General features: G+C 43.0%; 2 protein-coding genes across 2 annotated transcripts; one reads left to right on the top strand and one right to left on the bottom strand.

The window, feature by feature from the left end:
* Window positions 1-53,641: 53,641 nt before the first annotated feature.
* On the bottom strand, window positions 53,642-67,034 carry LOC121401290 (mucin-17-like). The gene is made up of 11 exons (XM_041585643.1): window positions 65,993-67,034; window positions 64,899-65,000; window positions 63,546-63,664; window positions 61,616-61,674; window positions 59,712-59,863; window positions 58,914-58,973; window positions 57,266-57,431; window positions 56,897-57,058; window positions 55,222-55,337; window positions 54,902-54,981; window positions 53,642-54,606 (listed from the first exon to the last, which is right to left on the bottom strand). Exons 1-11 carry the CDS (start codon window positions 67,032-67,034, stop codon window positions 54,571-54,573), a joined length of 2,094 nt encoding a protein of 697 aa, XP_041441577.1. The 3' UTR covers window positions 53,642-54,570.
* Window positions 67,035-69,041: 2,007 nt separating this feature from the next.
* LOC121401186 (loricrin-like) lies at window positions 69,042-69,995 on the top strand (the record flags this gene model as incomplete). The annotated part of the gene is made up of 1 exon (XM_041585521.1): window positions 69,042-69,995. A coding segment is annotated over one exon (954 nt), but the record flags the coding sequence as incomplete, so codon positions are not given.
* Window positions 69,996-72,089: the final 2,094 nt, after the last annotated feature.

Raw genomic sequence — 72,089 nt, 5'->3', positions numbered from 1 at the left:
ACTCACCGTTTATAACTGATGACATCAGAACTCACTGTTTATAAGGATATAATTTACAGGATATTCCTGGCTTTTGTGTATTATATCCTTATATGTTTGCGACACTGGGTTATGAAAGATCTTTCTTTGGGGGTCTTGGCTTATTGATTGGAATGTAACCTGATTCCCTGAATCTGGTGGATTATCGCTGACTGATAATGAAGATAATGATGATCCTAGACTGTAGTCTAGTTGGAAATTATAAACTTCACAATGATCCAACTAAATAGATACCACCCAGAATGCCCAGAGCTAACATTGCTAGTGGCTGCAACAAATCAGCATCCTTAAATGTAAATTCTTTTTCTCTAGGTGAGGTCAATATTAGTGATGGGCAAATTTGTCCCGTTTTGCTTCGCCACGAATTTCGTGAATTTCCCGTGAAAAATTCGCAAAACGGCGGTTTTGACACCGGCGACAATTCACTGGCGTCAAAATGGGTGCAGGCATCAAAGTCTAAATTGAGGAATTTTAGCAGCAAATTCGCAGATGTATTTGCTGGCGGCGAAACTGGCAAATTCGCCATGAATTCACGCCTGGCGAATACATTCGCCCATCACTACTCAATATCCATTCTTGTCCACAAACCAGAGCTAAGGTTGCATGCAGCCATTGGGAACACAATATTAATATGCTACTATTTCATGGAGCCAAGCTTGGAAGACTGCATCATTTTCAAGGTACTTGTATGTTGGCCATTAGTAATACAATTTTAAAGCTTCTATCCAGCACCTCTTTAAAAAAGGGTATACAGTTCATATTTTTCTGATGTACAGAAAACTCACAAGGCTGACTTACCTATTTCAATTCTGTCATTGACTTTTTCACAAAAGGTGCCAATGAAAGTAGGGTGGCAGATACATTTATTTTCATCAAATGTACCTTCATTCTGGCAATTATCTGTGAAATGGAGGCAAACCCAACATGTAATAAGTATAACACAGCTCAGCCTAGCTCAGTATGAGGGAGTTTTGCAATTATATATAACCATAACAATTCTCTTCCCTACTTTCTGCCCTATAGGCCTGTTGCCACTCTATGAATTTCATAGCAAGTATACTTTCAGCTCTTTTCAAACTACTGTCTTTAATTATATCTGGGAGTTGTTAGAGGCAGGACTATCATTGGTGCAGGCATCAGCATGTCCCTGGATGCCCTGGAATCTTTAGATGGTCCAAGAACATTATTGTATTTTCTGATACATTGTGGGCAGTAAGTAGACTAAACCAAGACTCTTTCAGCTACACCATTTTTCAAGGTTGGATTTGCAGCTGCTGAAACATGGGAACAACATATGTGTGCTGGCCACCATTGTTAACAGAACTGATATCACAAATCATATTGAAAGAGGACTTTATGCAGTTTTGCTAAATAGATCTAAAAAGATTAATAACACTTTCTTCTACGCTTTCTGCTCAAAGAACTCAAAGAACTGCTTTCTTTAGTTATTTCTGGCAGAACAATCCTTTTGCAGGCAACCCTATGTCACTGGGGGGGGGGGCACAAACCTTATGTGACCCAAAGACCTTAAACCTGAGAGCTCTTATTGTGTTTTCTAATACATTGAGGGTGATCCATTTCTATACTTGCTCAGGAGCTTCACCCAGTCAATTATTTTAGCAATATATACAGGATATTGATTGCATCAGAGTAAATAAAGCTGGTACAATTAAAAAATAATATAGAATATAAATTCACTGATTTATTAAACTTCATTTGTTTATATGCAAAAGGCTTGGGCAGGTAATAGGAAAGGTTTCTCATCACTTACCTTGTGGATTTTTGGTAGTGGCACTTTCTGATAGGGTTGTCTTGACAGTGCTTGCTGAAGATAGCGGAACATCACTAGAGGGTGGATTTGAGGAAGAAAATGAAACCAAAGATGTAAAAGGATTTGTTGGGTCTATAGTTGCAATTGCTGTTTCAGCAGTTGCAGAAGATATTGTTGTAGATGTTGAGGTTAACTTAGATGCATCTGTTGATGGTATATCAGATGCAGAAGATAGCCCAGTTGATTCAGAAACAGTGACAGAAGATATTTCTGTTGATTTGGATTCAGTTACAGGAGATATTTCAATTGGTGGTAAATAACTTGTGGAAGATATTTCTGCTGATGAGGAATCAGTTATAGGAAATTTTTCAGCTGATGGTGAATAACTCGTGGAATATATTTCTGCTGATGAGGAATCAGTTACAGGAGATTTTTCAGCTGATGTTGAATAACGTGTGGAAGATATTTCTGCTGATGAGGCATCAGTTACAGGAGATTTTTCAGCTGATGGTGAATAACTTGTGGAAGATATTTCTACTAATGAGGAATCAGTTACAGGTGATTTTTCAGCTGATGGTGAATAACTTGTGGAAGATATTTCTGCTGATGAGGCATCAGTTACAGGAGATTTTTCAGCTGATGGTGAATAACTTGTGGAAGATATTTCTGCTGATGAGGAATCAGTTACAGGTGATTTTTCATCTGATGGTGAATAACTTGTGGAAGATATTTCTACTGATGAGGCATCAGTTACAGGAGATTTTTCAGCTGATGGTGAATAACTTGTGGAAGATATTCCTACTAATGAGGAATCCGTTACAGGTGATTTTTCAGCTGATGGTGAATAACTTGTTGAAGATATTTCTGCTGATGAGGAATCAGTTACAGGAGATTTTTCAGCTGATGGTGAATAACTTGTGGAAGATATTTCTACTAATGAGGAATCAGTTACAGGAGATTTTTCAGCTGATGGTGAATAACTTGTGGAAGATATTTCTGCTGATGAGGAATCAGTTACAGGTGATTTTTCAGCTGATGGTGAATAACTTGTGGAAGATATTTCTGCTGATGAGGAATCAGTTATAGGAGATTTTTCAGCTGATGTTGAATAACGTGTGGAAGATATTTCTGCTGATGAGGCATCAGTTACAGGAGATTTTTCAGCTGATGGTGAATAACTTGTGGAAGATATTTCTACTAATGAGGAATCCGTTACAGGTGATTTTTCAGCTGATGGTGAATAACTTGTTGAAGATATTTCTGCTGATGAGGAATCAGTTACAGGAGATTTTTCAGCTGATGGTGAATAACTTGTGGAAGATATTTCTGCTGATGAGGAATCAGTTACAGGAGATTTTTCATCTGATGTTGAATAACTTGTGAAAGATATTTCTGCTGATGAGGCATCAGTTACAGGAGATTTTTCAGCTGATGGTGAATAACTTGTGGAAGATATTTCTACTAATGAGGAATCAGTTACAGGAGATTTTTCAGCTGATGGTGAATAACTTGTGGAAGATATTTCTGCTGTTGAGGAATCAGTTACAGGTGATTTTTCAGCTGATGGTGAATAACTTGTGGAAGATATTTCTGCTGATGAGGAATCAGTTATAGGAGATTTTTCAGCTGATGTTGAATAACGTGTGGAAGATATTTCTGCTGATGAGGCATCAGTTACAGGAGATTTTTCAGCTGATGGTGAATAACTTGTGGAAGATATTTCTACTAATGAGGAATCCGTTACAGGTGATTTTTCAGCTGATGGTGAATAACTTGTTGAAGATATTTCTGCTGATGAGGAATCAGTTACAGGAGATTTTTCAGCTGATGGTGAATAACTTGTGGAAGATATTTCTGCTGATGAGGAATCAGTTACAGGAGATTTTTCATCTGATGTTGAATAACTTGTGAAAGATATTTCTGCTGATGAGGCATCAGTTACAGGAGATTTTTCAGCTGATGGTGAATAACTTGTGGAAGATATTTCTGCTGATGAGGCATCAGTTACAGGAGATTTTTCAGCTGATGGTGAATAACTTGTGGAAGATATTTCTACTGATGAGGCATCAGTTACAGGAGATTTTTCAGCTGATGGTGAATAACTTGTGGAAGATATTTCTACTGATGAGGCATCAGTTGCAGGAGATTTTTCAGCTGATGGTGAATAACTTGTGGAAGATATTTCTGCTGATGAGGCATCAGTTACAGGAGATTTTTCAGCTGATGGTGAATAACTTGTGGAAGATATTTCTACTAATGAGGAATCAGTTACAGGTGATTTTTCAGCTGATGGTGAATAACTTGTGGAAGATATTTCTACTAATGAGGAATCAGTTACAGGTGATTTTTCAGCTGATGGTGAATAACTTGTGTCAGATATATCTGCTGATGAGGAATCAGTTACAGGATATTTTTCAGCTGATGTTAAATAACTTGTGAAAGATATTTCTGCTGATGAGGCATCAGTTACAGGAGATATTTCAGCTGATGGTGAATAACTTGTGAAAGATATTTCTGCTGATGAGGCATCAGTTACAGGAGATATTTCAGCTGATGGTGAATAACTTGTGAAAGATATTTCTGCTGATGAGGAATCAGTTACAGGAGATTTTTCAGCTGATGTTAAATAACTTGTGAAAGATATTTCTGCTGATGAGGCATCAGTTACAGGAGATATTTCAGCTGATGGTGAATAACTTGTGAAAGATATTTCTGCTGATGAGGAATCAGTTACAGGAGATATTTCAGCTGATGGTGAATAACTTGTGGAAGATATTTCTGCTGATGAGGCATCAGTTACAGTAGATATTTCAGTTGATGGTGAATAACTTGTGGGAGATGTTTCTACTGGTGAGGAATCAGATGCATGAGCTATTTCACTTTTAGTTACATAGTTACATAGTTACATAGTTACACAGTTAAATTGGGTTGAAAAAAGACAAAGTCCATCAAGTTCATCAGTAGAGAAAAAGATAAGGACCGCACAGCTGACCGTTCCCCCCTCGCGATTCAGGTGCACAGTCCAGCAGTGTCCCCACTGTAGATTCAACGAAAAGCTCAAGAAAAGAGACGGCACTTCTGAAACTTGGGATTTATTCGAGTTCCTGCAAAAAACCTTACGCGTTTCGGGAGTTATCCCTTAGTCATAGGTCAGGACCTATGACTAAGGGATAACTCCCGAAACGCGTAAGGTTTTTTGCAGGAACTCGAATAAATCCCAAGTTTCAGAAGTGCCGTCTCTTTTCTTGAGCTTTCCATCAAGTTCATCCCCTCCAAATGAAAACCCAGCATCCACACACACACCCCTCCCTACTTTTAATTAAATTCTGTATACCCATATCTATACTAACTATAGAGTTTAGTATCACAATAGCCTTTGATATTATGTCTGTCCAAAAAATTATCCAAGTCTTATAGTCGTTAACTGAATCAGCATCACAACATCACCCGGCAGTGCATTCCACAACATCACCCGGCAGTGCATTCCCCAACCTCACTGTCCTCACTGTGAAGAACCCCCTACGTTGCTTCATCTAGTCTAAAGGGGTGGCCTCTGGTACGGTGATCCACTTTATGGGTAAAGGGGTCCCCTGCTATTTGTCTATAATGTCCTCTAATGTACTTGTAAAGTGTAATGATGTCCCCTTTTCCAGAGAAAACAACCCCAACCTTTACAGTCTCCACTCATAATTTAAGTCTTCCATCCCTCTAACCGGTTTAGTTGCACTTAGTCTCTGCACTCTCTGCACAGCTCATTTATATCCTTCTTAAGGACTGGAGTCCAAAACTGCCCCCATACTCCAGATGAGGCCTCACCAGGGACCTATAAAGAGACATAATTATGTTTTCATCCCTTGAGTAAATGCCCTTTATTATGCAAGACAGAACTTTATTTGCTTTAGTAGCCACAGAATGACACTGGCCAGAATTAGACAACTTGTTATCTACAAAAACCCCTAGATCCTTCTCATTTAATTAAACTCCCAACACACTGCCATTTAGTGTATATTTTATATTATTTTTGCCGAAGTGCATAACCTGCATTTATCAACATTGAACCTCATTTTCCAGTTTGCTGCCCAGTTTTCCAGTTTAGACAAATCACTGTGCAAAGTGGCAGCATCCTGCATGGAACCTATAGTTCTGCACAATTTAGTATCATCTGCAAAAATAGAAACAGTACTTTCAATGGCCACCTCCAGGTCATTAATAAACAAGTTGAAAAGCAAGGGACCTAGTACAGAGCCCTGCGGTACTCCACTAACAACACTGGTCCAATTAGAAAATGTTTTTACCACCACTCTTTGTAGTCTATCTTTTAGCCAGTTCTCTATCCAGGTACAAATACTATGTTCCAGGCCAACATTCCTTAGTTTAAGCAGATGAAACATACAGATGTAAATGTTTCTGTAGAGCTCACACATTGTAAAGTTATATGTTGCCACAGAGGAAATATGAAATCACAAAGAGAAATTAATATATATATATAAGTAATTATAAAAAATAATGTCTACAAACAAAAATACACAAAAAGTTGTGATTGCCAAATATAACTGCATAGAGACATAAGCATTTTCTCCTCTTGCTACTGGATCCTACATGCCAACAATTGTATGTTCTTTAGTCCTACTATATGTACATTAAAAATACTCGTCATATTGAGAACCTTAGGACACTTACAGTGCTCCATCAATTGGGCTTTAACCTTGGGGTCAGTTTGTAACATCCTGCCTGTATTCAAGATGGTAACCTGCTATTTTGTAGCAGTCTGCATTACCACTGCTCTGAGCAGACAGCTAGGCTTTTAGACTTTGGTGTGTTCCCCTTTAGTTTCCAGATGGGCATAGTGAATTCAGCTGCTATTGACCTGGCCACAGGTGATCAGATTTAGCCATCAGCCTGGCTATAACCCCCCCCCCCCCCCCCCCACTTCTCACTCACTTACTGCCTGTTGTAGGTCAAGCTTGCTTGGTTCTTGGTCCTCTGGTTTGTGCTAGTGTTGTTCCCTGGTCCTGCCCCTCTTGTGACTTCTTGGTTTTGGCCCCAGCTTGTTCCTGACTTTGAGTTTGCCTCACAATTCTACTGTTCTTTTCTGCTACTGACCCAGTTTGACTGACTACATCTAGTTCTGCCCTTACTGTCTCATTCCCTGTCATAATTGTAGTGGTACTTGGGTTTCAAGACCAGGACCCTCCAAGGTGGATCTACCCAGGGTTGTTCTCCATTTATAGGCACACATGCTTGTGACCGTACACTATTGGTACTAACCCACTATGTTTGGCTGTTCTGTAAATCTGCCTCTCGATAGCATTCAAGATGCAACTACATTTAGGATCTAATTTACACAGTGGGCACCCTAGGCCCACTAATATTTGTCACCCTTGTCCCCTCCCATTTATTCATGCAAAATGTCATCATCGGGACAGGAGCAATGGGAATTGGCACATCGGAAATTTATGTAAAAAACTATCATATCTGCTGCACATCCCCAATGTTTTTGAACCAATGTGGGCAGGGTCGGACTGGGGGGTCCGGGGCCCACCGGGACTGGTGTCCAGGGCCCCCCTCTGGCCCCCCCGCTACCTACTTGTTAGGCGAATCCCTGCTCGGCGCCCAGGCGGCGCATCGCGCATGCGCAAACGGAAACGGCGCGCATGCGCAAACGGTGCTGCTATGCGCCGAATTTTTTTTTATTATTTTTAAAAAACTGTTTGGGAGAGGGGGACTGGCCCGGCGGGGCCCACTAGGGTCGGGGCCCACCGGGTATTTTCCCGGTATCCCGCCGGGCCAGTCCGACACTGAATGTGGGTGTGGTTGGGCAGCATGCTGCCCCCTAAAATCCTGCCACTCTAGGCCCAGGCCTTGGTGGCCTTTCCACAAATCCAAGCCTGATCACTACAGAGTCCTACCTCTTGCTCTTCAGAACTATTGAGAGACCACTGAATCCAAGCCTTCTTTTTGGCTCATCCAGTATTTACAGTTTGAGTAGATTACTGTCAGTGCATTAGATACGCAAAATTTTGAACCCACCAAAATATAAAAAGGTCCAGTTTGAAGAGTCAGAAAAGTAAAAAAGATACTTTTCAATGTGTAATGGAAAAGCAGTACTGAATCAAGTTTTGTGTATTGTGTAGTACTAAAGGCAACTAGTGTTTTTTTTACATAGTACAATAGGATCATTAACTGTTCAGTACAAAGTTCAGTCTGCACTTCTAAGCACTTTGACACAGCCTTGTATGTGAAAGAATTGCTGCAGAGACCTGCGTTTGCTCCATAACTACAGTACTATCTTCCACAAGGATCAGACTAGGGGAGGCACGTAGGCAATGAACCGTACCACCCCCTTCCCGTCCCCTGACTATCACATTATTCTGACATGCAAGTTAGGGAGCAACAATAGGTTCAGGTTTTCAGAATTCAATATGTATGGCCTCCCTATGGCCTTATAAAGAGCTCAGAGTCAACTGCTGCTGTGTTCTGCACCTTTTGGTTTTTAGATGCCGTGACATGTAGAGTGTAGTCAGGCACAAGTGCTCCTCAATGAGCACAAATGTTTAGGAAAAAGTTAAATATCAAGCTCACTAAATGGACGTTTGTGGATGACATAGTTGGGAGAAACACAGATGACACCTAGTGGTGCGATTATTATGAACAATCTAAGTTTCTATGTTTAAATGAAAAGGTAAAGACATCATTAGGTGCAGATACAATAGGAAAGGGTACTTAAAGTGATACTGACACGTTCCTATAAAAATCATAGGAACATGTCGTCATCAAAGAGGTGCTGCACCCAGAATATTTTCCCTGAAAGCCCCCCCCAAAGCCGCCCCCTGCCCGGCAAACTTTTGTGAAGCCGACCCTCTGACACTGCTAACGGATCTTCCGCATTGCTGGGGTGGTGGGCGGAACGATCCTTCCACAGGCTGAAGTCCTGTTTTCATTTGTAATTAGCCTATGGAAGGATCGTGCCGCCCCCAGCCCAGGTTGGCTTTGGGGGGCTTTTAGAGGAAAATATTTAGCATATTTTCTATTGAAAAAGTGGTTGTAGCCTAGTAGATTGGAGGTTCTCTAAACATTTAGGGCATGTTTGTAGCAGTAGCAAAATGTGCATGTGATTTTGCCTCTCTCCCAAACCAGAAACAAGGTGCTGTGAAAAAAATGCCCATAGACTCTAATGCAGGTTTCTACAAAACTGGCATGTGACAAAAAAACATTTGGTGCACAACAAAATATGCGTGACAAAAAAGTTTTGAGAATTTTGCAGCAAAATGGGACAGATTCACTAGTCCTCCCCATGTGTGTGCATGTTTATGGGGGTGGGGGCGAGATGGCGGCTCAGTTACTTTGGGTGCCCTTCTGGCTTGGCCTGGCATTGCACTTATACCAGAAGAAGATGGAGGCTACCATGCTAACTGGTAAATTATATGGCAATTGCAGTGTATTCTACAGAACACAGAAATTCCCCACAATTCTGGGAAAACATTGCATTGTGTACATCAGGTCCGGACTGAGAATTAAAATAGGCCCTGGCATTTCAGGTATACAGAGGCCCAATCAGCCGACACAGAGGCCCAAACAGTCCCCACCAGCCCACTAAATACTGACTTTCTATGGAACCTTATAGCAGCCCCTCTGGCATTTGCCAGAACCCACAGATTGCCAGTCCGGGCCTGGTGTACATATACATATTATACACACACATAAATACATATATACATAATATTGACTGTAGCACTGGATATTTTGTCTGTGTCTATACAGACTTTCAACATTCTTCATCTAATTGTCACTTTATGTTGTCAACAAAATTTTGCTGATCAGAGTTTTCTTTTGAAGAGTTGCAGTACCAGAAAGCAACACAATATGGCACACGGGAGCAGTGTTTGTAACTCTGGGGACAGAGGGAGAATAAGGAGAATGAACGGTACTGGGACAGGAGTGAAAGAGAAGCTTTGTTGGAGCTACATTGATATGAAGCTGATTCCTAGAAATCAATGAATCCAAGATTTGGTTAGGAATTCAGGTCATTTTTGCATATTTTGCATCATTTGAATCTGGCTGAACCTTATAAGAACCCTAAATAGGTTAACAATTTTTTTCGATTAGGGAAAGAAACCCCACCAAATAGTTGATACTGTATCAATACCAACTTAATTCAAACCTTAAGTTGAAAGACGGAGGTAGTTAATAATAATAATGAGAATTGATAAAGAAGTGCTATCTAATTAATTAAATAAAGTGCTAGTGCAAATAAATAATGTGAAATCAGTCAGTCACAAAGGCTGGTGATATAAAATAGTTGATTGTTCCTAAACTAGAAGGGTATTTTAACCCACCAATTCATTCAAATGCCACCCCTTAGTAGACAAATTCATTCATTAATCAATTAACAAGGCTCAATTAATCAACAGTGTTGGCAAATCAATGTTACAATTAAATTCTACCGGTAAAGTGCAGTGCAATAAATAGGGTAAATATTAAACTTGGTATTTCATTAACTAGTTAAAAAGGAGTAATTCAAAATTGACCAAAAATACAGTGTGGGTTAAAAAGTCATCCGGTCACAATCCATAGATAAAATTCATAGAAAATTGAAAAAATAGAGGGTGGAGTTGTCCCAAAATCTAACTGCCTAAGGCCTGGGACACCACAAAGACAAGGCAGGACAGGGTAACCGGAGCTGTGGCCTTGTTATTTACTTTGCCCTAGTAATTTAAAAGAGGCTAAACAACCCTAAAAAGCTACAAACCCACGGCCCCTTAGAACGGAAGGAAGATTGCGAAGTAGTAAAGAAAAGAGGATTAGACCAGAATTGTAGCCCACATCCAATATATTGTAACCAGTTTGTTTCCCTAAGGGAAGTATTTCATCAAAATAAGAGTATTTTCAGGAGACCAATTTTCAAAAGCTTTTTCATAAGCGTTTCTCTTAGAAGCTTTGTCAAGGAGAAAGTGAACCCTAAATACTTTGGAACATGTGACAATGGAAGGTGCTGTTTATTTTTTTGCGCATGCTACATTTTTTTGGATTCATTTTAAATTTAGCTTGGGATTCGGTCTTCATCCAAAACCCTAAAATGTTGAATTTGATGCATCCCTAGTGATTTCAGAAGGAAAGGATGGGCAACTGCAAGATGATAAAGACTTGAGTTCTGTGCAGGTCAATTTGGGCGGACAGGCGCCTGACCTGGACACGCTGACCTGCAACAAGACCAGCACCCACCATCCAAGAAGTTACCTGAATCAGAAGGAAATCTGAACTTTCTGCCCAAAACCCGATCATTTAGTGGGTATTCCGTACTTACTTTTCTGTATGCAGGATTCTAACTTGAGGTACAGTGAGTGAGACAATAGAGGGATATACAGAATGATACAGCTGTGTTACGCCTAAACTTTTTATTTAAAAGTCAGTTTCTTATGGATTCCTCTATATTTTTATATTTCTAGTGACATTTCATTTCAACTTTTTTCTCCCTCATTTCTACTGACTGTAGAAACCCTTTCCGATTATACTTCCTAACCCCTCATCCAACATCCTTGCTCAGGTCGTTATTCTGCAAAACTGTTCTGTCATATAATCAACGTGGAATTGTCACTGTATTTATACTGTTCTTTTTATACTCTACATGGGACTGGAACTGAGTTTTTGGGGGTACAATACATGGAATTGCTGGGTATTTATCAAGCATGTGTTCTAAAAGTATTACATATAATATACATAATACAATTAATTATTCATCTTTTCATATGTTTTTGGGGTATTATAACTGAAAATGCCTCCACATTAATCCTAATCATGTTCTGGTATAATATTTAAGTCAACACTACATTTGTACATGGATTTCTTGTGAAGTATATTATGAATCAATCTTTGTAAAATATTGCTTTATTGGACCTCACCAAAGAAAAAAAATCACTTTCCATCTATGTGCCTAATCAAACCTTCTTAAAGATATTAATAGAATGTTCTTCTCCCCTCATAAGCAGCTCTTCTACAGAAAAGAAAAAAACACAGTATCTTTCCTATATAACTTTAATTGTACCTCTCTGCACTCTCTCCATCTCATTTACTGTATATCCTTCTGAAGGACTGGAGCCCACAACTGCACTGTATACTCCAGGTGAGGCCTTACCAGGGACTTTTTTATGTTTTGCTTCAGTAGCCAGAATGACACTGTCTGCAGTTACATAGCTTGTTATCCACAAAAATCCCCAATTTCTTCTCAATCTTAGGACGGACGGTAGTATGCATGACCCCATATTGATGGCAAAACAATTCTTTTGTGGGTTTTTTTTAATGTTTAAGTGTTTTTTTTTAGTAGACTTAAGCAATGCAGTTACAAATTACAGAATGATCTCTTATGCAGAAAACCCCAGAATATAGATACCATGGCTGTTAAATTATTGCGTTGTAGGCTACTATTCCTTAATATAATCATTAACCTTCTGTGTCATACTTCAGGTATGAGATCTATTATCTGGAACCCAATATCCAGAAAGCTCAAATTTCGGGAAGGCCATCTCCCATAGACTCCATTTTATCCAAATAATTAAATTTTTTTAAAGAATGATTTCCTTTATCTTTGTAATAATAAAACAGTAGCTTGTACTTGATCCCAACTAAGTACAAGCTACTGAACCTGTTGGGTTTATTTAATGGTTACATGATTTTCTAGTAGACTTTAGTTATGGAGATCCAAATTACGGCAAGATCCATTATCCGGAAAAAAACAGGTCCCAAGCATTCTGGATAACAGGTCCCATACTTGTATATCAAAGGCATTAACTAGAAAGCTATGAATTACAGGAAGGTCATCTCCCAGAGAGCCTTTTTTTAAGATTTTAAGCAAACAATTTAAATTTTTTCTTACCAGTACTTGATGGTAACTTGAACTTGATGGTAACTAAGCTGCATACATTAAAATTAGTAGCAAATAAGCCTATGGACTTTATTAAAAAATGTTGTGTGATTTTTTTCCTAATACAGGTATGGGATCCGATATTCGGAAACCTGTTATCCAGATAGCTCCGAATTACAGGAAGGCCATTTCCCTTAGACTCTATTTTCGTCAGTTTTAAAAATGACTTCCTTTTTCTCTTTAATAATTAAACAGTACCTTGTACTTAAACCAAACTAATAATCAATCCTCATTGTAGACAAAACAAGCCTATTGGGTTTATTAAACATTTAAATGGTTTTTAGTAGACTTACGGTAAGGAGATCCAAACTTACCAAAAAAACTTTAGGTCCTGGGCATTCTGGATGACAGGTCCAATACCTGTACTCCAGGTCCCAAGCACTGCAGATAATAGTAGTATAAACTGTATTTCCTAAAGTACCATAAATTAACATTTATTATTCTGCAATTGAACCACTTATGGACAACTCCAAGGAAAACCATTACCATCTTTTACCATATAAAAGAAAAAATGATCATGACTAAGATAATATTTAGACAGAGATATAACATATTGTCCTTATGTTCAAAATAATACAATCTATCACTTACCCAGTGTCTTCAGTACTATAAGTATGGTTGCTACTATAGACTTCATCCTCGCTGCTACTATAGGCTTCATCCTCACAGCCACTCATTTACTAGATCCAGAGATAAAATACATCTCTGCACCCTGGGTGGACTGGTTTTGTATCACTGTTCCTAGTGGGTGGGTTATTATATATGTTGTTAACATTTACCCAAACATCTTTTTATTCCTGAAAGCTAACGTACAACCAGGCAGTATAATTAAAGGGTAAGATGGCCCTGTGAGGCAAAGACGTTCTAAATAATGAATATCATTGTGGCAGATCTTGTTAATGATCCATCTCAAGGACATAAAGAGAAACAAATAAGGAAAGGGATCTGACCTAACATGCACTGTATCTTGCAGGCAATGTGTTCCTGAGCAACTCATTAACCAATCAATGGGAAACTCAAAGACATGGGAGATGATCTGCCAAATGTAAGCAGATTCTCTAGGGCACTGATCTGCAAAATGCAAGGTGACTAATCAGTGAATGGCTTAATACAAAATGGAAAGCTAGTGATCGACTTGAGGTAAGTAAACAAGACAACAATCAGCATGAACATAAATCAGTGATCAGGTAGATGCAAAGGATTATTGAAGCTCTATTGATGGAAAGTTTCCACATTAGGCATGTGTCCCATGAGACAGGCAGAAGCAAATGATATTCCCCCTAGTACAGTGGTTGACAAATATTTTCTGTTCAAACCTCACCTGAATGTCCAACCTTTTACCAGGACTCTTCTTGAAGGTCCAACCTTTGGTTAAAGCCCCCATGAGCTCATGAAATGAAATGAGTACAGATACAGGAAAATATGTGTGTATCAGCCATGATTTCCATAATATCAAGTCACCAAATACATTTTCCTCCTAGATGTCACCCGATTGGCTTTCAAGCTTGGCTTCTAAGTATCTAGGAGATCAAACTGGCATTTTCTCTAATTCTCACACTAACTGGCATTCAGGCGGTTTCCCCCCCCCCCCGCCACAGGTCTAATCCCCCCCTCCCAGGTTGCAAGTCCCACAGTTTGGAACCACTGCCTTTGTATAAAATGAAAGTGATTGAACTAGAGCAGACTCTTGACCCCTCTCAGGCTTGAGCATGAATAAATGTCTAGAGATGGGGCCGACAGATCAGACCATGGCTATTGAAGAATGGGTTTCTCGGAATTCAAGTTTGGGCTAGTGTCCAAAAATATTTGTTTTAGTATCAAACAGCAACATGGTTAAAAAAAGGCCAAAGTCCATCAAGTTCAACTGCTCTTGGAACACAAGAACATCAGAGGAAGAGAAGAGTAGGATTAGGGTTTGGGAAATTCTCCTGCAGTATTCTAGGAGCTCCTCAGAGTGTGAAGCAGTGCCTCATTGTGAGTACTTCCACTAACTGTGTTGCTATTGATATTGTGGTTAATTGTAATTATTCAGTGAACTGCCTATGATCTGTTTATCTGTTTTATATGTAATAGTTGGGCTCATCCTGTTGAGTGGGATCTTAAGCGATGTTCTGTCTCTAGCTTGACCCCAGGGATTTTGAGAGCCCATTTTATAAAAAAGATTTACACGTGTAACCACTTTACATGTTGTCTGATATTCTATTTTATAATACGACTGAGCGACATGTGATCTTAATTTAGATCTTAATTGAAATAAAGTCAACCTTTATAATGCCAGCTATTAACCATGTGATCAAAGGGTGACAACGTGAGAGAGATAAGAAAGTCATAATCGTTTGGTAATAAAAATAGACTCTTACGTAGATGTCGCATTACCATCTCAAAGCCATAAAAAATATTGGACCTCATATCTGTTGCTATTGTTTGGCATCCAAGAAAACCCCAAGTGAGATGGACGTGCCTTGACCTACTGTTCTTTCATTCATGCCAGCTTTACCCCTACCAGCCATTTCTCTCTCTGTTCCACCAAAAAACCCTTCAACATCATCCCCAACTCAACCTCCATATCGCTACTCTCTGTTCTCTCCCTATCTGGGAAAAATACTGCTTTATTATATTATATATTTTTATTTTCAAGATTTTATTGATACATTACAGACCATATAGGTATATAAACATAATTACATTTAAGCATTATTTCCTAGATAAAATCAAAAGGCTTTCTAAATGATATTGCTGGAGCAAAGTCTGTGCCATTTATGTATATTGGCCAAGAAACTGTTATATAAAGTGCACACAAGCAATAGCACCAAGGTTTATAATAACAATAAAAAGCGACAATTATACTATATGGTATATTATTAGGTGTATACCTCAGATAGCATTTACCAGCAAAATATTGGTTTCAATCCAGGCCCTTTACACAGGGAGGCACATTAATCAAATTCATGTGAGTTTTTTAAACTCCCATAAATTCAAAATTCGACTAGTCAGCATTTAGGGGCAGATTTATCAAAGGTCGAGGTGATATTCGAATGAAAAAAATTAGAATTTCGAGCTATTTTTGTGTACTTCGAAAAACACTGAATCGAATTTGATCAAATGCACTATTCCTTGATTCGTAGGATTCGTATTCGGCCGAATACAGAACTACTCGATCAAAAATGGTTGGTCTTTTTGAATTCGAAATTCGACCCTTGATAAATATGACCCTATTAGTAATAAAATCAAATTTTTTAAACTCGAATAAATTTAAACAACCCAAAAATTCAAATCAAATTCGATCAAACTCAATTCGAGTTTTTTTCTCCGAAAAAAAACTTGAATGTCAGGAAGACTGCAGACATCTCCAAATTGATCCCTGGACCTCTCCCACTGACTTAAACAGCAATTCGGCAGGTTTTAGGTGGCGAATAGTCAAATTTAAATTCTTAAAGTAATTTAAAAAAAAATTTGACAGTTTTGACTCAAAAATTGAAATTTGAATTTTCAATTCAACCCTTGATAAATCTGCCCCTTAAAGTAGGACCTTTGCAGTTATTGGATGTTATTTAAGGGGCAGATTTATCACGAGTCAAAGCAAAAAATCGAATTTGAATTTTGCATTTAAAAATTAGAATTTTCAAGTTTATTTTAAAGGAATTTGTTTAGAGAATAGTTAAAATTCGAGTTTTTTTTAAATTATTTAAATTTAATTCAAGTCTGAATTTGAAAAATTTGATTTTTTTTCCGAATTTCCAGTTCAGTTTTTACAAACTCCCATGAACTCGAACTCGATAAATCTGCCCCTAAGTGTGCACTTTTGGTACAATTTAAGTGCAATGTCTACTAGTTTCTCTGATACAAAGTTACAGCTGCAAGGCATAGTTTAAGGGATTACAGTGCACACTCTCAACAATTGCAGGGTACATGCTCAAAGGTTACAGGGCACACACTCAGGGCAACCTTTCAGTAGTTACTGTGGCCACTTTCAAGCATGAAGCCAGGGCTCTACTCTACACTCAGTCTAAGCACTTGGGTCTCTAAGCAGGTGGATATCACCAGGATACTAACTCAGAGAAACTCCTAGGTAGTGCTTAGACTACTTACCCATGCTTTACTCCATATAACTCAGCACAAACTGTATACCAATGTTCCCCAACCAGTGATACACATGAGTATGGTTTGCCCAGATCCAGTAATCTTTATCATTTTTCAGCAGCATAAGCAACATGTTACTCCCAGTGGCCTCAGTGGTGCTTGTTTTTGAAGTCCAGGCTTGGAGGCAAGTTTTGGTTGCATAAAAACCAGTTTTATTGCCAAACGGAGCCTCCAGTCGGCTGCCAGTACATACTGTATAGGGACTACCAAATGGCCAATAACAGCACTTGCTGTATTTGGCACCCCCAAAAACCTTTTTTTTCATACTTGCCTTGCTCCCTTTAAGATGTTTCCAAGATAAAAAATTATTCATATTCTCTCTAAGCCACCCACTCTTTTCCTAAGAGGAACGCACAAACAGGAATATCCTATAGCTATGCATTTTGGGTAAAAAATGGCACACCAGCACTTTTTTTTCTGCATTGTGCAAATGTTTCATAAATAAGCCCTATTATGTTTTAGAGGACTGTTCTAGACCAGTAATTGGTACCTGCTGAAAAATGATAAAGATTACTGGATCTGGGCAAACCATACTCACGTGTATCATTGGGAATCCTGCTCGATACATTTATTTTACATAAACGTTTACTGTTCTGCATGAATTAGGAATAATGTCACAATAGTACTACACTGTTTTGTGAGAAGTACAGACAAAAGCTCAGACCCACAAAATACAGGTAGAAAACTGGATATCCCAAGTCAATCATTTTTGGTGGCACAAAGGACACTTCCCAGTGACTAGAAGTCAGATTATATTGGCTGATGGAGTTGTGTGTGCTTGAAAAAAATATAAATTCAAAGTCTTTAGAGTTGTGGACAAACAGGCTCAACAACTCTAAAGACTTTGCATTTGCCTCTAGTTGGAACAGATATATTGTGTTATTGGTACAAACAATTGCTTTTCCACTTGAAAAAATATAGGAAGGATGGAGCAAAGTCAGGAGACATGGTTGTTGGTTGAAAATGCACTCCGTATAGTAGTGCTTTGTTGAAGTTGCACATATTGATGCAGCTGAACTATCACAACCTCTAGACCAGCCATTAGCTCCAGGTTTCCCTCAGTGCCCTGTAGGGATGTAGCGAACTGTCCGCCAGCGAACTAGTTCGCGTGAACTTCGACTGTTTGCGTCCACCGAATGTTCGAGAACGTCGCGCGACGTTCGCCAATTTGAGTTCGCATTCGATTCGAATAAAAATCGTTCGACCATTCGACCATTCGATTCCTTCGACCGCTAAAATCGGACGATTTCCATTCGTTCGAACGATTGTAAGCATTCGATCGAATGAAAAGCATTCGATTGAATGAAAAGCATTCGATTGAATGGCTTCGATCGTTCGATTCGAACGAAAATCCTTCGATCGAACGATTAAAATCCTTCGATCGTTCGAATCGAACGATTTTGCGGGTGTTCGAAGTTCGCGAACTGTTCGCATTTTTGCCGGTGTTCGCGAACGGCGTTCGCGAACACCAAAACGGCAGTTCGCTACATCCCTAGTGCCCTGTGTCAATGATTTCGGCACTTGTTACTCTTACACCAAACATGATGTCAACTGAGCTTTGAAAATATTCTGCCCAATTGTATAACATAATTACGTCACCATTGTGACCTCAATGACATTGGAATTTTTGGAAGAATATTTATCCCAAATATTTAATCCCAACAATCTCTACAGATTCTGTATAAATTATAACTTTGCCCTCTATTTCGTTAGAATATATTGTTTGATGCCTTTATGAGAAATTATCTTTGTAGAAAACAGGCAGGACAGTTAACTTTTCAGTACTTTATTTAAAGGGTAGAAATTCCAATCCAGAGGATATGAACCAATAAATGTATTAACCTTTTGTCAATTGATAACCAGCACTGTACTAGAAGTGCAACTCTCTTTAAACATTCCTTAAGGAAAACCATATTTTTTACAAATACCCAAATCAAAGATCATTTAGGTGGTTCATGGCCTGCTGGTTCTACATTGGTCACATAAGAGTAATTATAGCAAAGAGAAAGGAGGTTCTCGAATTTCTGGACAAGGACAAACATTACAAAGTATTAAAAATGACGTGACATGATACACCTCCGGCCTCCCACCAGTCTCTCACCATTATTATTCAAATCATTATATTCTATAATTCTATAAATAAATGACTCTGATATACCCTTTTACATCTAATAGGTAAAGTTTGCCCAGGGCAGTAACCCATCGGTAGGTAGAATTTACCAGCCACCTGTTTAAATGCAAGCACCTTATTGGGTTACTGCTCCTGGGAAAATTCAGTGGGGAATAATCTCTTCTGTTAGACTTGTGGTTGTGGACAATGATCACCCGATATCAATGAAGTTTACACATGACACAATATTTATAATGCATAACACAAGCACTAGTGATTGTATCTTGATCGGTAAATTGCAAAAAACTGAAAGTAATCTCAATAATCAAATATAAATACGGTATCATTTTGTAGTATTTCTCCAGGGACTTTGCAATGGGCTCTACAAAGATAAAGTTTTATATGGATGTAATTATGGATGAAAAACATGGAGCCCAAGATTGGGCATTGCAAGTCCACTACAGAGCAAAATCGGAAAATAATTCTTAGAGAGATCAAAGCTAAAAACAGTGTTTTCCTGCAGATACAAGAATATCCAATCTCCAATCTCCTAGAAGAACCCATTTTGGAAGCTGCAATAGATCATGTAGAGGCAATTACCGGCCGTCGTATCTTCACCTGGGCAGAAGAATAGTATGAGTAACATATGAATGGAAAACAATATAAACCAATGGAGATATAGTACAAATGTTACACTCGTGTGAAACAAGTAGAAGACAACTTGGCCATTAATATGAATACTCAGCATCAGGTCTTGACCAGGAGAAATAGGGCAGAAAGTTCAGATGTAAAGAAGATAAAAATGTTTCTAATTAGGATGAATTGGGTGCAGAGAAGAATGAGAAAGAAAGAAAGAAAGAAAGAAAGAAAGAAAGAAAGAAAGAAAGAAAGAAAGAAAGAAAGAAAGAAAGAAAGAAAGAAAGAAAGAAGTAGACCAATCTGGTGCTACAAACAGCTGAAGGTGAAGAGATGTGGGGGTCATACCTTGATTGTCGTGTCCACATTTTGTAATGTAGTTTTGAAGCTCCCATTATTAGAGGAGGAATAGCTGCCATTGCAGTTGCCTGTGTGGATAAGGATGTGTTATGGTCACATAGAAAATTGTGTCTTGCACAAACCCATATGCTGGAGGCACATAGGACACAATATGGGCACAAGATGTTAATACTGTGTCAGAGTCTGACTGTTGAGCCCACCAGGTACAGTGTCAAAGTTGGTCATTGGATGCGTGTCAATAAGCACATGTTCCAGAGTCCTCGTACACACGTTTCGCCGCAGGCCTGCATTCCACACACAATTTTACACATACGAATATTCTGACATGCGCAAGCACTTTCATCTTAAATAGACGCAAAGGCCTGTGCTTCGGTGCAAACTAATTGTCTAACATTTCTTCCTGTGTTTTTACTGATTTCTGGATTCCTGACATATGGCTTGTTTTCTGACCACTCTTTTGTGTTACCCCTTTGGCTTCTGACTCCTCGGCTTCTTGATCTTCTGGTTTTGACCCAGCCTGTTCTAGAATTACGGTTCAAGCTCAACTACAGCTCTCTGCCTGCAGTTATGTGCCTTGCCTTCCAAGATCCATATTGACTGTTGTTCTGTGTTCTTATACTTGTGGGTTCTCTAGCACTCCTGCTAATCCTCAGCTGATCTGCTCCTGTTCTCATCTCCAGTGCGCAGGTCCCAGTGGTAAGAGTATGGGAGGTTATCACCTTCTGACTCTTAGTTAGTGTCCCTACTCTGAGATTTACATATTGTCTGGTCAGTGTTCCCCTCACCGATGCACTTACCCTCATTTCCATTAGCTGCTCCCTGATTTATGGTGCTGAACCCACGCTGATTCCTCCACTCATCATCAATATCATCATTGTACCAATTATCCTCCTGATCGTTGGCAAACGCTTCCCTGGACACAATGACACATTAGGACCAGACACAAGATGACAAACAACAAGTCTCACATTTTTCTGTCAACATTTCTTATGCCCCAATTATCGTATCACTATATCCTCTACATTATATTCTTTCTTTCATCAAAAATAAGGTGCAAATCTTTGAATCAAATAATACTACGTGTAGAAAAGACAAATTTCTTACTTTTTCTTGTGTTTTTTTGATCTGAAGAGTAGAAATCCAACAGATACAATGATAACCCCCAGCACCGCAATTGCCGCTCCAACGCCACCATATACAGCTGATTTTAACATCTGCCCACGGCACTTCTCTGAGGCGTATATGTAGATATCTGTATTTGGACAGCTGAATGGAAACAGAACTCCATTGTTACTCATCTCCATATATTTTCCCATTTATAGAGAATGGCAGACATATTGCTGTATGGTGAGCTCACCATTGTGATATCATATTTAAATGTGTGTGTTCACACTCTAACACTTGGGTGGGGTAAAAAGAGTAGTCAAAGTAGTTGCTTCCTTTGTATGTGTAATTACTTCATTATTAATGCCTATCATACTGTGGGTTGTATAAACACAATATAAAGTGGGAAGGTTGCCCACTGGCTACATTGCAACGGATTAACTGCTTTGAACAGTTTGAAACATTTCTGTGGGGTATTAGTGATCTGCACAGCAAAGTAGCAGCTCTGAGAACTTACACCCATTCAAATTGTTCATCCAAGATGTGCGTATAATGGATGAGCAGTTTGGATGGGTGTTAGTGCTCAGAGCTGCTACTGAGCTGATCAGAGCACTAACATCCAATAGGAATGCATTAGACAACTCTTAATGGGGAAAAAGGATTAAGACAGTAATTTTCTATAACTATCATTTAGCGGAATTTTTATCAAGGGTCGAATTTCGAATTGAAAACACTTCGAAATTCGAATTCAAAAAGACCAACCGAAATTAAGTCAAAGGTCGAATAGGCTGGTTTTCGATCGAATAGGTCCTTATTTGAATCATACGAATTGATGGAATAGTGCATTCAATCACATTCGATTCAAAGTTTTTCCCAAAAAAAACTTAGATTTTTCAAAGTCCACCAATTGACTCCAAATAGGTTCTAAGAGGTCCCCCATTGGCTAAAACAACAATTCAGCAGGTTTTAAATGGTGAATGGTCGAAGTCGAATTTTTAAAGATACAGCACGGGGCAGATTTATCAAAGGTCAATGTGAATTTTCGAACGAAAAAAAATCGAATTTCGAGCTATTTTTTGTGTACTTCAACTAGAGATTAGTCCAAATTTGATTCGAATTTGAAAAAAATTAAAAAATTTGAATATCGAAATTTATCATGTACTGTCTCTTTAAAAATTCGACGTCAACCATTCACCATGTAAAAACTGCCGAATTGCTGTTTTACCCTATGGGGGACCTCCTAGAACCGATTTGGAGTCAATTGGTGGACTTTAAAAAATTTTGGGAAAAAGTTTTTTGGGGAAAAACTTTGAATTGAATTCGATCAAATGCACTGTTCCTTCAATTCGTATGATTCGAATTTGGCCGAATACGGACCTATTCGATCAAAAACTGACATATTCGACCAAAAAAAACTTTGACAAAGGGGCCAATTCACTAAGCTCGAGTGAAGGATTCGAATGAAAAAAATTCGAATTTTGAAGTATTTTTTGGGTACTTCGACCATCCAATTGGTTAAATTCGTTCGAATTCGAACGAAATCGAACGATTCGAAGTAAAAATCGTTCGACTATTCGACCATTCGATAGTCGAAGTACTTTCCCTTTAAAAAAAACTTCGACCCCCTACTTCGGCAGCTAAAAGCTACCGAAGTCAATGTTAGCCTATGGGGAAGGTCCCCATAGGCTTGCTAACCTTTTTTTGATCGAAGGATTTTCCTTCGATCGTTGGATTAAAATAGTTCGAATCGTTCGATTCGAAGGATTTAATCGTTCGATCGAACGAAAAATCCTTCGATCGATCAAACGCAGGATTAGCGCTAAATCGTTCGACTTCGATATTCGAAGTCGAACGATTTTAGTTCCCAGTCGAATATCGAGGGTTAATTAACCCTCGATATTCGACTATTGATGAATCGGCCCCGTAATTTCAATTTGAAATTTAACCCTTGATAAATATGCCCCTACATGATCAATTTTTTCAAATTCAAATCGAATTTGGACTATTCCCTAGACGAAGTACACAAAAAATAGCTCGAAATTCAAATTAGTTTTTATTCAAAAATTCACCTCTACCTTTGATAAATCTGCCCCTTAAGTCTCTGTGAAAAATGTAAATTCCAACAAGAAACAGGAAGGTTCCTACTCACAGGCAATGTGGCCCAGTCCTATTCTGGATCTGGCAGGTTCCCATGTAGCAGTCATAGTATCTACTAGACTGTTGATAACAATCAGACATACAGACCAGGGCCCCATCGCTGTACACTCCTGTGTAGAATTCCTGAAAGCCAAGGGGAATCCGTTCCCGGCAAATAGCTGTGAAATTCAATAACAAACACCAATACTGTTTTTCTGCTTTAAGATAAAAATATCTTATATACTGTACATTGGAAAGTGCATTCTAGAAATCAACCAGTGTTCCAATGTTTCTTTATGTTTGTATTGAGTCTACATTGGATGAAACATTGACCCAGTTTATCACCATCAAGATGGAGCTCCATTTAGGTAAAAAAAAGTCTGTCCATCAGGGATAGAGCCCCTCCTGGGCGGTTCTCTCTTAGGGGCAAATTCACTAAGCGCCGAAGCGCCGAACGCTAGCGTTACTTCGCTAGCGTTTGCCATTTTCGTTACCGCGCAAATTCACTAACGAACGCTGGCGTAGATTCGCTAGTGTTACTTCGCACCCTTACGCCTGGCGAATTTTCGCTACGGACGTAACTTCGCGAATTCACTAACGCGCGCAGTGTACTGAACGCTACCTTTTACGCTAGACTTCCTTCGCCACCTCAGACCAGGCGAAGCGCAATAGAGTAGATAGGGATTGCTTCAAAAAAAGTCAAATTTTTTTTCTAAGTCCCAAAAAACGCTGGCGTGTTTTCTACATTATGGGTGATAGGCTGAAAAAGATCGAAAAAATTTTTGGGGCTCCCCTCCTTCCCCCCTACATTTCTTGACTCATGGCAACTTAACTATACAGTGGGCACATGTGTAGGGCAAAATAAAATTTTTATTTGATGTTTTGAAGGTTTCCCAGGCATTTGTAGTGATTCTACATATTCCTCCATTGAAATTTGAATTTGGCGCCGTATGCAAATTAACCATCGCTAGCGTAACTTCGCTTCACTTAGCGAATCAATGCTAGCGCAACTTCGCAACCTTACGCTACTCCTGAGCGCAACTTCGGATTTTAGTGAATTTGCGAAGCGCTGGCGAAACTACGCCTGGCGAAGTGCGGCGAAGTTACGCCTGGCGCAACTAGTGAATTTGCCCCTTAGTCTTAGGCAGGGGAGGGGCTTTAATACATTTTGATTTTAGGCAGGGGTGGAGGGAGGAAGGAAGCAGACTTATCCCTTACTTACCATCTTCACTAAGATCGGATGCATTAGCTATGCTGGTGATCTGGAAACAAAGGTTTGCTGTGAAAGAAAAGAAGAGAAAGATGAATAAATTTACCCGGATGCATGTTGCAGACTTCATTGGTTTGGCAGATTTATTAAGGGTTGAATAGTAAATTTGAATTTGAATCTTCGAATGTAAAAAGTGTTAAAATTCACACATTTGAATTTGAATTTGAATCCCCTAATTTGAATGTAAATTCAAATGTGAGATTTAGCACAGCTCGACCATGGAAACAGTTCTAATCGAATACCCACCACCTAAAACCTGCCAAGTTCACTTACAAGTCAACGGAGGATCCAATGAACCATATGTTCTTTACCTTCCTGGCATTAGAGTTTTAGAAAACTTCATTAAATTCAATTCAAATTTTAGGGTTGAGACTATTTGATCGAATATTAGACATTCACATATATTCTTAAACAACCTCCCTTTTGAGTTGTGAGTGCGTACAGTATATTCGAATTTATTCATAGTAAAATATTTATTTATTTATAGTAAAAATAAAATCACATCAATTCGATTGTTGATAAATCTGCCCAATGTTGTTTACCTGGAATGATAACTAGCTACTAGACATGCAAAATGGGGTAAATAAATACAGTAGTTGATATGAAAAAGGATGTGGGGGGTGACCGAAAAGCTCCTGTTTAGTGATGGGCAAATTTCTCCCATTTTGCTTTGCAGAAAAATTTGCAAATTTTGCACGAAATTTGCAAAACAGCGGAAACATTTTGAAACTCGAAAATTGCGCATGTCCAAAAAGGCACTGGCGTCAATTTTGATGACGGCTTTAAAGTCAATGGGCGTCCAAAAAGTGTTGGCGCACAGAGATTTTGATGCAAGCTACTTTTTGGATGTTCGACCCGAATTTTCGCCTGAGTTTTATGAATTTATTCACCGGCAGCTAAATGCGGAAATTCACAGCCAATTCGAACCAGGCGTATTTATTCGCCCATCACTAATCCTGTTTATCTCTGTTTATATGTTCCACCAGCAAACACCTGATATTTACTTTCATTTGTTGTGCAGTTTTTCGTGTAATTCTCCATTTTTCTCATCACTGTTTCAAATAACTGGTTATACTGGGCAGAGACGTTGATATTCTGCTTATATTCGATTTCCAGAATCAGATCATAATCCACATCGATGCTGCCATTCCTGCGTGAGACACAGCGAAACAAAAAGACTAAGGTGTTGGGTACCTTATATCTGGGCCTTTATGTTATTCAGAGCTTTCTGGATAAAGGGTTTCCAGATAAGCGATCCCATACTTATATTATTATTAACCAATTTGTATGAAGGTTACTTAATTTTTATTGTGCATTTTTTTTCTTTCTATTATCGCACATTGAAATCAACATCAGATAAAAGGCAGAAACCTTTTTTTCATGTGATGAAAGATTTACTAAATGGCAGCTCCGGATGCTTTGCAAGTGTCATCCACACGGAAACAGGCACTTACTTCAGAGAATTTATTTTAACATATTTATATTCCCGATTGCCATTGAAGAGAGCGGCCATCTGCACATAAAGAGAAGGGGAGAGGTCAAGCGTCATCATCATGGTTAAAGGTCTGTAACAAGGTATTGCAATACAAACAGCAAGTTGAATCACAATTAAATGGAAATTCAAGCAGACAAATATTATGCAAGTACTGGATAAGAATGTCAGATCCAGGGAATAATTCATTAGGTTTAGTACAATGTTCTGCACAGGAAAGTCTTTCTCACCGTTTTGTTGAATTCGCTCTCAAAGTCTTTAAAGGTTGTACTCGTTTTGTTTTTCATTTCCTCTTTAAAGTCCTTGTCCTTTACTTTAACTGTCAGTTTCCTGGAGACGTTAAGAGTCTTTCCTGAGGAAGAACAATACAGGGGGAGTTGGTCATAGAGTTGACACCTTTGTGATGTGTAGGGTTAATGTGGGCTCCATTTATAACATAAAAGGAGGCTGTTTGCAGACTAGCTGTCCATGGCTGGTAACACATACCACCTGTTTTTATGTTTAGCCATCTACTAGATCTTACTCCTACCTGAGTTTACTGAGGGTCATGTGATCTGTTTAAGTGACCGAATCTTACAATTTTAGAAGTGGCCATGGTCAGGGTGGAGGAATTCTTCCTTGGCCTCCAAATCACTCTCCACTGAATGGCAATGGACACCCTGGATCAAATAAGCCCTGTTTGCCCTCTGAGGTTGCCCTAATGGAAATATGCCACCGGCTGGGGTTGGTGAAGGTGGGAATTAGCAGACTACAGAACTTCTCTAGCCCAGAGGGAAGGAGCTGAGGCAGCATCCTCACTAGAGACAAACAATGCACCTTACACTTACCCAATTCAATTTTATCTTTAATGAACTCACAAAAAGTCCCAAAAAAGTCTTGGAGGCAAATGCACTGAGTGCCATCATATTTCCCACTGTTCTGGCACTCTCCTGGCAAAGAGAAAAACAGTACAAGCTATAATAACAAGCATTGGGTGCATGTAAAAAACCAACACAAAATGAGAATCCTGAAAGCAACACTTCCTCAGGTATAGAGGAGGGTGTAAAAGTCTAAAAAGGTCACTGTTACACATGATTGAAGAAGGAAGAGTAATAGACAACTGATGGTAAGAATAAGTACTTACTCTTTGGAGGCTGCCCAGGATTTCTCGTAGATGTAGTTGGTGAAACGGTGGTTGCTGAGATGCTAGTGATACTTGGAAGAACTGTTGTCCCAGGAAGTGTAGATGGGTTAGAGATACTGGCACCTGTAGTGTTAGGCGCAGCACTGACTGGCGTGGGTGTCTTGGAGGAGCCAGGTGTATCAGGAGGATCAGTGGCTGGTTGGCCTGGGGTTCCAGGGTCAGGTGTCTCAGAAGGGCCAGGTGTGTCAGGGGGATCAGTGGCTGGTAGGCCGGGGGTTCCAGCATCAGGCGTCTCAGAGGGGCCAGGTGTATCAGAGAGATCAGTGGCTGGTTGGCCAGGGGTTCCAGGTTCAGGTGTCCCAGAGGGGCCAGATGTGTCAGGGGGATCAGTGGCTGGTTGGCCGGGGGTTCCAGCATCAGGTGTCTCAGAGGGGCCAGGTGTATCAGAGAGATCAGTGGCTGGTTGGCCAGGGGTTCCAGGTTCAGGTGTCCCAGAGGGGCCAGATGTGTCAGGGGGATCAGTGGCTGGTTGGCCAGGGGTTCCAGGGTCAGGTGTCTCAAACGGGCCAGGTGTATCAGGGGGATCAGTGCTTGGTTGGCCCGGGGTTCCAGGGTCAGGTGTCTCAGAGGGGCTAGGTGTGTGAGGGGGATAAGTGGCTGGTTGGCCAGGCGTTCCAGGGTCAAGTGTCTCAGAGGGGCCAGTTGTGCCAAGGGGGTCAGTGGCTTGTTGGCCGGGGGTTCCAGGGTCAGGTGTCTCAGAGGGGCTAGGTGTATCAGGGGAATCAGTGGCTGGTTGGCTGGGGGTTCCAGGGTCAGGTGTTTTAGAGGGGGCAGGTGTGTCAGGGGGATCAGTGGCTGGTTTGCCAGGGGTGCCAGGGTGAAGTGTCTCAGAGGGGCCAGGTGTATCAGGAGGATCAGTCGCTGGTTGGTCGGGGGTTCCAGGGTCAGGTGTGTCAGAGGGGCCATTTGTGCCAAGAGGATCAGTGGCTGGTTGGCTGGGTGTTCCAGGGTCAAGTGTCTCAGAGGGGCCAGATGTGTCAGGGGGATCAGTGGCTGGATGCCCGGGGGTTCCAGGATCAGGTGTCTCAGAGGGGCCAGGTGTATCAGGAGGATCAGTGGCTGGTTGGTCGGGGGTTCCAGGGTCAGATGTGTCAGAGGGGCCAGTTGTGCCAAGAGGATCAGTGGCTGGTTGGCCAGGGGTTCCAGGGTCAGGTGTCTCAAATGGGCCAGGTGTATCAGGGGGATCAGTGCTTGGTTGGCCCGGGGTTTCAGGGACAGGTGTCTCAGAGGGGCCAGGTGTGTCAGGGGGATCAGTGGCTGGTTGGCCAGGGGTTCCAGGGTCAAGTGTCTCAGAGGGGCCAGGTGTATCAGGGGGATCAGTGCTTGGTTGGCCCGGGGTTCCAGTGTCAGGTGTCTCAGAGGGGCTAGGTGTGTGAGGGGGATAAGTGGCTGGTTGGCCAGGAGTTCCAGGGTCAAGTGTCTCAGAGGGGCCAGTTGTGCCAAGGGGATCAGTGGCTTGTTGGCCGGGGGTTCCAGGGTCGGGTGTCTCAGAGGGGCCAGGTATGTCAGGGGGATCAGTGGCTGGTTGGCCAGGGGTTCCAGGGTCAAGTGTCTCAGAGGGGCCAGGTGTATCAGGGGAATCAGTGGCTGGTTGGCTGGGGGTTCCAGGGTCAGGTGTTTTAGAGGGGCCAGGTGTGTCAGGGGGATCAGTGGATAGTTGACCAGGGGTGCCAGGGTGAAGTGTCTCAGAGGGGCCAGGTGTATCAGGAGGATCAGTGGCTGGTTGGTCGGGGGTTCCAGGGTCAGGTGTTTCAGAGGGGCCAGTTGTGCCAAGAGGATCAGTGGCTGGTTGGCCGGGGGTTCCAGGGTCAGGTGTCTCAAATGGGCCAGGTGTATCAGGGAGTTCAGTGCTTGGTTGGCCCGGGGTTCCAGGGTCAGGTGTCTCAGAGGGGCCAGGTGTATCAGGGGGATCAGTGGCTGGTTGGCCGGGGGTTCCAGGATCAGGTGTCTCATAGGGGCCAGGTGTATCAGGGGGATCAGTGGCTGGTTTGCTAGGGGTTCCAGGGTCAGGTGTCTCAAACGGGAAAGGTGTATCAGGGGGATCAGTGGCTGGTTGGCCAGGGGTTCCAGGGGTTCCAGGGTCAAGTGTCTCTGAGGAGCCAGGTGTGCCAAGAGGATCAGTGGTTGGTTGGCCGGGGGTTCCAGGGACAGGTGTCTCAGAGGGGCCAGATGTGTCAGGGGGATCAGTGGCTGGCTGCTCGGGGGTTCTAGGATCAGGTGTCTCAGAGGGGCCAGATGTATCAGGGGGATCAGTGGCTGGTTGGCCGGGGGTTCCAGGGACAGGTGTCTCAGAAGGGCCAAGTGTGCCAAGGGGATCAGTGGCTGGTTGGCTGGGGGTTCCAGGTTCAGGTGTCTCAGAGGGGCCAGGTGTATCAGGGGGATCAGTGGCTGGTTGGCCAGGGGTGCCAGGTTCAGGTGTCTCAGAGGGGCCAGGTGTATCAGGGGGATCAGTGCTTGGTTGGCCAGGGGTTCCAGGGTCAGGTGTCTCAAATGGGCCAGGTGTATCAGGGGGATCAGTGCTTGGTTGGCCCGGGGTTCCAGGGTCAGGTGTCTCAGAGGGGCCAGATGTATCAGGGGGATCAGTGGCTGGTTGGGCGGGGGTTCTAGGGTCAGGTGTCTCAGAGGGGCCATGTGTATCAGGGGGATTAGTGGCTGCTTTGCTAGGGGTTCCAGGGTCAGGTGTCTCAAATGGGAAAGGTGTATCAGGGTGATCAGTGGCTGGTTGGCCAGGGGTTCCAGGGTCAAGTGTCTCTGAGGGGCCAGGTATGCCAAGAGGATCAGTGGTTGGTTGGCCGGGGGTTCCAGGGACAGGTGTCTCAGAGGGGAAAGATGTGTCAGGGGGATCAGTGGCTGGATGCCCGGGGGTTCCAGGATCAGGTGTCTCAGAGGGTCCAGGTGTATCAGGCGGATCAGTGGCTAGTTGGCCTGGGGTTCCAGGGTCAGGTGACTCAGAAGGGCCAGGTGTGCCAAGGGGATCAGTGGCTGGTTTGCTAGGGGTTCCAGGATCAGGTGTCTCAGAGGGGCCAGGTGTATCAGGGGGATCAGTGGCTGGTTGGCCGGGGGTTAAAGGGTAAGGTGTCTCAGAAGGGCCAGGTGTGCCAAGGGGATCAGTGGCTGGTTGGCTGGGGGTTCCAGGGTCAGGTGTCTCAGAGGGGCCAGATGTATCAGAGAGATCAGTGGTTTGTTGGCCAGGGGTTTCAGGGAGAGGTGTCTCAGAGGGGAAAGATGTGTCAGGGGGATCAGTGGCCGAATGCCCGGGGGTTCCAGGTTCAGGTGTCTCAGAGGGGCCAGGTGTATCAGGGGGATCAGTGGCTGGTTGGCCGGGGGTTCCAGGGTCAGGTGTCTCAGAAGGGCCAGGTGTATCAGGCGGATCAGTGGCTGGTTGGCCGGGGGTTCCAGGGTCAGGTGTCTCAGAAGGGCCAGGTGTGCCAAGGGGATCAGTGGCTGGTTTGCTAGGGGTTCCAGGATCAGGTGTCTCAGAGGGGCCAGGTGTATCAGGGGGATCAGTGGCTGGTTGGCCGGGGGTTCCAGGGTCAGGTGTCTCAGAAGGGCCAGGTGTGCCAAGGGGATCAGTGGCTGGTTGGCTGGGGGTTCCAGGGTCAGGTGTTTTAGAGGGGCCAGATGTGTAATGGGGATCAGTGGCTGGATGCCCGGGGGATCCAGAATCAGTTGTCTCAGAGGGGCCAGGTGTATCAGGGGGATCAGTTGCTGGTTGGCCAGGGTTGCCAGCATCAGGTGTTTCAGAGGGGCCAGGTGTATCAGAGAGATCAGTGGCTGGTTGGCCAGGGGTTCCAGGTTCAGGTGTCCCAGAGGGGCCAGGTGTATCAGGGGGATCAGTGGCTGGTTGGCCAGGGGTTCCAGGGTCAGGTGTCTCAAATGGGCCAGGTGTATCAGAGGGATCAGTGCTTGGTTGGCCCGGGGTTCCAGGGTCAGGTGTCTCAGAGGGGCCAGGTGTGTCAGGGGGATCAGTGGCTGGTTGGCCGGCGGTTCCAGTGTCAGGTGTCTCAGAAGGGCTAGGTGTGTGAGGGGGATAAGTGGCTGGTTGGCCAGGGGTTCCAGGGTCAAGTGTCTCAGAGGGGCCAGTTGTGCCAAGGGGATCGGTGGCTTGTTGGCTGGGGGTTCCAGGGTCAAGTGTCTCAGAGGGGCCAGATGTGTCAGGGGGATCAGTGGCTGGATGCCCGGGGGTTCCAGGATCAGGTGTCTCAGAGGGGCCAGGTGTATCAGGGGGATCAGTGGCTGGTTGGCCAGGGGTTCCAGGTTCAGGTGTCCCAGAGGGGCCAGATGTATCAGGGGGATCAGTGGCTGGTTGGGCGGGGGTTCTAGGGTCAGGTGTCTCAGAGGGGCCAGGTGTATCAGGGGGATCAGTGGCTACTTTGCTAGGGGTTCCAGGGTCAGGTGTCTCAAATGGGCCAGGTGTATCAGGGGGATCAGTGCTTGGTTGGCCCGGGGTTCCAGGGTCAGGTGTCTCAGAAGGGCTAGGTGTGTGAGGGGAATAAGTGGCTGGTTGGCCAGGGGTTCCAGGGTCAATTGTCTCAGAGGGGCCAGTTGTGCCAAGGGGATCAGTGGCTTGTTGGCTGGGGGTTCCAGGGTCAAGTGTCTTAGAGGGGTAAGATGTGTCAGGGGGATCAGTGGCTGGATGCCCGGGGGTTCCAGGATCAGGTGTCTCAGAGGGGCCAGGTGTGCCAAGAGGATCAGTGGTTGGTTGGCCGGGGATTCCAGGGACAGGTGTCTCAGAGGGCCCAGGTGTATCAGAGAGATCAGTGGCTGGTTGGCCAGGGGTTCCAGGTTCAGGTGTCCCAGAGGGGCCAGGTGTATCACGGGGATCAGTGCTTGGTTGGCCCGGGGTTCCAGGGTCAGGTGTCTCAGAGGGGCCAGGTGTATCAGGGGGATCAGTGGCTGGTTTGCTAGGGGTTCCAGGGTCAGGTGTCTCAAATGGGAAAGGTGTATCAGGGGGATCAGTGGCTGGTTGGCCTGGGGTTCCAGGGTCAAGTGTCTCTGAAGGGCCAGGTGTGCCAAGAGGATCAGTGGTTGGTTGGCCGGGGATTCCAGGGACAGGTGTCTCAGAGGGGCCTGATGTGTCAGGGGGATCAGTGGCTGGATGCCCGGGAGTTCCAGGTTCAGGTGTCTCAGAGGGACCAGGTGTATCAGGGGGATCAGTGGCTGGTTGGCCGGGGGATCCAGGGTCAGGTGTCTCAGAAGGGCCAGGTGTGCCAAGGGGATCAGTGGCTGGTTGGCTGGGGGTTCCAGGGTCAGGTGTCTCAGAGGGGCCAGATGTATCAGGGGGATCAGTGGCTGGATGCCCGGGGATTCCAGGATCAGGTGTCTCAGAGGGGCCAGGTGTATCAGGGGGATCAGTGGCTTGTTGGCCAGGCGTGCCAGCATCAGGTGTCTCAGAGGGGCCAGGTGTATCAGAGAGATCAGTGGCTGGTTGGCCAGTGGTTCCAGGTTCAGGTGTCCCAGAGGGGCCAGGTGTATCAGGGGGATCAGTGGCTGGTTGGCCAGAGGTTCCAGGGTCAGGTGTCTCAAATGGGCCAGGTGTATCAGGGGGATCAGTGCTTGGTTGGCCGGGGGTTCCAGGGTCAAGTGTCTCAGAGGGGCCAGGTGTGTGAGGGGGATAAGTGGCTGGTTGGCTGGGGGTTCCAGGGTCAGGTGTCTCAGAGGGGCCAGGTGTGTCAGGGGGATCAGTGGCTGGTTGGCCGGGGGTTCCAGTGTCAGTTGTCTCAGAGGGGCTAGGTGTGTCAGGGGGATCAGTGGCTGGTTGGCCAGGGGTTCCAGGGTCAAGTGTCTCAGAGGGGCAAGGTGTATCATGGGAATCAGTGGCTGGTTGGCCGGGGGTTCCAGTGTCAGGTGTCTCAGAGGGGCCAGGTGTGTCAGGGGGATCAGTGGCTGGTTGACCAGGGGTTCCAGGGTCAGGTGTCTCAGAGGGGCCAGGTGTGTCATGGGGATCAGTGGCTGGTTGGCCAGGGGTGCCAGGGTGAAGTGTCTCAGAGGGGCCAGGTGTATCAGGAGGATCAGTTGCTGGTTGGTCGGGGGTTCCAGGATCAGGTGTCTCAAAGGGGGTAGGTGTGTCAGGTGGATCAGTGGTTGGTTGGCCAGGGGTTCCAGGGTCAGGTGTCTCAGAGGGGCCAGGTGTATCAGGGGAATCAGTGGCTGGTTGGCCAGGGGTTCCAGGTTCAGGTGTCCCAGAGGGGCCAGGTGTATCACGGGGATCAGTGCTTGGTTGGCCCGGGGTTCCAGGGTCAGGTGTCTCAGAGGGGCCAGGTGTATCAGGAGGATCAGTGGCTGGTTGGTCGGGGGTTCCAGGGTCAGGTGTCTCAGAGGGGCCAGGTGTGCCAAGAGGATCAGTGGCTGGTTGGCCGGGGGTTCCAGGGTCAGGTGTGTCAGAGGGGCCAGGTGTGCCAAGAGGATCAGTGGCTGGTTGGCCAGGGGTTCCAGGGTCAAGTGTCTCAGAGGGGTCAGGTGTATCAGGGGAATCAGAGGCTGGTTGGCTGGGGGTTCCAGGGTCAGTTGTCTCAGATGGGCTAGGTGTGTCAGGGGGATAAGTGGTTGGTTGGCTGGGGGTTCTAGGGACAGGTGTCTCAGAGGGGCCAGGTGTATCAGGGGGATCAGTGGCTGGTTGGCCAGGGGTGCCATGGTCAGGTGTCTCAGAGGGGCTAGGTGTGTCAGGAGGGTCAGTGGCTGGTTGGCCAGGGGTTCCAGGGTCAAGTGTCTCAGAGGGGCCAGTTGTATCAGGGGAATCAGTGGCTGGTTGGCCGGGAGTTCCAGGGTCAGGTGTCTCAGAGGCGCCAGGTGTATCAGGAGGATCAGTGGCTGGTTGGTCGGGGGTTCCAGGGTCAGGTGTCTCAGAGGGGCTAGGTGTGTCAGGGGGATAAGTGGTTGGTTGGCCGGGGGTTCTAGGGACAGGTGTCTCAGAGGGGCCAGGTGTATCAGGGGGATCAGTGGCTGGTTGGCCAGGGGTGCCATGGTCAGGTGTCTCAGAGGGGCTAGGCGTGTCAGGAGGGCCAGTGGCTGGTTGGCCAGGGGTTCCAGGGTCAAGTGTCTCAGAGGGGCCAGTTGTATCAGGGGAATCAGTGGCTGGTTGGCCGGGGGTTCCAGGGTCAGGTGTCTCAGAGGCGCCAGGTGTGTCAGGGGAATCAGTGGCTGGTTGGCTGGGGGTTCCAGGGTCAGGTGTCTCAGAGAGGCTAGGTGTGTCAGGGGGATCAGTGGCTGGTTTACCAGGGGTGCCAGGGTGAAGTGTCTCAGAGGGGCCAGGTGTATCAGGAGGATCAGTGGCTGTTTGGTCGGGGGTTCCAGGGTCAGGTGTCTCAGAGGGGCCAGGTGTGCCAAGAGGATCAGTGGCTGGTTGGCCGGGGGTTCCAGGGTCAGGTGTGTCAGAGGGGCCAGGTGTGCCAAGAGGATCAGTGGCTGGTTGGTCCTGGGTTCCAGGGTCAGGTGTCTCAGAGGGGCTAGGTGTGTCAGGGGGATCAGTGGCTGGTTGGCCAGGGGTTCCAGGGTCAAGTGTCTCAGAGGGGCTAGGTGTGTCAGGGGGATCAGTGGCTGGTTGGTCCTGGGTTCCAGGGTCAGGTGTCTCAGAGGGGCTAGGTGTATCAGGGGGATCAGTGGCTGGTTGGCCAGGGGTGCCATGGTCAGGTGTCTCAGAGGGGCCAGATATGGTGTGGGTATCAGTGAATGATGGGCATGGGGTGGCAGAGATATTCATGTCTTCTCTTTTTGACACTTCTGTGCAGGCTGCAGACATCCCTTAATCATCCAAAAAAGAGTTGTAATATCAGTTATATTAAAATGTTGTTCCGAACTCGTAGTTTTAAATAAATGCTGCACTTAAATTCTCTAAACTCATCAAATTGTATATGGACTTTCACTCAGTGAAGTTTCAATTGTACAGTCCTTGTGCTGTCAGTCCAAGGACCAAGCTACTGAAGATCAAGAACCTTTTTAACTGAGTTTACAGGCTTAATTATAATTTAAATGAGAAACCTTTTCCTAATAAGCGTGCAAAGTAAAACAAGTGTGGGAATGAACTAAATTTTGCTCCTACAATTTTTGTTTTCTGTTAATACAATACAGGCTAAAGCTCATTCGCTGGTTTTAAAGGAAAACCCCTGAACAATTTATATCTCTAAAAAAAACATTTTGAATAAAACAGCTCATATGTAAAACCCTGCTTCATTTAAATAAACTATTTTCATAATAATATACTTGTTTAGTAGTATGTGCCATTGGCTAATCTTAAATAGAAAATTGCTATTTGAAGTACTTATACCACCGCCCCGAGACCATACAATTCATATATAACATTTCATGCTATTGGTTATAGTCTTTAACAATGTTTTTGGCTCTAATGTAAAGTATGTTACAATTGTCTAATAGTAAGTGCAACTGAATTCATGATACATATAATGCTATTATGTTATGTTATTATATTTATATATAGGTTATTACTCCATTTTCACAAGCCTAGTTTAGGGTTGCTCATTGAACCATGTGATTTGCAGCTATCCAATGGCAAAGATAAAAGTTGGCAGAATTTTTAAAGTTCTGTGAATCAGCTGCTTGACACAACTGGTGTGATCCCTCACTCCAAATCTCCCACTAACTGGCCTTCAGGATTGGTCCCCCTTAGCTCATAACAAGGTTACAGATATATAGAAACATTGGGGTAACAGTCACCCTGCTATAGTTCCAGGGGTACCCAGGGTACAAATAAACACTCACCCCAAATCTCCCCCTAACTGACCTTCAGGCTGGGCCCCCTTAGCTCATAACAAGGTTACAGATATATAGAAACATTGGGGTGTCACCCTGCTATAGTTCCCGGGGTACCCAGGGCACAAATAAACACTCACCCCGAATCTCCCCCTAACTGACCTTCAGACTGGGCCCCCTTAGCTCATAACAAGGTTACAGATATATAGAAACATTGGGGTAACAGTCACCCTGCTATAGTTCCAGGGGTACCCAGGGTACAAATAAGCACTCACCCCAAATCTCCCCCTAACTGACCTTCAGACTGGGCCCCCTTAGCTCATAACAAGGTTACAGATATATAAAAACATTGGGGTAACAGTCACCCTGCTATAGTTCCAGGGGTACCCGGGGCACAAATAAACACTCACCCCAAATCTCCCCCTAACTGACCTTCAGACTGGGCCCCCTTAGCTCATAACAAGGTTACAGATATATAGAAACATTGGGGTGTCACCCTGCTATAGTTCCAGGGGTACCCAGGGTAAAAATAAACACTCACCCCAAATCTCCCCCTAACTGACCTTCAGACTGGGCCCCCTTAGCTCATAACAAGGTTACAGATATATAGAAACATTGGGGTAACAGTCATCCTGCTATAGTTTCAGGGGTACCCAGGGCAGAAAATAAGGACTGCTGCCTGGGCTTTGAATGGATTAGGTACATGTCCAAAAATGGTCAGATTTATGTGGGGGTGGGGGAAATACACTGTTGTCATGTTTGAAACACATAAACACACGAGTACTACTATTGTTTATATAAATAAACTGCTGCGTAGCAATGGGGGCAGCCATTCAAAGGATAAAAGGCTCAGGTTACACAGCATATAGCAGATAAGCTCTGTAGAACATAATGGTGTTATCTGTTATCCACAATTTAACCTGTGCCATATAGTCTTTTTTCAATTTCCGCTATTGCTACACAGCAGCTTGTTTATATGACCTATAGTAGTACTAATCTGTTATCTACTGTGTATCCTGTGCTTGAATGGCTGCCCCCATGGCTACACAGCAGCTTGTTTATATAAACTATAGTAGTACTTATCTGTTATCTACTGTGTATCCTGTGCTTGAATGGCTGCCCCCATGGCTACACAGCAGCTTGTTTATATAAACTATAGTAGTACTTATCTGTTATCTACTGTGTATCCTGTGCTTGAATGGCTGCCCCCATGGCTACACAGCAGCTTGTTTATATAAACTATAGTAGTACTTATCTGTTATCTACTGTGTATCCTGTGCTTGAATGGCTGCCCCCATGGCTACACAGCAGCTTGTTTATATAAACTATAGTAGTACTTATATGTTATCTACTGTGTATCCTGTGCTTGTATGGCAGTCCCCATGGCTACACAGCAGCTTGTTTATATAAACTATAGTACTACTTTTCTGTTATCTACTGTGTATCCTGTGCTTGAATGGCTGCCCCCATGGCTACACAGCAGCTTGTTTATATAAACTATAGTAGTACTTATCTGTTATCTACTGTGTATCCTGTGCTTGAATGGCTGCCCCCATGGCTACACAGCAGCTTGTTTATACAAACTATAGTAGTACTTATCTGTTATCTACTGTGTATCCTGTGCTTGAATGGCTGCCCCCATGGCTACACAGCAGCTTGTTTATATAAACTATAGTAGTACTTTTCCGTTCAACCTTTTGTTTGTCCATATAAAGCTATTTGATCCAGAGGAAGACAAAAAAAAATCCTTAAAGGAAAACTATACTCCCAAAATGAACACTTAAGCAACAGATAGTTCATATCATATTAAGTGGCATATTAAAGAATCTTACCAAACTGGAATATATATTTAAGTAAATATTGCCCTTTTACATCTCTTGCCTTGAGCCACCATTTCGTGATGGTCTGTGTGCTGCCTCAGAGATCACCTGACCAGAAATACTGCAGCTCTAACTGTAACAGGAAGAGATCATCTGACCACAAATGCTGCAGCTCTAACTGTAACAGGAAGAGATCACCTGACCAGAAATACTGCAGCTCTAACTGTAACAGGAAGAGATCATCTGACCACAAATGCTGCAGCTCTAACTGTAACAGGAAGAGATCACCTGACCAGAAATACTGCAGCTCTAACTGTAACAGGAAGAGATCACCTGACCAGAAATACTGCAGCTCTAACTGTAACAGGAAGAGATCACCTGACCAGAAATACTGCAGCTCTAACTGTAACAGGAAGAGATCACCTGACCAGAAATACTGCAGCTCTAACTGTAACAGGAAGAGATCACCTGACCAGAAATACTACAGCTCTAACTGTAACAGGAAGAGATCACCTGACCAGAAATACTGCAGCTCTAACTGTAACAGGAAGAGATCACCTGACCAGAAATACTGCAGCTCTAACTGTAACAGGAAGAGATCACCTGACCAGAAATACTGCAGCTCTAACTGTAACAGGAAGAAGTGTGGAAGCAAAAGACACAACTCTGTCTGTTAATTGGCTCATGTGACCTAACATGTATGGTTTGTTGGTATGTTTGTGAGTACAGTGAATCTTACGATCTCAGGGGGCGGCCCTTATTTTTTAAAATGGCAGTTTTCTATTTATGATTACCCAATGGCACATACTACTAGAAAAGTATATTATTATGAAAATGGTTTATTTACATGAAGCAGGGTTTTATATATGAGCTGTTTTATGCAATATCTTTTTATAGAGATCTACATTGTTTGGGGGGTATAGTTTGTTTTCCTTTAAAAAGCCTCTCCAATTGGTGTCACAGGGGGAAAAATTCCTTCCTGACTCCAAAATGGCAATGGGACCAGTCCCTGGATCAATTTGTACTATGAGCTATCTCCCATATCCCTGTATTCCCTCACTTGCTAAACACCATCCAACCCCTTCTTATACCTATCTAATGTATCAGCCTGTACCACTGATTCAGGGAGACAATTCCACATCTTCACAGCTCTCACTGTAACAAACCCCTTCCCAATATTTAGCTGGAACCTCTTTTCTTCTAATCAGAATGGGTGACCTTGTGTCAGCTGGAAAGACCTACTGGTAAATAAAGCATTAGAGAGATTATTATATGATCCCCTTGTATATGTATAATAAATCCAGCACAAACAACCCCAGTTTGACCATTATTTCTTAATTCCAGACGTACTGTGTAACATCTCAATAATCGTTCTGATCAGCAGTCACGAGTGACATTTTTCGTCAGGCGTGCATTTGTGCAGAAATTCCACATTTGCCACCGGCAAATTTTGTTGTAAAAAAAAATGGAAAAAACTCCCATGGACCTCACTACATTTTGAAAATTTCTCAATTTTGTGGTTTTCTTCGGCAAATTGTTCAGTGAGGGGACACAGGACAGATTTGCTCATCACTACTAATCAGTTATTATGTACTGTTATCTGACCTTGTGTAATATCTCTAGACCAGTGATCTCCCAACCAGAGAGACCTGTATATGCACTTAAAGTGGACCTGTCACTCAGACATAAAAAGCTCTATTGTAAAAGTCCTTTCTGAATAAGACATGAACCCCAAATTCTTTTATTGAATTTTCAAGGTAATTTCAGGGCTACAGAAAGAAAGAAGGGTTTGGAGTTGGGTAAACATTTGCATTCAGCAATACAACATCACATACAGGTATTTGCATCCTAAGTACAGGAGGGAGATATGGGTAGACAGGGAGGGAGAGGTTTGTTTAGTTTGCTAGGGGAGGGTTTGTTTATAGTAATCTGTTTCCTTAAATGAAAGCCATCTGAACCATTTAGTGCTATATGCTTTATACAATTCAGATGAGGAGAGAGAAAGCTCTTCAAATTTGTGTATTTCTTCTATTTTTTTATACCATTCATGTAATGTCGGGGTAGCAGTTTGCTTCCATTTCAGTGGAATCAGTCATTTCGCAGCATTCAACAGGTGGGGCTCAATTGTAGACATTAAAGTGGTAAGTGGTTGGTCTGTGTAAAACAGTAAAACATATGCTGGATTATCTGGTATGTCATAGTTTAGAATTCGGGATATAGTTTCTCGTACCGCTTTCCAATATGGCTTAAGAAGTGGGCAGGCCCAGAATATATGCAGCAAAGAGCCTTCTTCTATGCCACATCTCCAACACCTATCACTTGTGTTTTTATATATTTTTTTAAGCCTAGTCGGGATGTAGTTCCATCTCGACAATATTTGGTAAATCGTCTCTTGTATTCTACAACACCTAGTACTCTTAAAGAGTTTATTGGTAAGATTTCTAAACTGATCTTCCTGAAAATGAATGCCTAAATCTGAGGATCATAATTCAAGAAATGAAGGTTTAACATATTTGTGCATGACCTAGGACTTTATAGGTTTGCGAGGTGGGAGTAGTGATGGTCGAATTTGGGGCGTTTTGCTTTGCGGAAAAATTTGCGAATTTTCCACAAAATTCACAAAACGGCAAAAAAACGGATGCCGGAGTCAAAAACTGACGCCACCATCAAAAACAAGACGCTGCCCTGTTTCACTGGCAAATTTTCACAATGGTTTCATGAATTTATTTGCCTTCCCATTGTAGAGGTGCCTCCCAAGCTTGTAAAAAAATGTTTGATTTGGGCAAATTTCAAATGGTCCAACTTCGTAAGGAAATGAAACATCTGTAGGTTTTCCTCAATCAGTGTGATAGGTATTTCGCTTGTTGACCCATTGGAAAAGCCGGATTATTTATTAACAGCAAAAGGGGGGATGGAAATTGGGCTAGTTTAAACCTGTCCCACACCAAGAGATTATAAGAGAGGAGTGGGTGGTCTGTGTATATAATAAGTCTATATCTCATATCAATCCAGGGTAGGTGCAGTAAATAGTCATAAGTAGCCTGTTGTTCAATCTCAATCCATAGTTTAGATTCTGTATGATGAGACCAATCTATGATACGCCCCAGCACTGCTGCATTGTAGTAAAGTCTGCAGTCAGGGAGTCACACCCCTCCTTGTGCCTTACTTTTTATAATTGTTTTGTGGCTTATTCTGCTTTTTTTGTTCTGCCAAATGAATTTTGTGATTGCTGTTTGCAAGGAGTCTAAAACATGTTCGAGTACTGACATAGGGAGTGTTTGGAAAAAGTATAATACACAAGGGATAATGTTCATTTTAATAACATTCATGCAGCCAAACCAAGAAATAGGTTTGTCTAGCCAACGGTTTAGATATTTATTAACTGATGTCAGCAGGTCTTTCAAGTTTACTGGTGTCCATTCATTATAATTCTTGGTTATTTTCAATCCTAGATATGTTATCTGATGTTGTGCCCACTTATAGGGAAAATTTTGTAATAAATCCTGTAGAGTTCCTGGAGATAAAGATATATTGAAGGCCATAGAGTAAGGAAAATTGACTTTGAAATTGTAAAGTAGCCAAATCGTGTTACTATCCCGTTTAGTGCTGGGATGGAGATAATGGGCTGTGTAATGAAGAAAAGGAGGTTGTCCGTATATGCTGCTTTTTGTGTTGTCGCTTATTAATAATTACTCTATTAATATTGGGATTTAATTGTATATGACATAGGAGTGGTTCTAAGGCAAGTACAATAGTGTTGGCGATAGTGGGCAGCCATGTCTAGTGTCGTTGTGTATTTCTATAGAGTTTGATAGTTGGCAATTGGCACGTACTATGGCTATATAAGGCCTGTATCCATTTCAATGTTTTGGGAGCAAAACCAATATGCTTCAGGCAGGTGAAAATATAGTTCCATTTGACCCGATCAAAGGCCTTCTCTGCGTCTGTGGACAGCAACATTAGTGGTAAATTATTCGTGTTAGACCAGTGTAATATATTTATCAGCCTATTGGTGTTATCTCGACCTTCTCTCCCCTTTACAAATCTGACTTGTTCTGGATTTATTATTTTATGGAGAATAATGTTGTCTGTTAGAAATAACCCTTACCAATTATTTGACATCTCCATTTATTAGTGAGATTGGTCTATAGCTGCCTGGTTCATGCTGGTTTTCCCCCGGCTTCAGTAATAAGCTGATATGGGCTTCTAATGATTGTTTGCTAAAGCTTGATCTCTGTTGAATGCCTTGAAAGGCTTTAAGCAGGTTGGGAAGTAACTTGTCTTTATAATATAGGATAGTAAGACCATCCGGTCTGGGTGCTTTCCCAGTTGGTGTAGATTTGAGGGCTAACTCTATTTCCTCTAATGTTAGATACGCATCTAAGAGGTCTGCTTCTGCGGCAGATATATGTTGCATTTTTGAAGACTGTAGAAAATCTTGTAGGGATTGGCTATATTCGGGCTCATCTTCTAAAGAATTATCCGGCAGTTGGTATAAATGCTTATAGAATAATTCAAAGGTCTCAGTTATTGATTCTGGAGTGTGGACTATATCTCCATTTATTTTCCTAACGGCAGGAATAACGTTTCTGCCCTGCTTATGTTTTAGTACTCTGGCTAATAAGCGGCCACATGGGAAAACATGTTTTTTTCAAAACACATCAGTTAATAGTGCTGCTCCATCAGAATTCTGCACTGAAATCCATTTTTTCAAAAGAGCATACTGATTTTGTTATATTCAATTTTGAAATCTGACATGGGGCTAGACATTTTGTCAATTTCCCAGCTGCCCCTGGTCATGTGACTTGTGCTCTGATAAACTTCAATCACTCTTTACTGCTGTACTGCAAGTTGCAGTGATCTCACCCCCTCCCTCCCCCCACCCCAGCAGCCTAACAAAAGAACAATGGGAAGGTAATGAGATAGCAGCTCCCTGGAAGATCTAAGAACAGCACTAAATAGTAAAAGCCAAGTCCCACTGAGACTGTTTCAGTTACATTAAGTAGGAGAAATTACAGCCTGCCAGAAAGTAATTCCATCCTAAAATGCAGGCACAAGTCACATGACTGGGGCAGCTGTGAAACTGATAAAATGTCTAGCCCCATGTCAGATTTCAAAATTGAATATAAAAAAATCAGTTTGCTCTTTTGAGAAATGGATTTCAGTGCAGAATTCTGCTGGAGCAGCACTTTTAACTGATGTGTTTTGGAAACTGACAGTTTCCATGACAGTATCCCTTTAAGCATTCTCTTGTTTTCTGATGACTTTTCTCAATTTCAGACAATTTTGAGGCAAAAATCTGATGGCCAACAAAAATGTCTAGAGGATGACCTGTTTAACCAATATTTATTAAAACTGTATTTGAATTAGGGCCTTATGAGGCCCCTATACCTCCTGGACCCCACCTCTGTAGTTACACCCCTGGTGACAGGAGAATCTGTCCCATTTTGCTTAATGGAAAAATTTGCGAAACAGTGAAAATTTGAAAAAGTCGTATTTTCACATATGTCCATTTATTTTTTTAGACTTTTTTTCACAGCACATATTGTGTTATTTTTGGGCTCCTTGTGAAGTGCCTCTTGGCTAGTTTTGGGCTGGTTTTGTAGCTGACTTTGGCTGGTTTTGAAAATTAGACCTGGCGACCCTGTTGAAACAGTGTCAGCTAAAGGAATACGGTACTACACGGTAATATCTCCCTCAGTAGATAAATATAGGTGGCAGTTGGGAATAGATGACTGTCAATTTTATGGCTCAATAACACAAAGCCGCTTTATGTGAAAGAGGACTATTAAAATACAAAGGTGTTTTGCAATAAGAGCCACACACTGACTTTTTGTCATTTCAACTGGGAACTATTAATTGCCTAAACGAGGGAAACAAAGAGCGAGATACAAAATACCTCCATGAGATGGTTTTAACAGGAATTAATTCTGGAATGAAATGATGGATTGTGTAGTCACATGGACTTTTCTAAACATAGGAATTTCAATTGATCACATTTTGTATAATATACAATAGTATTTATAGAGTGTATTTTGTATATAGCAGCTTTATTTGGTATGTGCAATATAAAATGTGATTTATTAAAATGGAACTAATGGTGTAAGATACGTGAATTTATAAAAAGTGGTTCTGCTGTATATAAATAAATTGTGAGATCCCAAGACCTCAAGTGATCGCCTGTATTTCCTGAACTTCCCCAAAAGTTCCCATGGGAGGAAGTCGGGTTCTCAGAACAGAGTCTTGGATTTGGTGAACCCTACAGAAATGGATATTGTCTTTAAGGGCGTAACTACCGGGGGAGCAGGGGGTGCAACTGGGCCAGGGCCCGCACCCCCGCAGGGCCCTCCCGGCAGATCACGCGCGCTGCAGCCGGCTGGAGTCGGCTGCAGACCAAGAGCAAAATCGCACGGACGAGGGTGGGGGCGGGCCCGGCTGCACGGCCCGCACCAGGGCCCGCCCCCACCTAGTTCCGTTACTGATTTTCTTTATCCAAAAGATTCATATTAAATCCACCAAAAGCCTTAATCTGAACTCCAGTTTTAGATTTCTCACAATAAATTTGGCAAAATCCACACAAACTCTAATTAAAGGGGCGGCTCACCTTTAAGGTAACTTTTATTATGTTATAGAAGGACAATTCCAAGCAACTTTTTAATTAGTTTCCATTATTTATTTTTTTATAGTTTTATAGTTATTTGTCTTTTTCTTCGGACTCTTTGCAGCTTTCAAATGGGGGTCGCTGTCCCCTTCTAAAAAACAAATGCTCTGTAAGGCTACAAATGTATTGTTATTGTTACTTTTTATGACTCATCTTTCTATTCAGACTCTCTCCTATTCATATTCCAATCTCTATTCAAATCAATTCATGGTTGCTAGGGTAATTTGGGCCCCAGTTACCATATACATGTAGCTCAAAATGCAAATTGAAGAGCTGCTGAATGAAAAGCTAAATAACTTCAAAAACCTTCAATAATAAACAATTAAAACAAATTGCAAATTATCTCAGAATATCCCTCTCTATGTCATAATAAAAGTTATCTCAAAGGTGAACAACCCCTTTAAGCATAACATCTTCATGGCCAACAAACTAGCGGGAGCTGCTAAATAAGAAACTATAATTCCAAGATTGGCCGAGTTGAACAAAGTCTTGCTTCAAGATCCAGCTACACATGTCCCTAATATTTGGTACCCTGGGGAAGAAGAAGATCTGCCGTCCTTCCACCAGTAAACCATTAGATGCTCCACATACATGTGCACATAGACAACTACTAGTAAGTTATTCAGCTCATATACCTGCCTATTCCCTAGTGCAGCAATGTGATGCACGATGGTGATGATCAGGGGGTCCCACTTGTCACCATCATGCATAACAGCTCCCCAAAAGTGTATTTTATACAAGGTATATAAGTTAAGTTAAAATGAGCAATTTTCTTATTTTCTAGGCTGTGATACAAACATGATAATTAAATTGATTTCCATTGCATTAGTAGTTAGACGAGTCAGTAGGTGCATTTGTACTTCCTCACATTTACTTCACCAACACAGGATTAGAAAAATGTTTTAAACCATTACTGGGTCACTTACCAGCTGTAAGAACCATAAGATATATCCACACAATGGTGAACTTGGACATCATGACTTTATGCAAGTTCAGTAGAAGAATCCAGAGAATGACCACTCACTGTAATAATGTCTTGCCATCTGTATGTCCTTCTACATCAAAACTGAGGCAACACTAAAGTGGCATTCCTACTGATCTCATGTTACTATAGACAAATAGCCTTTTAAGTCGTACATAAGCAAGTTTATGGGGCATGGCTTTGTCTTACTAGCCCAAGGTCAAGGGGAAGGAGTGGTGTTCAGATTTCTTGAGCAAACATCTACTGGAACATCAGTTTAATTGCATCAAACATTAACAGGTAAACTGGAGAAAACAAGGACCAAACCCTTTAATCACCTTGTGAGCTAATCACACTACTACTGTGTGTAGCCACTGAATAGATCCAATAACCTTGCTCATTTGCAGATACATTCTGTGAGCCTTCCATCCAAGCCTAATACAATACGATTCACAAATGAGTCCTACAGAACTGAAAAGAGACCAGAGTTGGAATACTAATTAGAGTCATAGGAATTTAGATTTGTTTCCTGAGTTGCACTTTGTTTAAAGTACTTGTGGTTGTCAATTTTTCTTTCCTTTCTGTATTTTTATTGTATCTTCACTGTTTGCCTGGCAAGTTGGGAAGCTTGCAGAAGCATTTTATGGCACTTGGATGGGGGAAATTCAGCACCTATTTTAGCAACTACTACTACTACTACGCCTAGTTTACATTTCCTTCCAAAACTTGCACTTTACACAATATTTTCAGGCACACTAAAACCCATCATAGCCTATGGTTATTGTGTAAAAAATCAGGAACCCTTCTCATAATTGAAAATGTATATTTTTATTAATTCATTAGAACCAATGCTCCAGCAACCAACACAGTTCTATCACATTGGGTGCTACAAGGTGATATAAATGTTCTATAAAATATGTTCTCTTAGGGGGCGTGGTCTGACTATGAACGAGAGCAGACGCGTGTGAAGAGAGCTCCGTTCCTGAGCCAACTAATCTGCATTATAACTGCCCTTAGCACACTCTCTCTGTGATGGGAAGAACAAAAAGTGGTAAGAAAAGCCCCTAACCTCAAGATAAACCACAAAAATTGCACCTAACTAGGTTTTTTCAGAGACGTTGCGCCTCGTGTTCCAACGTACGGCTCGACACACAGGCCGAGACGCCATCTTGGAGTGCGCAGCAAATGGCGGACCAAGATCCACAATCGGCTGGCTCGTCCGGTGAGGAGGATAACTGTGAGATGGAGACATGAGAAAATGCTCCCACATCCACAAAGCCAGCCTACCATCCTCCACAATCACGGCACCGGAACCAACAACGTCCCCATGCTGGGAGAGCGGAGATGACTGGCGGCTATCATCACTACATCATACTAATTCGGCGAACCCCACGGACAAAGTGGGCACCAGTGCTCAGGTGAAAGATGACCAGCCATACACCCTTGATGCACCGTATACAACGGAGGGTGAGTTACATCTTTCTTTTCAAAGGGAGCACAGATTTACAAACGCAACCATCCCTCACGCTACCTTACAAGCAGCCCCTGATAAAGGCCCAATGTCTGCCTTAGACCAGGACTTGAGAGCAAACATTTTGTCACTTCATCATGCACAGACATTGAGCTGCTGATGCGGAACACTGGGGTACCAGGGGCCCACCAGAAATCCTTACACCATGGGCCCACTTTTCAAACTATTATTCCTCCTCTCCTCACTCAACCTGTTTATTCTCCTAGTCTTTTATATCTACTGACTATATTCTTCCATTAATAAGCATTTTTTCCTATAAAGAAATAGGGAATGACCATGAAATAGGCTAAATGGTTAGAAGCAAGAGGCCCACTGACACCTGGGCCCACCGGGAGTTTTCCTGGTATCCCGGTGGGCCAGTACGACACTGAGTACGGGCAAAAATCTCCGCCATAGGGGAGAAATATGACCAACTGGAGAAATCAGTTGATAGTAATACAGGGAAAATATCAGACTTTGAAAAAAAAGTTTCCCGACTGGGCCAATTACAAAATAAATTGGATGATCAGGAAAACCATTCCAGAAGGAACAATATCAGAATCAAGGTTTTACCTGAGTCCATAGGCCAACAGGAACTGTTTGTAACTCTATGTAAACTATTTAACTCAATGTTGGGAAAACCACCTGATAGCCATATTGTTATTGATAGAGCACATTGTGAGCTCAGACCAAGTTATCCCAATTCAGATATCCCTTGTGATATAATCTGCCGTATCCACTTTTACAATGTAAAAGGGGCCCTGATGTTGAAAGCCAGAGACTCAGAAGTTATTCACTTTGAATCTATGCAACTAAAGTTTTTCCAAGATCTATCAAGGAACACCTTAAGACAACGACACGCACAACTAGAGGAACACTCTATCAAATACAGATGGGGATTCCCCTTTGCATTGATCGTGATCAGGCAGGGAAAATCTATTCTCATAAAGACCCACAAGGATATACCACATTTTCTGAAGGCCCTAAATCTCCCTCCGGTTGCAATAGAAAACTGGGAAATGATGACTTGGGAACTACCACAGCCTAAACCAGACAGAAACACCACATCAACAAGCACCCGACACTCAAACGATGCTAAACTCACAAGCGGTCATAGCGCTCCTCCTAAAAGACGGATTTTGGAGACCTGAACTGATACCCTGATACTGCATCCTAAGGAGTATTAGGAAAAGTTCATAAATATCGGTTCATGTTCTGATATTAATATAAGGTTCACCCATCACACTTACCTTTTATCTTACAGAGCAACTGAAGAATAATGAAGGTTAATATGTTGGCTCTAATAGAAAAGAGCAAGTTTACACTCAGTTCAGTTTCAACCTATGTCCCCACATATTTGCTCAGTTGTCAGGACGGCCCAGCAGAAAGTTATGTTTGTTTATTTTGTTAAAATGACTTACTTAAACAGAAGTTCTTACCCAAAGGGTTACAGTTCTTAAAGAAACTGTTTGCATTGTTTTTATATGTACTCTACACATTTCGTTTACTAGGCCACTTACGACAACGAGCATGCACATATGTATTGATCATGGCTAATTGTATTATATGATCCGAAAATGTCCGGGGATTTAACGCACCAAACAAAAGATCTCAGGTATTGAATGGGTTACACAAGCAAAAAGTAATGATAGCGTTTTTTCAAGAAATACATTTAAGAGTGGGGAATAGGCCACACATGTCAAATAAATATAATAAAAATTGGTTGTTTAGCGATAATCCTGAAAGTAAAAGCAAAGGTGTGGCAATCGCATTCCATCATCAACTCCCGTACAGATTACTGGACTCTATGTGGCAAATTCACTAAGATTCGTAGTTGCGCCAGGCATAACTTCGCCGCACTTCGCCGCACTTCCCCACACTTCGCCAGGCGTAGTTTCGCCAGCGCTCCGCAAATTCACTCAAATCCGAAGTTGCGCTCAGGGGTAGCGTAAGGTTGCGAAGTTGTGCTAGCGTCTATTCGCTAAGCGAAGCGAAGTTACGCTAACGATGGTTAATTTGCATACGGCGCCAAATTCAAATTTCAATGGAGGAATACGTACAATCGCTACAAATGCCTGGGAAACCTTCAAAACATCAAATACATTTTTTTTTTTTGCCCTACACATGTGCCCACTGTATAGTTAAGTTGCCATGAGTTAGGAAATGTAGGGGGGAAGGAGGGGAGCCCCAAAAACATTTTCGATCTTTTTCAGCCTATCACCCATAATATAGAAAAAACGCCAGCGTTTTTTGGGACTTAGAAAAAATGTGAACTTTTTTTGAAGCAATCCCTATCTACTCTATTGCGCTTCACCTGGTCTGAGGTGGTGAAGGAAGTCTGGCGTAAAAGGTAGCGTTCAGTACACTGCGCAAGTTAGTGAATTTGCGTAGTTACGTCCGTTGCGCAAATTCGCCACGCGTAAGGGTGCGAAGTAACACTAGCGAATTTACGCCAGTGTTCGTTAGTGAATTTGCGAAGTAACAAAAATGCCCAACGCTAGCGAATTAACGCTAGCGTTAGGCGCTTCGGCGCTTAGTGAATTTGCCCACATGATAGACCCACTTGGCAGATTTGTCTTCGCCAAAATAGAAATCCACAACCATAAGATAACATTGGCAAATTGTTATGCCCCAAACACAAAACAATCTCTGTTCCTAGATAAAGTACTGACAAAGCTGGAAGAATTTTCCGAAGGCCCAATCATTCTGGGTGGTGATCTTAATGTGGCGATTGAGCCATTATTAGATTCTTCCACAGGGAGGTCCAGTCTACCATTTAAAACCATACAAAAGATTAAATCTCTGTTGTACTCTAATCAATTGATGGATTCCTGGATTACTACATACAATGCCCCTGGAACCGTCCCAGCAATTTTTTAACTCACTTAACGCAGTAATCACATCCTTTATATGGGTCAAAGGTAAACCGAGACTAAACAAAAAAATCTTAACCCGTAGCAAATCTCAGGGAGGCCTAGGTTTACCAGATTTTAAGCAATACTGAAGAGCAACTAGCTTGGGAAGGATTGTAGAGTGGTTCCACTGCCAAAACACAAAAAAATGGATCCAAATAGAACAATCCCTGACTGAAAGACCACTCCAAGCATTATGGTGGCTACCCACCTCGCAAAGGCCAAAACCTAATCTCCTGCTTCTGATATGTAGGGAAACCCTAGCTATAGCTGACAACTTTTGCGCATCTAATCTCACGAAAGAGCCCATGCACGCCAATAATACGAAACCCCACTTTTACCCCTGGCATGATGCATAGCCTATTCCTGGATAGAAAACCCAATGTTAACCTCATGGGCTTTCATGTAATAAAGGACAAAGCATTGAACTCCCTAGCCAACCTTTGTCCTGGCAAAGTAGAATTTTTCCTCTATAAATTAAAATATGCTCAACTCAAACACTGGCTCCTCTTACCAGAAAACAAACAGATAGTAACAGAACCCACATTTACTTTTGAGGACTACTGTCTAGCTCAGGGATCCCCCTAATCACCTCACCTCATTACTATACAAAATAACAGAACACCAGATGGTAAATAGCCGACCAAAATATACCAGTAAATGAGAGCGAGAACATGTACTGATGAACAATGGGAAACTTGTTTCTTACTCACTCATAAATTTTCCATAGCTTGCAAGGTACAATAAACAAATTTCAAAGTAATTTCAAGATGGTATAGATGCCCTGACATACTGCAAAAGATATATCACACTCCGAATGCATTATGTTGGTGCTGCAATGAAGAAACAGGGTCTATGTTACTGTCAGGTATTGCTGGGATTCAAGCCAGGGACCTTTGGGTTTCTGGCTCGATACCTTAACCATTTGGCCAGGTGAGCAGCCTGTAGGGTTGCTCGCCATGTGTTACCTATTTAAGGGTAGCACTTAGAACACTCCTTGCCAGAGCATTACATTGTTTCTCCCTAGTACTGCGGCAGCGCCCCTAACTAGGTAGTTCTAGCTCTTGCCCCTTTTCCCTTATTATTCATTTGTCTGCCTGTCCTTGTCTAGTCTTGTCTTGCTTTACCCTATCTTGTACCTTCCCAGCCTTGACCTTGACCTGACCCTGCCTTGCTTGTTCCTGATATCTGCTTCCTGTTCCACCTTGTACCTTGCCCTGACTTCACCTTGTACTGACCTTGTCTCACCTGTTTCTGATTCTTGCTTTCTGACCCTGCCTTGTACCCTGTACCCCTCTCTCGCTATCCTCAGCTCCAGTCCTGTCTTGCTATCTGCTCCAGTCTCCCTGTGCTATCTTGCTTTCTTGCTCCAGTCTCCCTCTGCTATCTTGCTATCCTGCTCCAGTCTCCCTCTGCTAACCTGCTCCAGTCCTCTCTTGCTATCCTGCTCCAGTCTCCTTCTGCACTCTATCCCCAGTTTGATCTGATCTACGCCCACACCATCCTGTCCCATCCAGTCTGTTCCTGTCCTGAGTCGTCGCCCTCTTCATCCAGCCTAGTCCAGTCCTGATTTTCACCCTCTCCATCTTGTTCTGCTCTGTACCTGATCCAGACTGGCTCTTCGCCCTCATCAACCTGTTCCTGCCTTCCCTTTAAGTGTTCCCTAGGCACATACAGCTCCTGCCTCAAGGACTCGCCCTTTCCCTATCAGTCTCCACAGTGCCCCCTACCTAATCCTTGACAGTTACACATCTGGTGGGACTGTAAAATGTTGAAAGAATTTTGGGATAAGGTTTTTGAGGCAATTAATATAATATTGGGAGTACCTGTAAAGAAAACCCCAACTATTGGCTTACTATCAATGATCAGAGGCACTAGTATAAAAATTCACTACTGGGGTACTGTTTAGGGGCAGGTAGAACAGTGATACCTAGACACTCGAAATCCACATTACCTCCCACATTCAGTGAGTGGATTTCCGAAATGAGTCAGATAGTGCGTATGGAGGAACTATTGTCATATATGCACGATAGACAAACAATATATGTCAAGACTTGGGCAGCTTGGGTTATGTTTCTGGATTCAGAAGTTATAAAAAATGTTTAACCGGACAGGAGCAATCTTTTAATTAAGTACAAACAATTGTATAACAGAATGAGCAAAATGTAGTGTTTGGCCTAGCACAAGTTTCTTTTCTCTTTTTTTTTTTTTTTTCCTTTTTCATTTCTCTTTCTTTCTGATATTTTTTTAGTTGCTTGCCCAGGGTATTCCCACTAGATCCCTCCTAAACCAGTTCACCCCCCTCCTGATTCGTTTCAGGGGATCTATTATTATGATGTAACTTAAGGGAGATGGACGTAGGGACATTACACTCTCTACCATAGGACATGAGTAGAGCATTAATACTAAGCAATATAAGTATGGGTTAACACTCAATTATGTTTCCAAGGTATCAACGGAGAAAGGATAATTGGGATAGAGAGTTTAGAACTAAAGAAAAGAAGTGATCACCCTGGTGTTTTGCATTGATACTTGTATTTATCTTTTCTCGCGTTCTTTCTAGCATTTGAATGAACACACTGTATGGAAAACATGCTTTATTATTGTAAAAAGAACGTTGAGATGTTATTTTTGTGTATGCTATATAAACCAAAAATAAAGATTATATTAAAAAATGTGTTCTCTTAAGCTTCATGCTATCTTTATGAGAAATACCAAGTAGGTCAAGAACCTTGCAGATCCTGGAAGTGGTAAATTCTTTCTATTGGGAGGAGTTTATAGACCTCTGTACTGTAGTTTCATCATACAGGAATACTGTATATTCTACATAAAATCCTGTTTTATCCCTTTATAATGTCTGTTATACTTTTGTAAATCAGCTCTGCATCTCATGAACACTATACTGTACATAGTAGATAAGAGCTTCCCAGACCATAGAGGTGAAGAAAAATGGTTACAAAGGATTCTTCAGACCAAAGTTTAATTAATAAAGATGTTCTTTATAAAAGTCACATGATGGATGTGGCCTAAGGTGGTTCTGTGTCTACTGGGAACCCAACTGTCCATAACAGCAGAAAAGCTTACTAAACGACTACAACTTGTAGATGGCAAAGTTGACACTAACAAGAACCCTGTGAAGCCTATATATTCTGTGTAACTCACTCCTTGGTTCTAGCAAACTGAACCATGAGGTTTCCCTAAATCTACAAATCCAATCTTGAGTAATTTTATTGGAGAAATTATTTGTCTTCAAAAAGAATTGGCTTGAAAAATGACTTGATTTTCGATGACCCCTCTGAACAACGACCTGAACTGATCTAAAGAACTAATGCCCTGAAAGCTAAGGTTGATCACATAACTACAGTGATACATGCTCACTCAAGGGGACAGTCTAGATTTGGAAACCTCTATATAAAAGGCCTCAGTTATATGCTTAGGTCAGGAACCATCTGAAAGCATTGTAGAGGAGGTTTGCTCTAGTTCCTGACTTGTTTTAATGGACCACATCCATTGAACTCAGCACCCTGGTAATCATCTCACGATTATTCGACTATAGTGGAACCAATCAAAAGAAGCTGAAAGTTGTGATAATCAAAATACTAAAATTCACAATTTATGCAGACATTATGCCTCCGAGGTGGCAATACAGTCCATGACCTCAGTTTAACTTCAGCAGAAAACTTGGCACTAGAGGGATTCCCATTTAGACCATTATGTTACATACATCCAAGCTTATAGGTTCACTATTACAAACAATAGCTTATAACAGTGATCTCCAACCAGTGACTCACCAGCAACATGTTGAGCACCAACTCCTTGGGTGTTGCTCTCAATGGCTTTAAAACAAATGCTTAGTTCTGGCTAGAAAGCGAGTTTTAATTGCATAAAAACTAGGTGTACTGCCAAGTAGAGTCTATTGTTGGCTGCCAGTCTACATAGGGGCTACCAAATAAGCCCCCATTTGGCACCCAGTTTCAGGTCTGTGCTGCTCAACCAGCTCTTTTTAAATTTTCATGAGGCTCACAGGTAAAAAAAGGTTGGGGCCCCCTAACTTAGAGACATTCTGACCTGATTTCATATGGGACCTCCTTGGATGAATCTTCCTCTAAAAGAGTCATTCCATCTCAACAGAGATCAGTGTTGCATCAATAACTAAAGCTATTAGTAGAACCTACCTAGGTCATTTCTCGTACTCGTTGATCATTATTTTGGGTTTTTACTTACTTAATTTTCTGCTGGCATTGGTGGATGAAGTTTAACCCATCCAAAGGATCCCAGTGCATATATATGATATGTAGAGTAAAAGCAGGAATGCCAGTGTGGACTCTGGAGTCCTGGTCCTGCCTGGTGGTACCAATCACTGATAACATTAAATATAACTTTGTGATAACTCTGGCTATATCTGTAGCTCCAATGGTCCATCTCTCAAGGTCTGACCACCCCAGTCCCTGATCTTTTAAATCCACTCACCTTACATTCGTAATAAGCGCATTATTTTATTTCAATCACCCTTGGGCAAATCATTGGTTTGTCGATTATTCCATTTTTGTTTGTTTTAATGGACCATCAGCATCATCAAATGAGTAACATAAAATCAAAAACAATAACATTTTATAAATTATCTTTTTGTATCTATACATTATATAAATTTCTGCAGCCTTTCTAAAGGAACTTTGTATCAAACATTATGAAGTAGGCACTAGAGTACAAAAAAAACCCACGGAGACCAGCTTCAGATGGGGTTCAGTCATTCCACTGTAACCACTTGTACAGTTTCTCCAAGGGTCTATGTTAGAGCTGCTGTGCTCTGGAGCCTCCATATCTTTGTTCTCAGCTGTAGATCACATATTGGTGATTATCGGTCGCCTTATCTTAACCTGGATGGAAGACAAATAAAAAGGGTTGTATGAAATGGAGGAAAAAAACAGAAACAAATGAAAAGATGGTGCAAATGTTACACTGGAATGGAACAGGTGGAAGAGAACATGACCACTAATCTATTGAGTTCTGAGCATCAGGTCTAGACAAATGAAAACATGGAATATGTGCAAAAAAATTACATGGAAAGCAAATAGAAATGGGTCCGATTTGGCAGGTTTAGGAGTAGAGAGCGGCGGAAGAGTAATATGGGGCTACAAACACAGCTGAAGGTGAAGAGTAGTGGGGTCATACCCGGACTGTCGTGTCCACATTTTGCAGTGCAGCCCGGAAGCTTCCGTTATTAGAGGAGGGATAGCTGCCATTGGTGTTGTCTGTAAGGAAAAGGATATGGGTTTATGATTATGATGGGAAGTTTTTAAGGTTGTGTTATCCTTTCTATATTCATCAGCTTTTCAGAGCCTTTCTGTGTTGCCTTTAGTCTGAAGCTAAAGGGAAAACGAACTATTTGGAAAACGCTACCACGTCCTTCAAAATGCTTATGTTTTTCAAGTTTTGCTCTTCGTACCATTTATCAGTTCATTGGTCAGAGCTTCACCTGTCAGTGCACTTACCCGCCTCTCCATTGGCCGCTCCCCGGTTTATGGTGCTGAATCCGCTCTGACTACTCCACTCATTATCGTTATCCTCCTCATACCATTTATCCTCCTGATCCTTGGCAAATGGTTTCCTGGTGTCCAAGTGCAACACAATAATACATTATGATCAGGCAACAAGGTTACACGTCTGGTTAACACAACCACAACTGATGTAAGTGAAATCCATTCATACTCACAACCTAAAAAACTGACTAACCTTGTCATAAGGACATTTCGGGGAAGAACCCCTTGCTTGTACATTGCTGAGACTTCTCTATTGCTGCAGGCCCTCCTAGCACCTACAGTATATCTCTATTATAGCCTTGAATAATTGCCATACTTCATTGCACCATGAACTACAGTATTTGCACCTACCTGAACTTTGCTGTGTATCATATTGTCATATTGTGCTGGATGAGCCTGGGGTGCAAGAAAGCCATGAACTTAAATAAATGAGCCTTATAACATCACCACGCAGCCATGGTTCAGCACTGGATTAATTAGGAGATTACCATCTTAATCTTTTAAATATACTCGCCCAGATAATTGCAGTCGTATGATGACTTTACACAACTCACACATTAATTCACCAAATAACAAATGCAAAAATGTCCAACTAGTGATGAGCGAATTTATTTTCAACATGTGCAAATTTTTTCTCAAAACTTCGGCAAAAATGCAGTGAAAAAACGCCCATAAGAAAAAAACGCCCATTGCTTTAATGCATTTGGAGAAAAAAGTCACCATAAGAAAAAACGCCCATTGACTTTAATGCATTAGGACAAAAAAAGTCACCACAAGAAAAAACGCTCATTGACTTTAATGCGTTTCATGAAATTTCGCAGTGTCGGCGAAGTGAAACGGGACAGATTCGCTCATCGCCCCAACCATTTTTAAAGGGATCCTGTCATCGGAAAACATGTTTTTTTCAAAACGCATCAGTTATTAGTGCTACTCCAGCAGAATTCTGCACTGAAATCCATTTCTCAAAAGAGCAAACAGATTTTTTTATATTCAATTTTGAAATCTGACATGGGGCTAGACATTTTGTCAATTTCCCAGCTGCCCCAAGTCATGTGACTTGTGCCTGCACTTTAGGAGAGAAATGCTTTCTGGCAGGCTGCTGTTTTTCCTTCTCAATGTTACTGAAGGAGTCTCAGTGGGACATGGGTTTTTACTATTGAGTGTTGTTCTTAGATCTACCAGGCAGCTGTTATCTTGTGTTAGGGAGCTGCTATCTGGTTACCTTCCCATTGTTCTTTTGTTTGGCTGCTGGGGGGGGAAAAGGGAGGGGTGTGATATCACTCCAACTTGCAGTACAGCAGTAAAGAGTGATTGAAGTTTATCAGAGCACAAGTCACATGAGTTGGGGTAGCTGGGAAATTGACAATATGTCTAGCCCCATGTCAGATTTCAAAATTGAATATAAAAAAATCTGTTTGCTCTTTTGAGAAATAGATTTCAGTGCAGAATTCTGCTGGAGCAGCACTATGAACTGATTCATTTTGAAAAAATTTTTTTCCCATGACAGTATCCCTTTAAGAAGTCTTCCAAATTTATATTGGGGTTTGGAACGATTTGGACTATAGCATGATGGGGCAAACATAACAGTTGATGCATTTTCACACAGTAGAAAAAACACATTTCTTACAATTTGTTGTTTTTTTTGGATCTGTAGAGTAGAAATCCCACAGACGCAATGATAACGCCCAGCACCGCAATTGCTGCTCCAACACTGCCGTATACAGCTGATTTTAACATCTGCCCGTCGCACTTCTCTGAGGCGTATAAGTAAGTATCTGTGTTTGGACAACTGCAGGGAAACAGAACTCCATTGTTACATGCAGAACTTCTTCCACCCAACGCACAACGTAACGCACAACTGAGTGTGTATTTGGAAAGGAGGTGCTCTTATTAATTCATTAGTTCCCATCATGCATTAGGGTGTATAAAAACGTAATAGAAGAACAGGAAGCATAAGGCATGGGAACATTATGGGGGATTAGGGTTTCATACTCACAGGCAATGTGGGCCGGTCTCATTTTGAATTTGGCAGGTTCCGAAGTTGCAGTCATAATATCGGTCAGAATTAAGGTCACAATCAGACAAACAGACCACTTTGTCATCAATGATTTTTGCAGTGTAGAATTTACTAAAGCCGGGGGAAATTTCGTTTCTGCATAATTCTGGAAAATGCAATATTGTACAAATTGACTTAAACTTATTAAGACTACCCTAAACATCCCCCAGAATAACATACCTATCTGAGCTTTGCTGCTCTTTCAACTGTGAGGACCTCAAAGAGGTGCCTACTGGGCATGCTCACTGCCTCTTCTCCAATAGAAATCAATCAGGCATGCTCAGTAGGTACCTCTCTGAGGTCTTCATAGTCAGAGAAAATGAGAGAAAAGGGGAGGAACTTCATGTTAGACAAGGAAGTCACTAATAGAGATGACGTTATGTTGCTTGTAATTAAAGGGGTTATTCACTTTTTTCAGTTCATTTTTAGTTTGATGTTGAGACTGATATTCCAAGACATCTTATTATTTGTGCTTTTTTAATTATTTAGCTTCTAATCAGACACTCTTTGGTTTGCAATTTCAGCAATGTGGTTACTATAGTCCAAATTCCCCTAGCAACCATGCGCTGATGTGAATAAGAGACTGGAATATGAATGGGAGAGGCCTGAATAGAAAGATGAGTAATAAAAAGCAGCAATAATGAAAACATTGTAACTAGTAGAATTAAGTCAAAGGCTACTGGACATTTATAGTTTTTCAACTAAAGAAACTTGGATGAGAAACATTTTCAAGAAAAACTCCAGTTGCCTTTGATTTACTTCTACTAGATACTGTATATCATGACTTAGGTAAATGAGAATCTTCATAGACAAAAAAAAACAGAGTATTTGTGTTTTAGATGGGGTCAGTGACCCCCATTTGAAAGCAGGAAAGAATCAAAAGAAGAACGGAAATAAACTATAAAAAATATAAATTGAAAAATTTCTTAGAATTGGCCACTCTATAACATGTTAAAATTTAATCAAGGTGAACCACCCCTTTAAGAAACCAAATAAGACTCAATGCAGAGAGAAAGGTTTGTTATTCTGGGGGGGAGGGGGTTTAAAGTAATTTTAGAGAAAGTGACTTCAGCATATGCCACAGGGGCAGAGCTTTCATTGTTTGTGATCTCTCCTCCTGGGCTGTTCTCTTTTATATTCTTAGGCAGGGGTGGGGCTTTAAGCCAAAGTAGGAGGGGTTTCACAATTTCAGAGGACAGTGTATGTCGCTTTTATTCAATTAAGCCACTAGGGGAGCTCTTGTTCCATCATCATGTTTTTAGACTAACTGAAAATAGTGGTGGGTGCATTTCTCCCGTTTTGCCGAATGCCGTGCATCCAAAAAACTTTTTGACGCCGGCGATTTTTCCAGGTCAAATTTTCACGGGAGATTCGAAAATGTATTCGCCGGCGAAATGCAAAAATTCACCACGAATTCGTACCTGCCTAATTAATTTGCCCATCACTAATTGAGAACAATGCAATGGTGAAAGAGAGATGTTAAAGAGAAAAAGCCAAGAAGTAGACAATACATATCTATCCCTGGGTGACATTATTTATCAGGATTCAGTCGCTGGTGCACAGATAAAGGATGTAGGCTGATACTTACCCTCTTTGCTCAGGATAATTGCCCTTTGTATCATGGTGGAACCACTGAAACACATGTTTTCTATAAAAGAAAAGAAGGGTAAGTTAAATGTATAGGAACCATCAGGGAGCTGAAATGTTTATGGGTCATTCCATCAAAACAGAACCTTCTCTATGAATGCTGCAAACTGCATTGGTTCCAAGAAGACATTCTGGGGCAGATTTATCAAAGGATGAGGTGAAAATTCAAATTTCAAGCTTTTTTTGTGTACTTCGACTAGGGAATAGTCCAAATTCGATTTGAATTTGAAAAAAAATTGAAAATTCGAATATCGAAATTTATCATGTACTGTCTCTTTAAAAATTCAACTTAGACCATTCGCCATCTAAAACCTGCCCAATTGTTGTTTTAGCCTATGGGGGACCTCCTAGAACCTAGTTGGAGTCAATAGGACTTTTTTGGGAAAAACTTCTAATCGAATTCGAAGCGAATGCGCTATTCCTTCGATTCGAACGATTCAAATACAGACCTATTTGATTGAAAACGGACCTATTCGACCAAAAAAAAAAAAACTTTGACTTGATTTCGGTTGGTCTTTTTGAATTCGAATTACGAAGTTTTTTTCAATTCGAAATTAGACCCTTGATAAATATGCCCCTCACTGTTATCTGTATGATCGAGTCACGTAGAACTGGTATTTTATAATTGGCCGGTATTAAAGGAATGTGGGGACAAGCCAGGAAGCTTCTGTTTCTTCCTATTTAAAGGACAAATGACCCTAACATCAAATAGGCTGTGATTAGTCTAGCTAGTACTTACCTTTATCGGAGCAGTTAGAATTGTAATTATTTATTTTTTTCATTGCTTCATTGATGTTTTGAGTTAAGTTTTCATTCTGGGCCTCCACGTTGATATTTTCCCAATAAGTGATTTCCAGAATCAGATCATAGTCCACAATGATACTACCTGCCCTGTAAGAGACACACACACACATTGTAATAAAATAATTAGGGCAAATGGGAAACTATATGGAGGATTGCTGTGGATCGGACGCTGCTTCCCTGGCTCATGTAGTATATCCATTCAATAAAAAAGTCCCATGTAGAAATTTACTCAGAAAATAGTGACAAGTCTTCCAAATATGACTACACCAAAACCGGTAACTTAGGGGGTAGTTTACCAAAATTCAGAATTTATCTAGTTGGGCTTTTTGGGGTAAAACTCAAATTTTTTACCTTTTCTTTTTAAAAACGCAAATTTTTCGAGATTTATTAAAGCCTGATGCTGCAAAAAGCCAGAATCCGAATCTTCTCAGACCTGCCAAGGTTGTCAATGAAATCAATGGGAGAGGTCCCTATTAGTGATGGGTGAATTTGTTCCATTTCGCTTCGCCGGAAAATTCCCACGAAATGCGTGAAATGGCAAAAAAAATCGAGTTTTTGCGAGATTTCAGTCAATTTTTTCAGGTTTTTTTAAAAAAAACTCGCATTTCTCGGGTTTTTGTAAAAAAAACTCAAATTTTTCAAGATTTATTATACCCTGACCTGGAAATAGCTCAAATCCGAAAATACACTAAAATCTAAAACCTGTTGAGGTCATGTAGAAGTCAATGACAGAGGTCCCCTGAACCATTCGGAGATGTTTGTAACTTTCATGATGTTCCAGTGTTTTTTTAGAGGGTTTTACTCTAATAATTTGAGCGATTCGAGTTTTTTCACGCTGAAAACTCGATTAATTCGAGTTTTCGGGTTGTTAACCACCAAACTCGCTTATTCCGTTTTTTTCCATTTAAATTTTTTCTTGAACAAGAAACCATTGAGTTGTCAGTTCATTCGAGGTTTTAAAAAGCTCGCATAACTCTAAACCTCGACCTTTGATAAATAACCCCCTACGTTACCAGTTTTGGTATATTCACGTTTGGCACTATTTTCTGAGCACTTTACTCTGGTACATTTGTACATGGGACGTTTTTATCAAATTGACATACTACTAGTGATGGGCGAATTTATTCGCCAGGTGTGAATTTGTGGCGAAGGTCCACGTTTCGCCGCCAGCGAATAAATTTGTGAAATCGCAGCGAAAATTTGCCGGCGTCAAAAATAATTTATGACAATTAATAGGCGCCCATTTACTTTAATATGTGTTCCGCAAATTTTTCGCCGTTTTGTGAATTTTGTTGGAAATTCGATTTTTTTTCCGGCAAAACGAAAAGGGAGAAATTCGCCCATCACTGCATACTGCACTATGGGGCATGTTTATTAAAGGTCGAGTGATAGAGTTTTTTTTTACCTCGAATGAACTCGAAATTAGAATGTATGTTACCGACCCGAAAACTCGAACCAAATCGAATTCGAGTGTAACTTGATTCGTGTTTTTTCTCCGAAATAAACTTGAATGTCAGGAAGGTTATTAACATCTCTAAATGGGTCACTGGACCTATGCCATTGACTTCTACATGATCTCGGCACGTTTTTGGGGCATACTACCGAATTCAAGTCGTTCCCAGGGTCGAGGGATGATAAATCTCGAATTCGAGTTTGGATTTTTTTGTGAGTTTTGACCAAAAATCCAACTCGAAAATTTGAATTTACCAATGGAACCATAATAAATCTGCCCCTATATGCGCTATGATTTTAGTGCACTTCCTTTCTAATGTTCACATGAATAGTATAAATGGCTGCTGTCCTCTCTTTGGTACTTCATACTAAGGACAAGGTACTTACTTCACTTGAGTTATTTTAACATCTTTGTATTCCTTAATGTGCCCACAGGCTTCCTTTATCTGTAGGGAAAAAAAGAAAGAGAGGTCAAGGCTCATCACAGCTGAATTTTTGTCCTAGCGGGTGGTTGTGTCTTCTTCCTTTATTGCTAGAACGGCAGTCCTGCCCTGCTTTATGGCAAGTATATAGAATAGATAACACTGTGTACCTTCCACTTCTTAAATCAGTGGGGTGATTCACCTTTGAGTTAACTTTTAGTATCTTATAGAATAGGGAATTTGAAGCAACTTTTCAATTGGTCTTCATTGTTTTTGATAGTTTTTGAATTTTGAACTGCCCAGGAGGAGAGCTCATATGCTGAAGTCACTAAATATACAGTAAGTAATCTCTAAAATGACTTTAAACACCCCCAGAATAACAAACCTTTTTCCCTGCATTGAGTCTTATTTGGGTTCTTAAAGGGGTGGTTCACCTTTGATTAACTATTAGGGGCCGATTCACTAAGGGTCGAATTTCGAAGTTAAAAATACTTCGAAATTCGACCCTCGGATTGAAATCCTTCGACTTCGAATATCGAAGTTGAAGGATTTAGCGCTGATCCTGCGATCGATCGATCGAAGGATTTTCCGTTCGGTCGAACGATTAAATCCTTCGAATCGAACGATTCGAAGGATTTTAATCCAACGATCGAAGGAAAATCCTTCGATTAAAAAATCACAGGCAAGCCTATGGGGACCTTCCCCATAGGCTAAAATTGACTTCGGTAGCTTTTAGCTGCCGAAGTAGGGGGTCGAAGTTTTTTTTAAAGGGGAAGTACTTCGACTATCGAATGGTCGAATAGTCGAACGATTTTTCGTTCGATTCGTTCGATTTCGTTCGACTTCGAACGAATTCAACCAATTCGATGGTCGAAGTACCCAAAAAATACTTCGAAATTCGAAGTATTTTTCATTCGAATCCTTCACTCGAGCTTAGTGAATCAGCCCCATGATATGTTATAGAGACGCAAATCCTAAGAAACTTTTCAATTGGTCTTCATTGTTTATATATATATCGTGTATTTGCATTATTCTTCTGACTCTTTCCAGCTTTAAAGTTGGGGTCACTGACCCCATCTAAAAACAAATGCTCTGTAAGGGTAAGGACACACGAGGCGATAGCGCGGCGATTTGACTCGCGGCGACTTTTCGCCGCGACTTTTAAGCGGCAATCGCTGGGGAAACTTTGGCGCTGGCGTCTATGGGGAATCGCGACAAATCGCTAGCGTAAAAACACACGCGGCGATCTTTTTTCTATTGTCGCTCGAAATCGCCTCGCTAGGCGATTTCGAGCGACAATAGAAAAAAGATCGCCGCGTGTGTTTTTACGCAGCGATTCCCCATAGACGCCAGCGCCAAAGTTTCACCAGCGATTGCGGCTTAAAAGTCGCGGCGAAAAGTCGCCGCGAGTCAAATCGCCGCGCTATCGCCTAGTGTGGCCTTACCCTAAGGCTATAAATGTATCGTTATTGTTACTTTTTATTCCTCCTCTTTCTATTCAGGCCTCTCCTATTCATATTCCAGTCTCTTATTCATATCAATGCATGGTTGCTAGGGGAATTTGGACCCTAGCAACCAGGGTTGCAAACTAGTGAGCTGCTGAATGCAAAGGTAAATAACTCAAAAAAACAAATAATAAAAAAAATGAATTGCAACTGCAAAAGATAATTTAAAGGAGAACAGCCCTTTTTAACGAACACAGCAAGTTACATTGGGGGATTATGGGATAATTCCTATAGAGACTGAATGGGTGAGGGGTACAACAGGCCTACAAACAGACTACACTGACTATTTATTATTTCTGCAACACTGAAAGCATTTTGTGCATATAAGTGAACTGTATGTTAAATTCATAATTAGCAGAGCACATGGCACTATATTCATGGCTTACTCACCTTCTCTTTAAATTTATCTTCAAATGCTTCGTATTCAGTACTGTTTATAGGTTTGATTTCTGACAAGTTCTTGTTGGTTATTGTAACATTCATTTTTGCTGTGGTATTGACAACGTTACCTGCGGGGGAATTCAAGTAGAATTAAATGAAAACTGTACACCCAGATAATGTATAATGTATTACATAAAACAGCTCATATGTAAAAACCTGCTTCATGTAAATAAACCATTTTCTTAATAATATACTTTTCTAGTAGTATGTGCCATTGGGTAATCATAAATAGAAAATTGCCATTTTAAGAACTAAGGGCTCCCCCTCGGGATCGTAGGACTCACAGTGCACACAAAAAAAACATACATATTAGGTCACATGAGCCAATTAACAGACAGAGTTGTGTCTTTTGCTCCCACACTTCTTCATGTTACAGTTAGAGCTGCAGTATTTCTGGTCAGCTGATCCCTTCCTGTTACAGTTAGAGCTGCAGTATTTCTGGTCATATGATCTCTTCCTGTTACAGTTAGAGCTGCAGTATTTTTGGTCAGGTGATCTCTTCCTGTTACAGTTAGAGCTGCAGTATTTCTGGTCAGGTGATCTCTTCCTGTTACAGTTAGAGCTGCAGTATTTCTGGTGATATGATCTCTTCCTGTTACAGTTAGAGCTGCAGTATTTCTGGTCAGGTGATCTCTTCCTGTTACAGTTAGAGCTGCAGTATTTCTGGTCATGTGATCTCTTCCTGTTACAGTTAGAGCTGCAGTATTTCTGGTCATGTGATCTCTTCCTGTTATAGTTAGAGCTGCAGTATTTCTGGTCAGCTGATCTCTTCCTGTTACAGTTAGAGCTGCAGTATTTCTGGTCAGGTGATCTCTTCCTTTTACAGTTAGAGCTGCAGTATTTCTGGTCAGGTGATCTCTTCCTGTTACAGTTAGAGCTGCAGTATTTCTGGTCAGGTGATCTCTTCCTGTTACAGTTAGAGCTGCAGTATTTCTGGTCAGGTGATCTCTGAGGCAGCACACAGACCATCGCGAAATGGTGGCTAAAGTTGGGTGTAAAGTTTTCCTTTAAATGTGCAAGTTGCAATGGGTGCAATGTCCACATGATTTGGGTTAGAGTGACAACATTCGCATGTGATTCACTTATTACCTATTGACACGACACACTAGTAGAAGCCAGGAACTACCACCATAGTTTTTAGGTAAAATTCAATTATCCAAGTGGCTTCCAATAGCTCTATATTAAGTTATCGCATGTGTCCTTGCTATGGTGCTCATTATGGCTCCATATATTACTTGTCCATTGAGTTGTTACATGTGAACTTCATGTATTTCTCAGGGTATCTTTATCTTTGGTACTTACGCATTTCAACTCTATCTTGGATGAACTCACAAAGAGACCCAAAGAACAGTTTTTGACACACGCATTTGTTTCCATCAAATTTCCCGCTGTTCTGACATTCTTCTGCAAAAGAAAAGGGGAAGTCATGTCTATGAATGAGGAGGAGACCCAACATAACCAGGAGACATAGCATTACATATACAGCGGTTACATATTGTGCACAAAACAGACAAGGAATTATCTAGGATGAAAACTGTTTCTTGCTGGTGCCATCTTTATATAACAAAAAATAAGCACTGTACATGAGGCCAACATAGTTCTTCATAGAAGTACCAACCCAGGAGACTGCTTGCTGGTCATCTTCATGCTTCTTCCAGGCAAGAAGACTTTCATTGATCGCATTAAGCGGCAAAATGTGTTATCTTTATATTCTGTGTACAAGGGTGTGACATTTAGCCTATGAGTAAGTGCCCCAACAGGCACGAAACGTTTTAGGTTTCTGTCCAACATGTCCTAATACATTTTTTGTAATTTAAATCGATTGGCCCTTTATTCTTTTGGAGTTATTAGAATGTTCTTCCAGGCATCCCCATTGTATATTCTCCAGGATACGTACACAGTAAAGAAATATTGGTAAAAGTTCTGTACTATACATGCATCCACCCCAACTGACAGAGAATGACCAGAGGAGCATTGGAATATTAGGGTGGTGCTCAGCAAGCAGTGTCCTGGGCTGGTGGACTTCTGAAGAAGAGGAGCAAATTGTCTCAGAACATTATTGTCTGCTTTATACTAACGGTTCAATAAAAGGTGAAGTACCCCATTAAAAAATTTTAAGTGACTAAAACACAACCATACCAAACTCGATAGGAAAGTAGACCAGTCCACAATAGGGGAATGGCACTAACAGGAGAAATGCAAATGCAAAGTTACTCTATGTAAGAGTTGTACCTGACATGAGCATGGTTTCTCCAAGGTCACAAGGCAATAGCAGTGTACTTACAAGTATTTTATGCAGTAGGGATCTTAATTAAATTAACCATATCAATAAACACTTGAATAAATAGATATAATAAATAAAAATAAAACATGGAACTTAAGACAGAAGCACTTACTCTTTGAAGTCTGTTGAACGGCTGTTGTCACAGTGCTTGATTTAATGGTAGTTTCAGTGGCAGTAGAGGCAGTTGTGGTAGTCACCGCTGTGCTGTGTGGGGTGTCAGTTGTGCCAGTGGTCTCAGTAATGGTAGTCTCAGTGGTTCCACTTGTGGGAGTCTCAGTTGTGCTAGTGGTTTCAGTGACAGGAGTCTCAGTGGTGCCACTTGTGGGGGTGTCAGTTGTGCCAGTGGTTTCGGTGACAGGAGTCTCAGTGGTGCCACTTGTGGGGGTGTCAGTTGTGCCAGTGGTTTCGGTGACAGGAGTCTCAGTGGTGCCACTTGTGGGGGTGTCAGTTGTGCCAGTGGTTTCGGTGATGGTAGTCACAGTGGTGCCACTTGTGGGGGTGTCAGTTGTGCCAGTGATTAGGGTGATGGTAGTCTCAGTGGTGCCACTTATGGGGGTGTCAGTTGTGCCAGTGATTTTGGTGATGGTAGTCACAGTGGTGCCACTTGTGGGGGTGTCAGTTGTGCCAGTGGTTTCGGTGATGGTAGTCACAGTGGTGCCACTTGTGGGGGTGTCAGTTGTGCCAGTTATTAGGGTGATGGTATTCTCAGTGGTGCCACTTGTGGGGGTGTCAGTTGTGCCAGTGATTTTGGTGATGGTAGTCACAGTGGTGCCACTTGTGGGGGTGTCAGTTGTGCCAGTGATTAGGGTGATGGTAGTCTCAGTGGTGCCACTTGTGGGGGTGTCAGTTGGGCCAGTGGTTTCGGTGATGGTAGTCTCAGTGGTGCCACTTGTGGGGGTGTCAGTTGTGCCAGTGGTTTTGGTGATAGTAGTCTCAGTGTTGCCACTTGTGGGGGTCTCAGTTGTGCCAGTGGTTTCAGTGACAGATGTCTCAGTGGTGCCACTTGTGGGGGTGTCAGTTGTGCCAGTGGTTTCGGTGATGGTAGTCTCAGTGGTGCCCCTTGTGGGGGTCTCAGTTGTGCCAGTGGTTTCAGTGACAGATGTCTCAGTGGTGCCACTTGTGGTGGTGTCAGTTGTGCGAGTGGTTTCGGTCATGGTAGTCTCAGTGGTGCCACTTGTGGGGGTGTCAGTGGTGCCAGTGGTTTCAGTGAGAGATGTCTCAGTGGTGCCACTTGTGGTGGTGTCAGTGGTTTCGCTGATGGTAGTCTCAGTGGTGCCACTTGTGGGGGTGTCATTTGTGCCAGTGGTTTCAGTGATGGTAGTCTCAGTGGTGCCACTTGTGGGGGTCTCAGTTGTGCCAGTGGTTTCAGTGACAGATGTCTCAGTGGTGCCACTTGTGGGGGTGTCAGTTGTGCCAGTGGTTTCGGTGATGGTAGTCTCAGTGGTGCCCCTTGTGGGGGTCTCAGTTGTGCCAGTGGTTTCAGTGACAGATGTCTCAGTGGTGCCACTTGTGGTGGTGTCAGTTGTGCCAGTGGTTTTAGTGACAGATGTCTCAGTGGTGCCACTTGTGGGGGTGTCAGTTGTGCCAGTGGTTTCGGTGATGGTAGTCTCAGTGGTTCCACTTGTGGGGGTCTCAGTTGTGCCAGTGGTTTCAGTGACAGATGTCTCAGTGGTGCCACTTGTGGGGGTGTCAGTTGTGCCAGTGGTTTCGGTGATGGTAGTCTCAGTGGTGCCCCTTGTGGGGGTCTCAGTTGTGCCAGTGGTTTCAGTGACAGATGTCTCAGTGGTGCCACTTGTGGGGGTGTCAGTTGTGCCAGTGGTTTCGGTGATGGTAGTCTCAGTGGTTCCACTTGTGGGGGTCTCAGTTGTGCCAGTGGTTTCAGTGACAGATGTCTCAGTGGTGCCACTTGTGGGGGTGTCAGTTGTGCCAGTGGTTTCAGTGATAGATGTCTCAGTGGTGCCACTTGTGGGGGTGTCAGTTGTGCCAGTGGTTTCGGTGATGGTAGTCTCAGTGGTGCCACTTGTGGGTGTGTCAGTTGTGCCAGTGGTTTCGGTGATGGTAGTCTCAGTGGTGCCACTTGTGGGGGTGTCAGTTGTGCCAGTGGTTTCGGTGATGGTAGTCTCAGTGGTGCCACTTGTGGGGGTGTCAGTTGTGCCAGTGGTTTCGGTGATGGTAGTCTCAGTGGTTTCACTTATGGGGGTGTCAGTTGTGCCAGTGGTTTCGCTGATGGTAGTCTCAGTGGTGCCACTTGTGGGGGTGTCATTTGTGCCAGTGGTTTCAGTGATGGTAGTCTCAGTGGTGCCACTTGTGGGGGTCTCAGTTGTGCCAGTGGTTTCAGTGACAGATGTCTCAGTGGTGCCACTTGTGGGGGTGTCAGTTGTGCCAGTGGTTTCGGTGATGGTAGTCTCAGTGGTGCCCCTTGTGGGGGTCTCAGTTGTGCCAGTGGTTTCAGTGACAGATGTCTCAGTGGTGCCACTTGTGGTGGTGTCAGTTGTGCCAGTGGTTTCGGTGATGGTAGTCTCAGTGGTGCCACTTGTGGGGGTGTCAGTAGTGCCAGTGGTTTCGGTGATGGTAGTCTCAGTGGTTCCACTTGTGGGGGTCTCAGTTGTGCCAGTGGTTTCAGTGACAGATGTCTCAGTGGTGCCACTTGTGGGGGTGTCAGTTGTGCCAGTGGTTTCAGTGATAGATGTCTCAGTGGTGCCACTTGTGGGGGTGTCAGTTGTGCCAGTGGTTTCAGTGATAGATGTCTCAGTGGTGCCACTTGTGGTGGTTTCAGTGGTTTCGCTGATGGTAGTCTCAGTGGTGCCACTTGTGGGGGTGTCAGTTGTGCCAGTGGTTTCGGTGATGGTAGTCTCAGTGGTGCCACTTGTGGGTGTGTCAGTTGTGCCAGTGGTTTCGCTGATGGTAGTCTCAGTGGTGCCACTTGTGGGGGTGTCAGTTGTGCCAGTGGTTTCGGTGATGGTAGTCTCAGTAGTGCCACTTGTGGGGGTGTCAGTTGTGCCAGTGGTTTCGGTGATGGTAGTCTCAGTGGTGCCACTTGTGGGTGTGTCAGTTGTGCCAGTGGTTTCGGTGATGGTAGTCTCAGTGGTGCCACTTGTGGGGGTCTCAGTTGTGCCAGTGGTTTCGGTGATGGTAGTCTCAGTGGTGCCACTTGTGGGGGTGTCAGTTGTGCCAGTGGTTTCGGTGATGGTAGTCTCAGTGGTTTCACTTGTGGGGGTGTCAGTTGTGCCAGTGGTTTCGGTGATGGTAGTCTCAGTAGTGCCACTTGTGGGGGTGTCAGTTGTGCCAGTGGTTTCGGTGATGGTAGTCTCAGTGGTGCCACTTGTGGGGGTCTCAGTTGTGCCAGTGGTTTCAGTGATGGTAGTCTCAGTGGTGCCACTTGTGGGGGTCTCAGTTGTGCCAGTGGTTTCAGTGACAGATGTCTCAGTGGTGCCACTTGTGGGGGTGTCAGTTGTGCCAGTGGTTCCGGTGATGGTAGTCTCAGTGGTGCCACTTGTGGGGGTGTCAGTTGTGCCAGTGGTTTCGGTGATGGTAGTCTCAGTGGTGCCACTTGTGGGGGTGTCAGTTGTGCCAGTGGTTTCAGTGACAGATGTCTCAGTGGTGCCACTTGTGGGGGTGTCAGTTGTGCCAGTGGTTCCGGTGATGGTAGTCTCAGTGGTGCCCCTTGTGGGAGTCTCAGTTGTGCCAGTGGTTTCAGTGACAGATGTCTCAGTGGTGCCACTTGTGGTGGTGTCAGTTGTGCCAGTGGTTTCGGTGATGGTAGTCTCAGTGGTTCCACTTGTGGGGGTCTCAGTTGTGCCAGTGGTTTCAGTGACAGATGTCTCAGTGGTGCCACTTGTGGGGGTGTCAGTTGTGCCAGTGGTTTCGGTGATGGTAGACTCAGTGGTGCCCCTTGTGGGGGTGTCAGTTGTGCCAGTGGTTTCGGTGACAGATGTCTCAGTGGTGCCACTTGTGGTGGTGTCAGTGGTTTCGCTGATGGTAGTCTCAGTGGTGCCACTTGTGGGGGTCTCAGTTGTGCCAGTGGTTTCGATGATGGTAGTCTCAGTGGTGCCACTTGTGGGTGTGTCAGTTGTGCCAGTGGTTTCGGTGATGGTAGTCTCAGTGGTGCCACTTGTGGGGGTGTCAGTTGTGCCAGTGGTTTCGGTGATGGTAGTCTCAGTGGTGCCACTTGTGGGGGTGTCAGTTGTGCCAGTGGTTTCGGTGATGGTAGTCTCAGTGGTTCCACTTGTGGGGGTGTCAGTTGTTCCAGTGGTTTCGGTGATGGTAGTCTCAGTGGTGCCACTTGTGGGGGTGTCAGTTGTGCCAGTGGTTTCGGTGATGGTAGTCACAGTGGTGCCACTTGTGGGGGTGTCAGTTGTGCCAGTGGTTTCGGTGATGGTAGTCTCAGTGGTTCCACTTGTGGGGGTCTCAGTTGTGCCAGTGGTTTCAGTGACAGATGTCTCAGTGGTGCCACTTGTGGGGGTGTCAGTTGTGCCAGTGGTTTCGGTGATGGTAGACTCAGTGGTGCCCCATGTGGGGGTGTCAGTTGTGCCAGTGGTTTCGGTGACAGATGTCTCAGTGGTGCCACTTGTGGTGGTGTCAGTGGTTTCGCTGATGGTAGTCTCAGTGGTGCCACTTGTGGGGGTCTCAGTTGTGCCAGTGGTTTCGATGATGGTAGTCTCAGTGGTGCCACTTGTGGGGGTGTCAGTTGTGCCAGTGGTTTCGGTGATGGTAGTCTCAGTGGTGCCACTTGTGGGGGTGTCAGTTGTGCCAGTGGTTTTGGTGATGGTAGTCTCAGTGGTGCCACTTGTGGGGGTGTCAGTTGTGCCAGTGGTTTCGGTGATGGTAGTCTCAGTGGTTCCACTTGTGGGGGTGTCAGTTGTTCCAGTGGTTTCGGTGATGGTAGTCTCAGTGGTGCCACTTGTGGGGGTGTCAGTTGTGCCAGTGGTTTCGGTGATGGTAGTCACAGTGGTGCCACTTGTGGGGGTGTCAGTTGTGCCAGTGGTTTCGGTGATGGTAGTCTCAGTGGTGCCACTTGTGGGGGTGTCAGTTGTGCCAGTGGTTTCAGTGATGGCAGTCTCAGTGGTGCCACTTGTGGGGGTGTCAGTTGTGCCAGTGGTTTCGGTGATGGTACTCTCAGTGGAGTCACTTGTGGCGGTGTCAGTGGTGCCAGTGGTTTCTGTCATGGTAGTCTCAGTGGTGCCACTTGTGGGGGTGTCAGTTGTGCCAGTGGTTTTGGTGATGGTAGTCTCAGTGGTGCCACTTGTGGGGGTGTCAGTTGTGCCAGTGGTTTCGGTGATGGTAGTCTCAGTGGAGCCACTTGTGGGGGTCTCAGTTGTGCCAGTGGTTTCGGTTATGGTAGTCTCAGTGGTGCCACTTGTGGGGGTGTCAGTTGTGCCAGTGGTTTCAGTGACAGATGTCTCAGTGGTGCCACTTGTGGTGGTGTCAGTGGTTTCGCTGATGGTAGTCTCAGTGGTGCCACTTGTGGGGATGTCAGTTGTGCCAGTGGTTTCGGTAATGGTAGTCTCAGTGGTGCCACTTGTGGGGGTGTCAGTTGTGCCAGTGGTTTCGGTAATGGTAGTCTCAGTGGTGCCACTTGTGGGGGTCTCAGTTGTGCCAGTGGTTTCGGTGATGGTACTCTCAGTGGAGTCACTTGTGGGGGTGTCAGTGGTGCCAGTGGTTTCTGTCATGGTAGTCTCAGTGGTGCCACTTGTGGGGGTGTCAGTTGTGCCAGTGGTTTTGGTGATGGTAGTCTCAGTGGTGCCACTTGTGGGGGTGTCAGTTGTGCCAGTGGTTTCGGTGATGGTAGTGTCAGTGGAGCCACTTGTGGGGGTCTCAGTAGTGCCAGTGGTTTCGGTGATGGTAGTCTCAGTGGTGGCACTTGTGGGGGTGTCTGTTGTGCCAGTGGTTTCGGTCATGGTAGTCTCAGTGGTGCCACTTGTGGGGGTCTCAGTTGTGCCAGTGGTTTCAGTGACAGATGTCTCAGTGGTTTCACTTGTGGTGGTGTCAGTGGTGCCAGTGGTTTCGCTGATGGTAGTCTCAGTGGTGCCACTTGTGGGGGAGTCAGTTGTGCCAGTGGTTTCGGTGATGGTAGTCTCAGTGGTGCCACTTGTGGGGGTGTCAGTAGTGCCAGTGGTTTCGGTGATGGTAGTCTCAGTGGAGCCACTTGTGGGGGTGTCAGTTGTGCCAGTGGTTTCGGTGATGGTAGTCTCAGTGGTGCCACTTGTGGG

Source organism: Xenopus laevis, chromosome 3L (genome assembly GCF_017654675.1).
Source record: "Xenopus laevis strain J_2021 chromosome 3L, Xenopus_laevis_v10.1, whole genome shotgun sequence".
NCBI lineage: Eukaryota > Metazoa > Chordata > Amphibia > Anura > Pipidae > Xenopus > Xenopus laevis.
Note: the sequence above shows the minus strand (reverse complement) of the source record. Positions and strands in the feature narration are given on the sequence as shown.

Bases quoted from the DNA above. Each gene is read 5' to 3' on its own strand.
- LOC121401290 (XM_041585643.1), bottom strand. From the start codon at position 67,034: ATGACCGAAACCACTCGCACAACTGACACCACCACAAGTGGCACCACT. The intron at 55,338-56,896 runs GTAAGAAATGTG...CTTGGACACCAG, and splicing joins TCCAAAAAAAACAACAAATT to GAAACCATTTGCCAAGGATC. The intron at 54,607-54,901 runs GTATGACCCCAC...TCTTCCATCCAG, and splicing joins ATGTGGACACGACAGTCCGG to GTTAAGATAAGGCGACCGAT.